General features: G+C 33.9%; 3 protein-coding genes across 3 annotated transcripts; 2 read left to right on the plus strand and 1 right to left on the minus strand.

Moving 5' to 3' along the window:
* Window positions 1-18,010: 18,010 nt before the first annotated feature.
* Window positions 18,011-24,811, minus strand: LOC132720734 (uncharacterized). The gene is made up of 4 exons (XM_060704931.1): window positions 24,698-24,811; window positions 23,953-24,048; window positions 22,917-23,001; window positions 18,011-20,799 (listed from the first exon to the last, which is right to left on the minus strand). Exons 1-4 carry the CDS (start codon window positions 24,759-24,761, stop codon window positions 20,259-20,261), a joined length of 786 nt encoding a protein of 261 aa, XP_060560914.1. The 5' UTR covers window positions 24,762-24,811; the 3' UTR covers window positions 18,011-20,258.
* A 3,773-nt stretch (window positions 24,812-28,584) lies between these two features.
* Window positions 28,585-48,524, plus strand: LOC132720820 (GATA zinc finger domain-containing protein 1-like). Its single transcript, XM_060705047.1, has 4 exons — window positions 28,585-28,936; window positions 41,363-41,425; window positions 42,243-42,423; window positions 45,577-48,524. The coding sequence occupies exons 1-4, from the start codon at window positions 28,640-28,642 to the stop codon at window positions 45,873-45,875; spliced, it is 840 nt and encodes a 279-aa protein (XP_060561030.1). The 5' UTR covers window positions 28,585-28,639; the 3' UTR covers window positions 45,876-48,524.
* Window positions 48,525-53,784: 5,260 nt separating this feature from the next.
* On the plus strand, window positions 53,785-71,385 carry LOC132720830 (uncharacterized). The gene is made up of 5 exons (XM_060705058.1): window positions 53,785-53,910; window positions 66,252-67,939; window positions 68,468-68,885; window positions 69,069-69,250; window positions 69,454-71,385. Exons 2-5 carry the CDS (start codon window positions 67,406-67,408, stop codon window positions 70,831-70,833), a joined length of 2,514 nt encoding a protein of 837 aa, XP_060561041.1. The 5' UTR covers window positions 53,785-53,910; window positions 66,252-67,405; the 3' UTR covers window positions 70,834-71,385.
* The last annotated feature ends 704 nt before the right edge of the window (window positions 71,386-72,089 follow it).

A 72,089-nucleotide genomic window follows, 5' to 3' on the forward strand; every position in this document is an offset into this window, starting at 1 on the left:
CACCGTCGCTGTTCTGTGTTGATGCTTTGTGCCGGCCGCGTATTTCACCGTCGCTGTTCTGTGTTAAAACTTTTCGTCGGCCCGGGATTTCCCTGTCATTGTATCGGTCAGACTCATTCAAATCTCCATTAAATGTAATAACATTATCTCGGCTATGAAGGTCAACAGTGTTGTTTTGGACCTGGATTTCAACTTCTTTCTTTTGATCCGCTATTTCAACATCCTTATTTCGGGCCGTAGTTGTTATATCGTTTTTTGGTGCTGAACAGTTAATTTGACTAGGAATTTCGACCTGTTTAAAAGGTGTGTTTATGTTCTGTCGGCTTTGGTTTTCAGCATAGCTAATTTGTGTTGTATAATTTTGTCGCCCTGACATTTCAACATGGTTGATCCCTGTTGGATAGTTTTGTCGCCCTGACATTTCAAAGTGATTTATGGCAGTTGGGTAGTTTTGGTGTCCGTGCATTTGTAAGTGGTTTATGGCCGTTGGATAGTTTTGATGTCCGTGCATTTGTAATTGGTTTATGGCTGTTGGATAGTTTAGGTGTCCGTGCATTTCTAAGTGGTTTATGGCCGTTGGATAGTTATGTTGTCCTTGCATTTCAAAATGAGTATTGTGTTCTCTAACGCTGTTCCCTGGCACTGGAGGATATCTCTCAGTAGTATTAACCGGTGTAAAGTCCATTTCAGTCTTAAATTGATCTATCATTCTTCGTATTTCTGGATTTCTCATCCTGTAGACAACAAAGGAGATAAAAAGTATATAAAGAACAATTGAAGACTATGTACGGAAATGAAGTTCGATTTAAGAGGGTCAACATAACATTTGTTCAGTCCTCATACATATGACCCTGGTGTGGTGTGATAACCCTGGCATTCTTTTCATGTTTCCATTATTTTTCGTTTTGAAACGTCTACTTAGAACTAGACTAGATATTAATTCGATCACATTTGACCTGCTTTCTGCTCATTTAATTCATTTATATGACTATTTGACCTAGTTTATTATATATCCCCTGGTACATATCAAGACCAGGCACATTGTATAAAGAATGTGCTCAATTTAATGCAAGTCATCAATTGTTCATATTTCAATATATTTATTGCATCTCTAGCGTTTATTGAAGATAAATATCCTAATCCTTAAAATAATGTTTTTAAGTTAAAGTTACAAGCCAGTAGACAGGTTTGTCCCAGATTTAAAGTGGTTTGATGTTTATGTCATATACAGTAGGTTCCTGAATCCAGAATTTAGCCCGTTTAAGGTCGTTGATTTCAAACCACTTTCCCCTCACTGCTGTGGGTTCAAATCCCACCAGGGACTTTGGATTATTTCATATGAGGAAGCTATCCAACCAGCTTGGTGGTTCTACTAAGGTGACCGCTCGTGCCTGAAACAGTACACAGAGGGACACCTTAGGTCTTTTTGCAACAGTAAAGATGAAAATCACCATATCACCTGTACAATGTTGTTGCGACCCCCCTCCCCGAACCAAAAAAAACAAAAAAACAAACAAATCCTTATGGAATCTCCAATTTTATAGTTTCCATATACATGTATGCAAATAAAGGCATGAGGGCTTATTAAAAGTCGATAATGAAATTACCTTTTCCGACCATTGAATGGTAATTTCAATACAAAAAATGCTGTTTAAAAAATTCATTTTCAATTAAAAATTTATAACTCCAGCCTTTTAGGTTTCCCCAATTCCAAAACCCTAAAACAAAAATTTTAAAACACATCACCCCTACAAAAGGGCTCCACCCCAGCGCGTTTGCCTCTTTTAAAATATTTAAAACAACAGCAGTAATTTATTTTATTCCAAAAAAAATTTGGGATACATCTAACAAAAAAATATTACATTTCTTTCCTATTAATATAGGTACGATTTATACTATTTTTTTTGAAAGACTTTTTATATTTGCTTTCATTTAAAAGGGGTAAAAGGTTAAAAAAAAACAAAAAAATGTCATAAGATTTTTATATCTTTAAAAATTTTCATGGAATGTAATTAATGTATCATCATATTAAAGTTGCATGCCTTCAGATGAGAAAAATTATTTCAAGGAAATCAAAATATGAAAAGAAAATTTACGGTCAATTGACTGCTTTGAAGCATAATCAAAGACTAAAATTACAGGAAATTAAAAACCTTTTTAATACACTAAAGGTAGAATTTCATTGTAAGTCATAGTCACAGATTTGAGATATGATTATTTATTCATATCAACATCATTATTGGTTATATATTGATAAAAAAAACCCGAAATATACAGTTTGTAATTATTTATTACATGTACAATAAATATGAAAAAGGTATTTTCCATCCTATGCGACGCGCCGAGGTTAGCTATATTTATAATTCCCGCGCTTAGTCGCGGTGGTGCTTGGGATAATAACTTGATACTGTAAATGGCAGCCATTTTACGATACGAAAATGCCTGGCCCTCCTCGGACAGTTTATCCTGCCGAAAAGATATGAAAATATACTTGCAATTCAAAGTTTGTTTGCTACATAAAGATTATTATTTACTCTTTGCAAACTTTTTCTCTGCCTGATTGTAATAATATTGATGTGTTTTCATTGGCTTCAACCATCACGTTATCAATACACATAAAGGTGTGATCTGATTTCGTGTTCATTAAAATTATTCCGTTAATAGACATATAACAATCTTATTTACAAATTAATTGATAAAACAACAATCACAGAAGCATTTAAGATAATAACAATCATTGGAAAAAAATAAATGCATATAAATTGTAAATTTGTGTATGACAACTCACCCCTAAACAAAACATAATAGACTCAACCAAAACAAGCGTCTGCTTCTTTAACTAACTATGTAGTTGCATGACCATGATCAGCAATAGCAATCCAAATGTAAGAGCTAAAGCTATTGTAAAAATAACACTATGACCACAGCAGATTTTGTACAGAAAAACTACAAAAATGTTGTCTCAGCTAACCAATTCACTCACTTTATGTATATACCGGTATACTCGTATATTAATGTACATTCTTTCAGCTCTATAGAAATTCGTCTGGAACGTTAATTGGTTTAAGAAATGCGATAGGTGTTAAAACTTGATAGGGTCGGGCCCATCGTCGCTTTAAGCATTGCAGCATAAGGATTAACTAATATTTTATAAACTGAGTCATTCTTATTCTTATTCCTTCTTATATAACATAACATATATTTTATTCAACATGAAATTGTATATATACAATTTATAGTCATACAATTTAGATACTGTGTGTTGTAAAGTGTTACAAGTGTAATAAGTTACAATAAGTTAGCCGAGAAGTATTCTAAACAAGTATAAACAAAGATAATGACATATTTAACAGAGTTTTCATAAAAATACTTATACACGTAAGAATCAAAAAATGTACTTGAACAAAGTAGACAATATTTGTTAAAGTTGCCGTGAAGTATTGTTGCCAAGTATAAACAAAGGTTACGACATATCTACGAGAGTTTGCATAAAAATACTTATACATATAAGAAACAAAGTAGAAAGATATTTGTTAACGTTGTATTATATCACTAACTACAAATTAAACGGTAATGATTAATATTTCTAGGATGAAATAACCGTTATATGTACTAAGCATTTGTTGTCGTAGTTTTCTCCCTTTTACCAGTCATCATAAGGAAAAAGAGTGGATATTAAAAGGTTAAAATCTAAAGTTATATCCTTTCTTTAAAGCATAGTACAGATAACTTGCCAGAGTATTTATTGTTTTGCTTGTCATTAGTATTTCGAATTTCTGCATTGTAGGCAATCTACAAAAATATGGTTTAAAAAAACTTTCTACGTAAATTGTAATATTTTGGGCATATCAATGAGAAATGATATTCTGTTTCTACCAAATTTAATAGACAAATTCGACATTTTCTGTTTTCTCTTGGAATAGTATCGTGCCTTCTTTTTTCTATATCCAGATTATGATACTTTTCGAACTGAAATTCTTGTTTTAAATGACTGTAAGGCGAAAGTATGTTAGATTGTTAATGTTTGAATACCAGATATCTAAAATTCTTTGTCATTAATTATTAAATTATCTTGTCCAGCCATACGTTAGACATTCATTTTTGGTTCAGTATATATTTTTTTATTTGATAAGCACAGTTTCTTTCCCTGTATGATAAATCTTTATCTGCGTCTTATTGAAGCATGTTATACATTTCTTGAAGAATTGAGATATCAGGTGACTTAAGTATTTAAATTCAGTATCTAAACATTATGATTTAAAGGTGTATTGTCATTGGATATCTCCCTATTTCCCCATATAATACATCTAGATTTGTTGATTTGCGAACAAAGGAGATAGTGATAGTGGATATTTCTCTTGAATTTGAAGGAGGCATATAAATACAGCTTAAATACACATTATCATTGAAATCAATTAAATTTTGTAAAAGTTCTATCCATACTATTCCATTTTTGGTGAGTTTCTACAATGTTAATATACTTATTTAAGGATTGTCTATAGTAGATTGATACTGTATACCACCACTGAACCTGTCTTCCCGAACATTCCAGGCTTTATTTCCATATAAATGTAGATGAATACATTGATATCCAATTATATCCAAATTTCGGAAAGAAAAATCAAGACATAATCGTTGATAATGCTAATAAAGTCGATATCACTTATCTTCCTTGCTTATCCATGAATATTCCATGAAAGTATTCTAATATCATTGTGTCATTATTATCATTTAATAATCATGTGTTATGATTCACTATTTTCCCGTCTACATACTTCTTACTGATTTTATTGGTGATACACAATTTAGTTCCAGATATTCTTGCTGTTCCTTCGTCTATATTTTCACTAGCTATAAAGTTTGTTAATGCTCTTCTAGCATCCCTGTAAGGTTGCGGGTCTGGATGCCAATGCCTTGCTGATGCGCTTTAAGGTTAATTCTAATGTCATGCTCATACGATTTTTGCCTGACCTTTTCACGATCTACGTAGTCCTTGAATTTCACAACGATTGGTCGTGGTCGTTTGGATCGTATCTCTCATAGTCTGTGTGCTCTATCAAAGACCATATGATTTACTTCCAGATCGAGAATTTCCTTGATAAGGTCCTTCACAAGTTAATCGCAATCTTTCGGTTCTGGTTCGTTAAGCCCATAAAACATAGGTTTGATCTCATTGATCTTGCTTCTAAATCTTGCAGTTTATCTTGTATATTTTCCGCTTGTGCCTTGAGTATGTGATCATATTCTGCAAAATTAATGCATTTTGTTTTGTAGAGCATTAACTTGTTCCCTTGACTCCTATAATTCACTTTTCTGATTATCGAAGGCTGAATTAATAAATGCTAATAATTCTCCGGCCTCTGTGCGTTAGGTTTCTAGGTTTGTTTTAACTGTTATTTCTAAAGTACTCATTAGTAATTGTATCGTTTCACTGATTTTTCAATTTCGTCTAATTTGGGTAATGCGTTTTTTTAAAAAAATCATTTTAACATCTTCATTATCATTTTCAAGCTTTCAATATGACAGTGAGCCCAAATAGGTGATGACGCACTCTGGGTCGGAGTCCCAATTTTTGTAAATCTAAGTCCAGGACCCAAGTTTAAAATCGGAGAAGCACCGTTTTGATTCATAATAGATTGCACGTAGTCAATACTACTATTTAATCCGATCGTGTGATGAGTTGGTGTACTATACCTTATGCTTTGTGAGCATGGGTTTAAATTAGGCTCTGGTGAAGCACTAGCTTTCCTTTTTCTGCTTGTTTTAGCTTTTTCCTTTGGGTTTTTGTCAGATTAATATTTTCAGATATTAGGCCTGCTATTTATATCCACTTTGTTACAATATTTCCAAAATAATCCAATTGTTTGGTAGGAAAAAAATAGTAAAATTGAGAGAGAGAAAAACCACATGTTACACTTTACACCCGATATCCAAATCTACATATATGTATAACATGTACTAAATTTTATTCTAATTTTATGAATTTGGAAACTTTCCTCTAGCTTATGAAAATATAACCATTTATGAGACTTTTCCGAGATTTATAAATTATAAAGTTTCAAATCGATTCCAAAGCATTTCTTTAAACCCACATACCCGTACGGACACAATTTGATCAAGAATGGTCACCTGTAAGTGTGGTCACCTAAGTAGAACCCCTTAAAACCTCTTTAATCTTGCTGGATTGCCATCCTACATAATGAAATCAAAAATCCCTTGCAGAATTCGAATCCATGGCTTTGAGGAGAAATGGTCCGGAGTATGCATCCTAAATCATTCGACGACAATCAAGTACTATAAATTTTATCCATGCGTTGTTACTTATAGGGCCTCTCACCGCTGTGGGTCGAATCCCAACAGAGCACTTGAGGTCTTTCTCCACCAATAAAGCTGTAAAGTTGCCATATGACTATACTGTGTTTTTGCGACGTAAAACTCAACCAAATCTGGTCCGTTAAGATCATTTAATCTCAAAATACTTTTTTATTCCTGAAACGGCTACCCAGTCCCAGACTATTAAGTTGCATTAAAAGATGTAGAACGGGAGCGTTATTCTAGTGGTTAAGGTGTTGGCCTCTCTACTCGGGGATCGTGGGTTCAAACCCTACTGGGGTCACGACCATGCTGTCATATGACACCGATACTGGTTTGTTTCGGGAAGACGATTCGAATTTGGTTACGATAATCTACACATTTCTACATCACAATTTACATGAAATATGTAAAGCTTTACTAAAAGGTGCATTATCTCTCATGAACATTGACAAATTGGTTTGCTATAGGCGCTTGTTATTCGTATTTTAGAATTTACGTTATATGGCTAATAAGAGAATTAACGTTATATGGCTAATCAGAGAATTAACAAGGGAATTAACGTTATATGGATAACTAGAGAATGAACGCTATATGGTTAATGAGAGAATTAATCTTATACGGACAATAAGACGCAAAATGAATTTTACAATGGTTCTTGCTTTTCTTGATTTCTTACCATTTGGATTGTTCTCAGTCGTGGACTGCCATTGCTCTGTTGTCATGGATTCAAGAGGGTACCGATTGTATGATCTAGCCTCTGTTTGACTGTTGTCTGCAACCAAAATGATGAATTTCAATTTTACACTTCATAAAAATGTACCGTATATTTTGAGGTTTTAGCCATTGTTGGCTATTTTCTGCAACAAAAAGATAAAAATTAATACTGCACTATGTATTATTATATGTATTAACAAGGTCAGCCTCCGCATCAAAAAAGAAATAGCCAAACGATATATGCCAAGTGTTACCTTATATGTTATCATGTTATATGCCAATTAATATGTAACGAGGAATACTGTGTCATGATACCAGTGGTCATCTCTATTTATAGTGCATCCTTGGACATTGTCCCCGGAGCATCAAGTAATTATTTTAGTGTCTCTTGTGATATACCACAACTCTTATATCAAGTCGCTAATCGCGCACTTGTTCATTACCATTCTATAACTTTCTTTTATATTTGAAAAATTAGAATCACATCGTTAATTAATTTTGTTATTAGCCTACATGATTATTTTCTGTCATATATCTTATACAGAAATTATCTAAAATATTTCAAATTTAATTTGCACAAATATTTTCTTTCGTTTAAACAACTTTTAGTTCTTCTTCCATATTTTCAAACAAAATTCCAATCAGGATTGAGTAGAAAGATTAAAGCTTATATATGAAACTCTCTCCTGTAAAAACATTTCAACAAGTTATTTTAGTAACAACAAAATATAGCTTTTATAATTACAGTTAAATATACCTTAATTCAAAATAATAAATAACTACTACGTAATATATATAGATCAAGTCGCTAATCGCACACGTTTCATTACTGTTCTTTTTTTTATACAAAATTAGAATCACATCGTTAAACTACATGATTACTACATGATTATTTTCTGTCGGATATTCTATATATATAGAAATTATCTAAAATATTTCAAATTTAATTTGCACAACTATTTTCTTTCGTTTAAACAATATTGATTTCTTCTTCCATATTTTCGAACAAATGTTCAATACACATATTGCAAACCAGGATTGAGTAGAAAGTTAAAGCTTATATGAAACTCTCTCCTGTAAAAACATTTCAACAAGTTATTTTAGTAACAACAAAATATAGCTTTTATAATTACAGTTAAATATACCTTAATTCAAAATAATAAATAACTACTACGTAAGATGTAACTTGTAAAGGATCATAAGGAGGAGATGAGCAAGCCAATGTGTAAGATGCAATACCTATATAAAATTTAAATAATTTCTCGTCATGGGAAAAAAGGAATAAATAGACAAAAAAAACTAATAAAAGAAATAAATGAATAAAAAGAGAAGATCAGAATGGAGGCACAGAAAGTGAAGTAAGGAGGGATCACTTTGATATAATGGAAAGTGTAGACCCTGGTCAAGAGAGTTATAAGAATGAAATCTTTTATTTACCAAGTATTAGCCAATTTAAAATGATTTCTATATAAGTAATACAGATATGTGTTTCCTTGTTTCAATATGCTGTAGTTATTATAGCATATAATAAGGATATAATTATGAAACAGAGGCTAAGGAAGCAAGGAAAGTGTAACTCTTGCGAAACGGAGTGGAGAACGCCCTTACTTGCACAATACTTTACAAATTTATAAAAAGTGGCATGGATTTTCTATTTCTAACTCATAGATATACTACATATACCAAATTCCAAAGTAGTATGATCTATCCAATTAAAAGAATGCATTATGAATGCGTCTGCATGCATAACCAGTAACCTAATACAGAATTGTTACTATAATGTAAGAAAATTATTTTGCAAAACTGGAATTTAGATCGCTCTCTCGTGAACCTGAACGCAACTACAGCACGAACTGAGACTTAGAAGCTCCAGCAAGGTCTTTCGTTGACGATATGTGTCCCAGTTCGTGCCAGGTGCACTCCTGAAACCGCTGCATGGTGGTCGGGGTCCAGGAGTACCCCCTCCTTACTTCACGATAAGCCCTATGCGCAGGTGTCAGAGGCAATAGTTATCACCACAAAATAGTTTCTTTAATCTCCTTTTGCTCCAACATTGAACAAGTATATCTTAGATTCCATTATGAAAAAAATATTGATTTAAAAGATGATAGTGCTTATATTGATATAATACATATAACAAGTTCTATGTAAGAAACCAATTTATATAAATGACAAACGTACCTTGGCATAATTCTATAAAAACCATGAAAAATAAAAATATCTTATCCTGTGTTGAGAACGACATAGTTGCGGCCTGTATCTAGATGATGATTGAATAACAGGACTTTAAGTTCGTTAAGAGAAACTATAGCTGTAAATATATTTTTGATATTGAAGTGTCCAGAGATATTTTCTTGTGGTCATCTTTTGTTCTGTTTAAGTATCTCTTGATTAACAATAGGAATAAGGAGGAACGTAAATGCTTAATGGGGTTTTCAACCATGCTTAAAGCAAGCTCACTCAACAAACTGGCAGATAAAGCCTCGCCTATCAAGCACAAAAAGTATGCGGTTATTCTTATTAATCCCATTCCGCGTAGCGGGAAGCTTAATGGGATTATAGGAATGACCTTCGTCTGTTAGACCGTCCATCCGTCCGTCTTTCGTGTCCGCTCCAAGTTTTAAACCGCTGATTTTTTTAATAACTTGGCACAAGTGATAACCATATCGAGACGATGTGCAGAGCGCAATAATTGGGTTGCTAGCCCAAAGGTCATTTCAGACTTAAAGGCCAAGTGTTAAAATGTCTACATTTCGTGTCCGCTCCCGCTGAATTTTTTTTTGAAATAACTTGGCACAAGTGATTACCATAATGAAACAATGTGCAGAGCGCAATACTTGGGTTGCTACCCCCATGTTCAAGGTCGCTTTCAAAGGTTAAATATTAAAAATTCTACATTTCATGATAAAAAGTTTACATTTCGTGTCCGCTTTACAACTTTTGAACCGCTGATTTTTTTTAAATAACTTGGCACGACTGATCACCATTATGAGACGATGTGCAATTATTGGGTTGCTACCCCCAAGTTCATGATCACATTTAAAGGTCAAATGTAAAAATGTCTACATTTCATACCCGCTCCCTAACATTTAAATCACTGCAATGTTTTAGGATAACTTGGCAAGAATTGTCACCACTATGGCACTATTTACAAAGCACAATAATCAAGTCACAACCCTCAAGGTCAGAATCACGCTCAAAGGTGCAATGTAAAAACATCTATTTTTCATGTCCGCTCTATAACTTATTGACAATTCAATGGTTGTAAAATTTCTCGGCAAAAATGATCCCCACCATGACACAATCTGCAGAACTCATCCCATAAGGTTAAGGTTATATGTTATCCATATATTTTTGATTTTATGGAAGATTAAAACTAATTTGGCACAAAAAATCACCAGCGTGAGACAATGTGCTTATGATATGCATGGAACAACATCAAGGTCATGGTTAGTAAAAGGTCAAGAAGTACACGTTCACTGCGTTAGGGGATTTAGCTGTGCTTGAGACTGCCTTGTTATTACTTGTATTTTAAGAAGATTTGTGCTTCAAAGGGTTAAAGCAGCATCATACTAGATTCATGCTAATTTTTAAAATGTATTAAAAGTATAATTTTGTGAAGTGAACAAAGAAAGACAGTAACACATTGCAAACCGCACTAATAATCCACGTAAATTACAAATAGAGGCCACACTAAGCAAAAATAGTCCTAGCTGCGTTAATCAGCAAAAATATGGTAATAAATACCACAAAATCACTTATTAATTGAAAATAGCATGTAAAATATTATTTCAATCTTTTTACATCTCTTAACATCGAAGTACATTTTCCTCAAATTGCTTTTCTTGAAATATTTAGGCATGCAGCTTTAATATTTAAAGAAAAGAAAAAGAAATAACAATAATAATGATTAAATAAATAAGTGAATAAATAACCCAACATCATCAACAATAACAAAAAAAAACATAACAAAGCAAAACAAAGCTTTTCAAAAGTTCAAATGATTGTAAGCTACCTATGGTTAACAAAAATATTTTACAAAAATAATTTATGCTTATTAGTCAAATGCTAGTTTTTATTCGTAAAATAAAAACAGCACCACTCACAGAAGGCCTTAACTGTCACTCAAAGTGTGGAAGAATGCATGATGTCTAACTACAATTTCAGTCAAAATGACCACTAACTATATGAAATAAATAGAAATTCTATCAGTTTGTTTTGTACGTAAGATTAATAGATATTTCACTTGGATACAGCAGATTTTGTATTTTTTCCTGTGACCACGATAAGTTCACGTTACTCAAGGTAGTTCTAAATTTTGTAAACATATATGTTTGATTCGTTTATCCAATGAAAACATAATGCCATCTTTTTTGTACCACCGTAGTTCTATAGTTTGATTTCATTTTAGGTATTCTCCACTTCTTGAGTTTGCTCGTGATAAACGCAAATATCTGAAAACGTGAATTGTGGTAAAGAACACAATTTTAACAGTCTGTTGAATCACATTATGTTGAATTGTTCCTTTATTTCATTGTATTTGATGCAATGAGATCCAACTTTTAAATGATATATTCTGGCGTGAGCAATCGGAATAATCCGAATTTAGACGGACAGGAATCCAATTAGAACAAACTAGTTTGCTACATTTGTACAGTATCATTATTCAGCCTCACTAATTTATCGGTTGCTTATTTAGATCCAATTTCAGAAGCCTTTGCAATTTTACAATTTTAATAACATCCTGGTGTGTACTGCAACCAGAACATCTCATTTGTACTCTTGAATAATTTTGGGAAATTAAGAAAGACTTTTCTTTAGTGTTTTAAGGTAATAAAAGCAGGAAAGTTGTTAATAACGTGGAGGATAAAAATAACAATACACCTACCAAATCGATTTCAATTCACTAGTAATTAGAGCGAATATTACAATATTAAATATAACAAAATAACATGACTAATTTTACAAATTCTCAACGATAAAGAGGTTCACTTTTTCATCTTAAATCTTACAATGTTAAAGAAGTTATGTATCTATCACAAATGTGTAATTGAATTGTATTGCCAATAATAGGCAAAAGTAAAAATAATATTTTCTGATAGTAAAATGAACGTATTTGATTATACAGTGACAGCTATATTTTTAGCAATAAAATAATCAGAAAAGTAAATTTTGATTAGATTTGATTTCAGCTTGTATTGAGTCATCAAGGACTGACATACTGTTCTGTTTGCTTACTATAACTTTCGTTTTCCTGTTTTCGTGAAATTTAATTTTAAGATTATTTCATATTCGTTATATACGATTATTGGCATCGCCAAAGTAATTTTTGTTACTTTAATAATCTGTGTTGGTTAAATAAAGCAATAGTTTGTGCCATCTTACATTTTGGCTTGTATAATGAGACCAACACAACCAATTAAAGTGACATTATGCTCATTCAAGGGTATACAGTGAGTGATCAGGAGAAAGTCAAAATAAGTTTTTATATAGCCTATATTTTATATATCAAGTTGTTGTTTTATACATTCATGTACACGAGAGATGTATTGCATGACATGGTTTAAGAAACAATACGTATTTTATAGCCTTTCAACAACAACAATTACAAGACCCCTTCCTTGATTTTTCCTTGTACCAGTCTCTGTGTTTGCCGGGTGCCTTGCTGGGTTTAGGGTCGATGGTTAGGTGTTGCTGGAATTTATTGGGATCTGCGTTCATTGAATGTAATATTGTTGTTCTTATATTTTCTATTACAACGAACACCATTGCAAAGAATGGTTAAGTTAATATTTCTCATTTCAACATATATTTGTTTGAACTTTGTCACGTACTTTTGGACACTATCCTCATTTGTTTAAAAGGACAGGATAAAAACAATTACATGTATATACAAGTCATGTAAAAAGCTTAACTGTTGCAAGAAAACCTCATGTCTGCCTCCTTGCATAATTTCAGGCACGAACAGGCAGCTGAGTAACAACGTTCTATGACAGAGCTGGATAGCTTCCTCACACGAAAGACTCCATAGTTCCTAAAATGATCGAACCCTTATCGGTAAGGGTCAAGTGGTTTGAAGTCATCGACATTAACCACTCCACCATGGACCCCTCCTTTAAACTATATAAACTAAGTCTTTTAGCATATATAGAAATTAAGAAAAATATAACACGTTGAGAACCCTCATACAAATATGTCTTCCGAAAGCATACTGTTCATAAATACACAAAAATGAACATACAGGAATTTGCAAAAAAATATGTAATGACGATACTGTCTCCTACGAAGCATTTCATCACCACCAATGTTCTGTAATTGTTTGATTTAGATGTTTGCTCAAAGTTTGTCAGAGAACCACTTTTGTTTAACATGCCATGCAGTAAAAGTTTGTTTGATCAATGTCGTGCATTTTACTTAAGAGAGGCATGGTGCGATTCACGACAAACGTACAGTATATTTTTCAGGAAAAAAACAAAGATTTGGTGCATATTCTTCTCATTTCAAGTGGACGTTTTTTTTGCCGAGAACATGTACGTTTAAATGTTTGTTTAATGTATATATATATATATATATATATATATATATATATAATATATATATATATATATATATTATATATATATATATATATATATATATATTATATATATATATATATAATATATATATATATATATATTAACTTCTACGTATGTAAATGAGAAACCTTACCAAATATAAACGTTTCTTGCTTGGAATTTATTATCGATCAATTAAATTCGGTAAAATAACATTTTCTCTTGCAATTTTATGGTGACTTCTATTCTATGCCTTAATTTGTGTTATCAGTACATGTAAATTATATTTACGGAATATTTGAAGATATAAGCGGATCAGTAATTATCGTTTGCTAACTGAAAAATTTACCAAGCGTGTTTATCTCAATTTATTTGTTTGTTTTGCTGTATTATTGTCTTCGTCATTTTATATTGATTTACAACGGTGAAAAAAGGAAAATAATTTTGAGCTGTTGTATTTATTAATTTCTGTTTTTAACTGTTCTTTAATGATATTTTTTAATGTTAAATGATACATCTAGTATACCGATGTTAAAGTACAATTATAAGAAAGCTTAATTTGCGTGATAGATTTGCTCTGTTTTGAAACATCCATTTCAAAGCTTAAAGGATTTCAATATGAAAATACAAACATTTGGTTTGACCAACAGTACAGAACCTGATCAGACTGCGCCGTTGTAAAATCTGATCGGTGACAAAGGTTCAACACTTTCAGTTCCAGCAGGTACAACATTACTACAGAAATGACGTAACCCTCCAGAATTTTAAGTTGAACTGACTGTTTTCTGTCGACAAAGGTTTATCACTCTTAGCATTACTACGGTAATGTCATGACAATTTCCAGAATGCCATTCTCCGGGAAAAACAAATAAACAAAACAAACTTTTTCATTTTTGGCGTCCGCGCCGAAGCGCGACGCCCTTTATAGAACGAGAAAGGGCAATAGCAACTTCTTGGGCCTTTTCGTCTGTCATAATAGCCGATCATTCCGATTGGTATGAAGAAAAATGAAATGTCGCGATACGTACAATAAATAGCGAACTGGAGAATTTCGCAATGCAAACATTCAAATGAAATTATCTTATTCGCCAATTATTCTCGCTCTTCGTTTTTTATTAATCATGTGGGTTACTATGTATGTTACTGCTGTACCTATAAATAGAATGATGACCTTAACATTGTGAAAGTGCGAAAAACTATTTATAGCAGTAGTTTTAGTTTTACGATCATTCGTGTCGCGCTATGGTAATAAATAACGAAGTGGAGAATTTTGCAGAAACAATTAATTGCCCTCTCTATAAATCTATAGAAAACATTTAAGTAGGCCATTTTTTACGAATTGTTATATCATAATATTATCATTTTGAAATTGTATTTTCCGTGGATCTCTCCAGTTTTCTTTTTTACGGCCCTGATTGCACTTATGACATTTTTACCGTGAATATTTAAATAGACCTAGTTCATAACTTTAAATGTCGCTTTTATTTTGACGTTGTGCAACAAGAAATTACAACTATGATTTATGCTACCCTGACGTAAATCAGTTCTCTTCTGTTCTAGTATGTATACTGACGGGTTTTTACACCGCCAAACAGTTTGGCCGAATTTGTTACTAAAAATAGTCATTTTTCCGCTTGAACAGAAACCCCGCCGTTAGCTTCAATAATATTCATATCCAAAGAACGGGATTTGTAAATGTTTTCATTGGTCAATGCAAATGCAACTCCCCTCTTCCGGAAGTGCATTACAACAACAGGTTAAAGTAGTTTCGTCGAACTACCGGTTCGGCGAGCTTATTATATATAATAAAATAGGTTGTGATTTCGGCGAACTTAATTTATATGTTAAAAATATCTATTGTATTCTGGGCACATCAGCAGTAGTATACTATAAAACATATTCGCTGTTCAAGTCTGTTTAGGTAACTGTTCTATATTTTGTTTGAAGGGAATCGATTTTATGGTGGTTTGAGTGGAATGTTCATTTCCCGAATGTTGTGACATTTTAACAGAAACTTTCGTCTGCAATTTTAATATGAGTTGTTTATTGATAGGAATGTAAACACACTGATGGGTCAGATTGACCTCCCAATAAATCAATTAACAGACTTTGTTCTTTTTGACTACTATTTTGTATGTTCCAAAGAAAATACCACATGAACTTGAAATTCTATCAAATAACCAATATTAATGATAGTATCCAAAAAAACCCCTCTATATAAGTAAACTTAGTTATACCATATAGGGGGTATATTTTGGATATTATAGACCTGTATATTTTGAATATTATCGTTAATATGGATAGAATTTCAAGTTCCTGTGAAAAAAACATTTAATATTCTAATCTCTGGCATGCATACCAAAGTTCATGGTGAACAATGTCTTTTGTCTGCCCATTCATAAATGATACATAATTCTGGTAAAAACCAATTACCCATTGAAGTTTATAAGAATAACTGGTCATCAGATGTCTACTAGTTCATCTTTACTTGCTGCATTTCTTGCTTTGACGCCATTTGATGCTTTGCATCAATTCTTTTCTTGTAAACTATATTTCAGGGAATTTGAATATATGAGATCTATATATTTTTATTTCCTCTAATAATTGAAGAGCATAATATACATTTAAAAATACAGTAAAACACAAATATTTACATGAATTGAAAACAACAAGGTTTTTAACATAGCGCTTTTGCAAATAATGAAATAAAAATCTTGAAGTTTTTTTTTATTACATATATATGGTCTAAAAACAAACGATGGTTCAACTACAAGACTTATGAAAACAAGTGACGTTTAAACTACATACAGACACTAAAACTGTTTTATCACATACCCGTGCCGATTTTGCGACTCTGTTAAAATAGTATTGCACGGCCGTGCATATTTTTTTGACGTGATGTCATTAGCGCTATACAAACATAGTGTAAAGACGCGCTAAATATTAGCGCTATACTAAAGGCGCGTCAATGAAAAAAGACTGTTTTTTTCACTTTAAACTGTTTTTATTTTGGGTATGTGATAATAGAATATTAAATTCGTGTAAGTTCATAACTGAATTTATTGAACTCGTTGAACAAAATAATATTATGCTCGCGAGAGGCTCACATAATATAATTTTATTAAACTCGTGCAATAAATTCAGAATTGAACTTACACTCATTCAATATCCTCTATTGACAAAATTTAAAGACCTTTTGCATGAGAATACAACGCGCCATTTATTCTTCTTAAAGTGACTCCTTTTTGATTGACCCCTTTTTATAGTTTACGAGGGATATACATATATATCTTTTTTAAAGTCAGAAAAGATTAATTGTCTCAAAAATTAGAGCATTTTGATTTTTGCCAGCTGTTGGGAATATGTATTTGAAAATGGGGAAAAAGAGAATATTTTGGATGGAGAATGACTTCTCACACAAAAACCTTGTTCACTTAAATATAATAACTTGAGAACCATTCGGCTTATAATCGTTATATTCTGTGGCAAGGTTGATCCAGGCTCTATCAAACCGAGCTTGCAACATTTTAAATTTTGTCGTGTTGGGCTTTCTTTAGGGATTCTTATTTTCTCTATTTTGTAAATGAGCCCTTTTAATAGTAGGTATTTGTCAAACTCACAATGACCTTCAATAAAATTTCGTTAAAACGAATTAATATTTCGTAATTACGAATTAATATCTCGTAAAACGAATTATTATTTCGTAAAAACGAATTATTATTTCGTTAATACAATTTCATATTTCGTAAAAACGAATTAATATTTCGTAAAAACGAACAGTATTTCGTAATTACAAATTAGTTTTACGTAAAAGTATTATTTCGTAAAAAAGAATTAATATTTCGGAATTACGAATTAATATTTCGTAAAAATGAAATATTATTTCGTTAAAACGTACTAATATTTCGTAAAAACGAATTAATATTTCGTAATTACGAATTAATATTCCGACATAACTAATTAATATTTCCTAAAAACGAATGAAGTGCGGGAAAAAAGTGTCTAAAATGTCACCTCTGGGGCTTCATACTTATCACCTAGAGAAAGTAGCTCTGAATTTAAAGTATTTACCATAAAAATAGCAAAACGTAAATAAAGTAGTATTTTGACTTCTAAACAAATTACTAAATGACTATAATTGTAATAATAACCAAAAGGCAAAATAGCCAAAGATTGATTTAGATAATTGGCTAATGATTAACTTTTCGGAAACTATATCAGGATATCGAAAATAAAAAAGACCTTTTCGAAATTAAAAGATCAAAGTTTTTCTGGAGCATAATGGGCCTTAAATGTTTTAAATAACAATTACTATTTCTGAATATGCTTCAGAATGTTTTAATCGTGGCTATTATCCAGGTATATAATCCAGACTCCGATTCTTTTTCCATTGCGGAAATGGTGCCTGAAGATGAGTTTTTTTGTTTTTTTTAAAGTACTTGTACATATTATTCAGTATGATTTGCAATTAAAAGTGCATAAAACTAACAAAAATGAAAACTGACCATTGAATAAAGAATTCAATGACAGTTCTTAACATTCCCCTCCATATTTTCTTCACTGAATTTCGTGTCAAGAATCGCTCAACTCATTAATGAATATCCGCTAGTCTTTTCTCTATTCAAACCTGAACATTTAAAATAGTTCTGCAAATCTGCAAGCTTTACTTTACGAGAGTGCATCAATAAATTCGTAAACTAATTCAATAGCTTAAAAACTACTGGTCCGTTTAAAATGAAACTATAAATGCTGTGTAAACAGATTATTTCAAATTGAATCGTTGTATGTCATCGCTTATGACGTCATAAACCGTAAATGACGTCACGTTACGGGCGTCCGTTCGAAATGGCGTCACACAGCGTCAACGAACAGCACATCGTTATAAAGTTTTACACAAAACTCGGAAAGTCTTATCCGATATTCTGAAGATTTCATTTCCGGTATTTTACTATATTGCGTTGGATTGATTCATTTTTATCTAATAGAACACAACAAGTAGTACTGGACAACGCATCATCTGATATAGCCTCGGTAACATCTGGTTTACCGCAAGGAACAGTCCTCGGCCCAACACTCGTTTTAATCTATATAAATGACATCGCAGATAATATTACATCAAATATACGTTTATTCGCTGATGATTGTGTGTTATATCGGCCAATAAGTAATCATAGTGACCACATAGCTCTTCAGGAAGATCTTAGTAAACTTGAAAAATGGTCGGGAAAAAGCTTACATTAGTTTGGTCAGACCTAAACTTGAACACGCTTCTCCGATATGGAATCCTTTACAAAACAAAGTTAAACAGATAGAACAAATCCAAGGAGACGCAGCGAGAGGGGTATTTAATAGACCGTATAACCTACACAATCCTTCTAGTGCAACTGAACTGATAAATAAAATACAATGGCCCAGTCTTCAACTACTTAGAGTATGGGCAGTTGTGACTCTCATGTATAAAGTAGTAAACTTTTTAATAGCTGTTTAGAGTGTATTGTGGAACACCGGTTTGTCATGGGACAGCTGCGATACAATTGTGTAACATAGATTTAAAAATTGATGTCGGAACACGCCACTCTACACCGATGTACAGTCTTCGCCCCCTTCGACGTCGATGTCTACCTGGTGGATATTGTCGAGTAACCCCGTTGAAGTTGTAGTTTAAAGACGGTAGAGAGGCAACTGAAGTTGACAGTCGGCCAGTGACTGTAACAGATGAAGAAACAGTGGCTGCCATTCAGGAGTACATACTCCGAGATAGACGAGTAAGTAACATAAGCAGATAAGTTCGCTATTTCATATGGTCCAGCTCAGGAAATTATGACCGATAGATTAGGAATGCGCCGCGTTTCAGCACCAGGGTGCTTTGTTTGTTGACGTCGGAGCAAATGGCGGTAAAGACGAAAATGTGTCAGCAGTACGACAAGAGGTATGGTGAAGTTTCTAAATCGAGTGATAACAAGTGATGAAACTTGGATTCACTTTTTTGAACCGGAAAGCAAACGTCAGAGTTCTGTCTGGAAGCATCCTTCCTCGCTTTCTTCTACAAAAGCGATAATTTCCAAGTCAGCCGGGAAGGTTATGGCCATTATATTCTGTGATACATACGGTGTAGTGCTAAACCACTTTGTTCCTCCGAAAACGACAGTCACTGGGAACTATTATGCAACATTACTAAGAAAGGTACTCATGGCGCAATAAGGAGAAAGCGCCAACATCTACTTAGGTCTGGATTTATATTACATCACGACAACGCGCCGAGCCATTCAAGCCATGTTGACATGGATACACTAGAAAAACTCGGCGTCGAACTGTTACCGCACCCACCCGACAGCCCGGACCTAGCAATATGAGACTTCTGGCTGTTTTCAACTTAAAAAAAACAGCTTTCGTGGTACGAAATTTGAATCAAGAGAGGAACTGAGGTGTGCCGTGGACAAACAGCTGCGGGAGATGTCACGTGACGGGCTACAACACGTGTTCGAGTCATGGGTCGAGAGATGGGACAAGTGCAAATCGTGCATGGGACGTTACTTTGAGAAGGAGTAATCATTTTAATACTTGAATTTAATAATTTCCCGCTATTGATTTAGTTTACGAATTTATCGATGCACACTCGTAAAATATTTTCACGAATCGTAATATCTTTGAAACACTATATGCACCTCAGTTTTAGAGTTCTGACATTTCAATTTCCACCTGCTTTGATCTTTTGTGTCGACCGGGTATTTCGCCGTCGCTGTACTGTGTTGATACTTTGTGCCGGCCTTGTATTTCACCGTCAATGTTCTGTGCTAAAACTTTTCGTCGGCCCGGGATTTCCTTGTCATTGCGTCGGTCAAACTCATTATCTCGGCTATGAAGGTCAACAGTGTTGTTTTGGACCTGGATTTCAACTTCTTTCTTTTGATAAGGTATTTGAACATCCTTATTTCGGACCTGAGTTTTAATATCGTTATTTGACACTGGACAGTTAATTTGACTAGGAATGTCAACCTTTATAAAAGGTGTGTTAAAGTTCTGTCGGCCTTGGTTTTCAGCATAGCTCATTTGTGTTGTATAGTTTTGTCGCCCTGGCATTTCAATATGGTTTATGGCCGTCGGAAAGTTTTGTTGTCCTTGCATTCCATAAATAACGCTGTTACCTGGTACTGGTGGATATCTCCCGACAGTATTAACCGGTGTAAAGACGATTCCAGGTTGTTTTCTACTCCTGTGGAAGACAAGGGACATAAAAGTTATATTAAGACAAATTGAAGACTATGTACGCCTTTCAAGTTTATATTGTCTGTGAGCAATTAGGTATACTCTTGATATATGTATACAGGTATTGTATGTTAACATTGTTTTTTTATCTCTTGACTTGCAAGGATAATTTTAAAATGTAAAAGTGATTAAATTTATATGTAAAATTGTCCAGTCGTACATATTCATATAGGATATTACAACAAAATATTACTATTTCAGTCCAAGTCAAGATAGCATCTGTTAATTGCGCATGTCTATGGCCCTGGTAATGTGGTAAACCTGACATTAAAAAAAAAACCCTCAGGTTTCATTATTTTCCATGTTGCCATGGTTTTTCTTTTAGATCTAATCTAGACTAGATATTATTTGAACTACTTTATTATATTGTTCCCTGGTACAACTGACTCATTGTAGAAAATAGTTTTATAAAAATATGATCCATTTAATTCAAGTCATCAATTGTTCCTATTATAGTGTTTTTATTGCATCTGTAGAGTTTAAGATTAACATCTGGCCCTTTAAATGTTGTTTCGTGCGGAAGAATTAAGGAAGTAAGTTACAAACCAGCGGACATGACTGTTTCATCTCAATCTAATCAGCTCCGAAATAACGCTACATGTGTCAGAAATAAGAAGATCTGTGCTTTAGTCAGATTGGTAACATCCATTTAACACTAATTAAACATATTGAATGATAATTTAAAAAAGGCTATTGTATTATTTTCAGCAGGGGCACAATGATGTTCCAGATTTCATGTAGTGTTGACATTTTGTGTCATATACAAAAGGTTCCTCAACGGGTTTTGTAAAATCCAGAATTAAGCCCGAATTGTGTGACTGATTTTTCATGGATTATACAGGATGAAAATAGAGTTAACCGACACCCGAGTCCGTGGTATTGTGGTTAAGGGGCAGCTTAGGTGTTCCTCAACTGATTTAAAGTCGCCATTTGACCTGTACTTTGTTGTTGTGACGTAAAACCAGACAAAAATCCTAAAAATCTATTTTATGGTGTTCGTATATGCAAATAAGGGATTTTAATTAGTTAATCACCTTTCTGAACCTTGAATGGTACAGTAAAAACTCGCTAATGAGACCAATGAAGGGACTTTACAAATCTGGTCTTAATAGCGGGTTGGTCTCATTAATGAGTTTGGTCAAACAGAAAACCAGGCAATATATTAAGGGATACCATGTACTGTACACATGTTTATTTCTGGGCTAACCTATTTCAAATGAGAAGATATAAAGCATACACTATTATTTTTTTTATTTTCATTTATTTTATTTCACTTTTTAACATTATAAAATTTTTAAACTTCTTTAGAGGTACAAAATGTATTATGAATGTCTTTAAACACAAACATATTTTTACATTCTTGTTAAAAAAATGACACATCTTACTCAATTAAATCACCATTTTACTACAAAGCACACCGAACAATTAACCTTTAACTATTTTCACAGTTCATCGCCGATAACAACTTCAAAAACCTAATCGTATCATGTTTATATTTGTTGAAAATTATGGAACGAAAGAGATAATGATAGCAGCAACACCTCTAAAAAACTTATTGAAAGTTCTCTGTTCAATATTTTGTTGTTTTAATCCTCCAGTTATGACATTAAAGGTGTGAAATTAAGAAATTATCGACAATATTATTGATCATTTCCGGATTTGATACAAAGTAACCTTGACCTCTGCCGTAAATTGGATGTCGTTAAATGTCGTAAAACTAGGACAACCTTTGTTTACATCACGTGTCAAAAAGATTTCAGCAATATACATGCATGTCAATATCAAGGTGAGAAAGTGCCCGCGGTCGTATTAATGGGTTTCCAAATGTACAGAATTTACGAAATGGGACTGAATTTACTGGTCGTATTACGGAATAACGGGGTGGTCTCAAAATCGGGGTTAGCGACCATTAAAATAAAGAATAAAAAAATCGGGTCTTTAAAAAATCGTTCGTATTAGCGGGTTGGTCTCGAAAACGGGGTGGTCGTAAAGCGGGTTTTTACTGTAATTTCAATTCTAAACAAACATTTAAAAAATATATATCCAATCAAATTTTATACTCACTGACTTTTACAGCAGCACCACCAAATACCTACACCCAGCGCTATAAGAACCAACAGCCCTAAGAACCCTTCCCAATTTGTAGATCCTGAAAGACAACAACAACAATATATACTTAGGTGACCACTCGCAAAGGTGATCATTCTTACTCGAATTTTGTCCGTAGGAGTACCTGGGGTTTAACGATATTACATTCTTAGGGTTATATGGAATCAAAATCCCTTGCAGGACTCGAAGCTATGGTTATGAGAAGAAATGATCCGGCGTCTGCACCTTAAATCATTCGACATATGAACCTGGATTTGCAAATCTACAATCTCACGCTTTTGTTGATTACAGTTGTACTATCAATGTTATCCATGCGTCGTTACTTATCTGGCCCCTCACCGCTGTGGGTCGAATCCCGACAGAGCACTTGAGGTCTTTCTCCACCAATAAAGCTGGAAAGTTGCCATATGACTATACTGTGTTTGCGCGACGTAAAACTCAACCGACAAATCTGGTCCGTTAAGATCATTCAATCACAAAATACTTTTTTTATTCCTGAAACGGCTACCCAGTCCCAGACTATTAAGTTAAAAGATGTAGAACGGGAGCGTTATTCTAGTGGTTAAGGTGTTGGCCTCTCTACTCAGAGATCGTGGGTTCAAACCCTACTGGGGTCAAGACAATGCTGTCATATGACACTGATACTGGTTTGTTTCGGGAAGACGATTCGAATTTGGTTACGATAATCTACACATTTCTTCACAATTTACATTAAATAAGTAAAGCTTAACTAAAAGGTGCATTGTCTCTCATGAACACTGACAAATTGGTTTGCTATAGACGCTTGTTATTCGTATTTCAGAATTTACGTTATATGGCTAAAAGAGAATTAACGTTATATGGCTAATCAGAAAATTAACAATAAAATTAACGTTATATGGATAACTAGATAATGAACGTTATATGGTTAATGAGAGAATTAACCTTATACAGACAATAGGACGCATTTAAATGAATTTTACAATAGTTCTTGCTTTTCTTGATTTCTTACCATTTGGACTGACCTCAGTCGTGGACTGCCATTGCTCAGTTGTCATGGATTCAAAAGGATACCCATAGTTTGATCTAGCCTCTGTTTGACTGTTGTCTGCAACCAAAATGATGAATTACAATTTTACACTTCATAAAAATGTACCGTATATTTTGAGGCTATTTTCTGCAACAAAAAGATAAAAATTAATACTTCACTTAAACAACTATGTATTATTATATGTATTAACAAGGTCAGCCTCCGCATCAAAAAAGAAATAGCCAAACGATATATGCCAAAGGTTACCTTATATGTTATCATGTTATATGCCAAGTAATATGTAATGAGGAATACTGTGTCATGATACCAGTGGTCATCTCTATTTATAGTGCATCCTTGGACATTGTCTCCGGAGCATCAGGTAATTATTTTAGTGTCTCTTGTGATATACCACAACTCTTATATCAAGTCGCTAATCGCGCACTTGTTCATTACTATTCTATAACTTTCTTTTATATTTGAAAAAAAAAAGAATCACATCGTTAATAAGTTTTGTTATTAGTCTACATGACCTCAGGTGTCAGAGGCAATAGTTATCACCAAAAATATTTTCTTTAATCTCCTTTTGCTCCAATATTGTACATATATATCTTAGATTCCATTATGAAAAAAAATTGATTAATAAAGATATTAGTCCTTATATTTTGATAATACATATAATAAGTTCTATGTAAGAAAACAATTTTTATATAAATGACAAACATACCTTGGCATAATTCTATCAAAATCATGAAAAACAAAAATATCTGATCCTGTGTTGAGAACGACATTGTTGCGGCCTATATCTAGATGATGATTCCATAGCAGGACTTTATATTCCGGAAGAGAAACCCTAGTTCTACATGTATTTTTGATATGAAGTGTCGTAGAGAGATACTTTTCTTGGGTCATCTATTGTTTTTTTAAGTATCTCTTGATCAACAATAGGTAAATAATTACCAATAAGAAGAAACGTTAATGTTTAGTGGTGGTTTCATTCTTCCTTAAAGCAATCACAATAATCGCTTACGTAATAGAATGGCAAATATTTTCAGATAAAGCATTGTTCATCAAGCACAAAATGTATGCGGTTATTCTTATTATCACTTGTGTTTTAATAAGACTTAATTGTGGTTAAGACGGTTATTTTAGCAGCATCTCTCTTAGATTCAAGCTAGTAACTTTCATAACAATTTTTAAAACTTATTTAAGAAGTGAACAAAGAAAGTAAAACCGCACTTAGGATCCACTTAAATCATAAATAAGAGGTCAAAATTTTCAACAAAAAAAAAACAAACAAAAAAAACCAAAAACAAAACACGGATGTTAATGTAATATAAATCTGTTGCAAAAATAGTCTTTATATACCGCGTAAATCACGCGGAAGAAATATGGCAAAAAATACCACAAAATCACTCATTAATTGCAAATAACATGTAAATTTTTACTTGAATCTTGAATCTTTTTACTTTTCTTAAGATCTTAGAATATTTTTCTCAAGTGTGATTTTCTTGAAATATTTTGGCTTATCTTGAGGCATGCAGCTTAAAACAACTAACTAAATAACTAAACAAAACTTTTCAAGGGGTAAAGTAATTGCAGGCTATTCCCATGTTTAAATATTAAAATATTCATTTGTGCTTATCAGCGAAATGCTGGTTTTTATTCGTGAAATAAAATCAGCACTCATATGTCACTCACAGTATATATTGTACTGTAACGTTAAATGACAAAAGTCAGTCAAAATGACCCTAAACAGTATCAAATAAATAGAAATTCTATCTGTATGATTTGCACGTAATATTAATTTATATTTCACTTGGATGTACAGAATTTTGTGTTTTCACTCACATATAGAACACAAGTAGCTAGTACTTACTGTTTACTATTTCAATCACGAACATATAGACGCTTGCCTAAATATGTGTTTGTGTCCGGCTACACACTAATAAAAACATTTGCGGTAAAATTATAAATTTATATGAAATACATTGTTTTACCGTTAATGGCAAACTTTGTTGAAAAAGGAATAAAAAACAACTTAATATGTACGAAATGTGCTTACTCAATATCAACCATAATGTTGTTGTTTTCCTAACAATAATATTCAGTCCGTGATTTTACATTCTTTGATAAAATTTGGAAAAAAAAATATATGTTTTAATTGATTATATATACGGAATGAATACTATTTTACTCGAAAAAGAAAAGTCCCCGGGGACTATTCTTTCAATGGGAATTGCCGTTCAAAAATGATCCCCGGGGACTATACCGGGATTATATATTTCATTTTCAAGTTTATGTGACATGCTACAAAAGGGAAGTATTCCCGGGAAAAGGGTTTTCTTTGGGGCTTCAATATTTTATAAAATGGGGCTTGGAGATGTTTTGGGGTGACTGTTATTTGTTCATAAAACGGAATGAATACTATTTTACTCGAAAAAGAAAAGTCTCGGGGGACTATTCTTTCACTGGGAATTGCCGTTCAAAAACAATCCGGGGACTATACCGGGATTATATATAGAGAGAAACATTTTTCATTTTCAAGTTTATATGACATGCTACAGAAGGGAAGTATTCCCGGGAAAAGGGTTTTCTTTGGGGGCTTCTATATTTTATAAAATGGGGCTTGGAGATGTTTTGCGGTGACTGTTTTAATTGTTCATAATACGGAATGAATACTATATTTACTCGAGGACTATTCTTTCAATGAGAATTATCGTTCAATAATAATCCCGTGATTATATTAAGAGATATATTTATATAGAGATACAAGTGTTTCTTTATTTATGTAATTTAAAACTAAAATTATTAATTTACGGAATGAATACTATAACTGTTACAGTTGTAGTAGGGCAGGTTGTTTCCCTTTGTAAATAAATGTTCTGATTTTTGACACTGTCTTTTTTGGTAATTATTCTTAATTTATGTTCATGAAGCTAAATGTTTAAAATAATATGTTGATATATTGGTTGATTAGAAATAATAATTACTTTGGTATATAAGGTCAGATTTTATTGGCATCATTGATAGCTCGGAGCGTGCACGTCGCTGAGAAGGCACAGGGCATCGGCAGAAGATTTACAACTTGGCTGGTAGACAACTTTAACGTAGCCTTCATCCGTGGGCGTTAACTACGGAATCCTATTCGTCACTTCTGCGGACCAGCTGCCGATGTCCTGACTAATGCCGAGGGGAGTGGCCCTACAATGTAGGCTGAGACGACGAGGATGGTGTACTAGGGTGCGTGAGCCCCTAGGACAGATAGACGGCTTGTAAGGCAGGCCTATAGCTGGCACCAACAGCCCTTTTCAGGGCTAAACACCTTTCCTATTGTCACATCTAGGTTACTGTACATTTAGGTTCTCATTGACCGCCGTACAGTGACCTACTTTTGGCTCAAAATTCATATCTTTGGCTAATACTCCGTGGAGATTGCATGGAGGTATAAATTATCACCATTTTATGCTTCAAAATTAACTCTTTAAGGGCATGACTGGTGACATGTCCGGGGTCCGTACTCGACAGCGAAAGCTGCATTTTGTGCCCGAGAGGGCGGATGGACCCTCATTAAGCTTTAACTACATACATGCATCATTGATAGCAAAGTTTACAAAGCCAAGCTACCGCCTCTTCCCATATCTAAATTTATTAGGTATATTCTTTTTATTAAAAGTAAAAGTAAATTATTAAGTATTTCTTTATTAAAGTAAAAGTGCATTATATCTCTCTTCCATTATTCGGACTTGTAAGTTCTTAAAATTAAATTTGGTTAATATTATAGAAATTATAATTAATGTCTATGTTTATATGTTTGAACAAAGAACATTGTCGTATAAGTATTTAGTTTTGTATTAAAAATCAGAACTGGAAACTTGGTGTTTTTGTCATTTCTTGCAGCAAATATTCAGAATTTATAAAGGGACGAAGTGAGTCCAAGCTTCAGGCATTATAATCAGTAGCAAGTAAAAGGGAGAGGAACTTGCGAAGCCGGGTTGTGATAATTTTGCAACCTGTCGCCTCGGAAGTAGCCCTCTCCTGCTACATAGTTATAGTATTCATTCCGTAAATTTGTCTCTGTAGCAGCACGGACTTTAATTGTAATTTAAATCCGTGGTAGCAGACATGGAATTCGTAATGTTTATGAGGTTTGCTGAATTTACGTTTCCATTTTGTTTAATTGTATAAATATAAGACAAAGTAAGTCTTAAGAAAGTCTTAAGAAACGCATTAATTGAAGCAAAGACATGAATTCATGACGCCGAATATCTGAATTGTGCGTAAGTGAAATTTACATATTTATGTGTGGAAGAAAGCGTCTGTGTAATAGAGATCAACACTAAAAGTGAAGTTGGCCATTGTTTACAGTAGAAGAAATAGGACTCATCCGGGATATTGCCTATTATTGTTCTTCAGTTTTATGGAATAATTAGAATCGTCATTTAAAATGACGAATAGTCTGATCATGGTCGAATCATAATGTGAACGAATGGTTTGAGTTGCCTCCCTTTAGACTTCTCTTAATAAGAAACTAACTTCCGTCTATTGTTCGGATCGAATTGGACATTTTCCCCAATTTACAAATAAACAAAGTTGTATTAGAGTAGCTATTTGTTTTATTAAAAGATTGCGACGGGAATTTCTGAATAGTGAGGACTCACAACTAATCATGCCTCTGGGAGTTAAGCCAGTGTGTAGTGCTTGTAAAAGCAATGAATCGAAAATGTGGAGCAAAGGAGACAAAGGCGACATTTTGTGCAACGAATGCGTAACAAAGCAGACACATGGTGGTAAGGAACAAAATGGGAACGGTGGAAATCAAGCAAAAAAGGGTGGACAAAACTCCGAGAGTGCGCAGGAAAGAGTGTTAAGAAAAAGCTCAAGAAACAAACCATCGAAATATCGTGTCAGTGCCAAACCAGTGGCAACAAAAGGAAAAGGCAGAAGGATCATATTCAAGAAAAGTGTACATATTACATTTCTTATTTGGAAGTAGTTATTTTTTCTGTTTATACTTTGGTCATTTGAGAGCACATTTGTCACAAGGTTAGAAAAATGTGTAGTCACTGACAGGATTTGAACCCAGAATAAATATAGTCCAATATATTAGACATTACAGGCTTGTTATAGTTTATGTCGGTCAAGCCTGACGTCTAAAACGCGGAAAGTACGAGCGGGGCCGAGGCCCCGCTAGGGCTGTAGCGCTCTTAGATAACATGTATGACGCGTATCAATTCAAATGAAATCAAATTAAAAGTAAATGAAAATTTCAAAAAAATATATATCCTATACCTTATGAGCTGTGAAGAAATCCTTAGTTAACTGGGCGCCGCCATTTTGAAATCCTTTTGAGCTAAATATAGATATCACAGCGCTTTTAATGAGCGTCTACATAATAGCAGATGCATGCTTATAACACTTCCGGTGAAAGAATGATGTACAAAATCAGAAAATAAACATTCATTTCATTCATAAGAACTATAGCCCAGCAAACAAAAGACGGTGTACCAACGTTGTACTGACGTTAGACCCTGATGTTAAGTAAATGTTGGCAGAAGGTTGGATTTGAAAGTTTTTTAGACGTCAGAAACCGACGTCTATACAACGTTATAAAATGACCTTTATCCAACCTTATCTGACCATAAATCCAACCTTTTCTGACCATTATTTGGACATAATCCAACCTTTTCTGACCACAATCCAACCTTTTCTGACCATTATCTGACCATAATTCAACCTTTTCTGACCATTATCTGACCATAATCCAACCTTATCTGACCATGCCAAACTTTTTGGAATATGTTTTTTCATTATTAAGCTCATTAGAAGGGTGAACAAATAAGCATTCTTATAATTTCAACAATTTATTTTCAATAATCACATGTACAAAATAAATGTGGTACTATAAGAAATAACGTATTTTGAAACTTTTAAACTTGACAGTATGTACTAAAATTACGCTTCATGTATTAATTAATCATGTTTTAGAGAGACAAAATTCTTCATTTATAAACATTAACACTGACATTTTGTATGGTTAACATTCATGCATGTTTTTCTTATATCACCAAGGCTTATTCCCGACTGAACCGATCACCCTGAGGTTGGGATTTTCGATTTTATCTATCCCAATCACTGATTGTATATTTATGCCCCCATTTCGAAGAAAAGAGGGTATATTGCTTTGCACTTGTCGGTCTGTCGGTCCGTCGGTCCGTAGACCAAATGGTTTCCGAGTGATAACTAAAGAACCCTTAGGCCTAGGAACTTCAAACTTGGTATGGTGATTGGTCATGACAAGTACATGACCCCTATTGATTTTGGGGTCAAGGGGTCAAAGGTCAAGGTCACATTGACCTTGTAAGCAAAAACGGTTTCCGATCAATAAGTAAAGAACCTTAAGGCCTAGGAACTTCAAACTTGTATGGTGATTGGTCATGATCAGTAGATGACCCCTATTGATTTTGGGGTCAAGGGGTCTAAGGTCAAGGTCACATTGACCTCTTGGGTAAAAAACGGTTTCCGATCAATAACATAAGAACCCTTAGGCCTAGGAACTTCAAACTTGGTATGGTGAATTGGTTATGACCAGCAGATGACCCTATTGATTTTGGGGTTAAGGGGTCAAAGGTCAAGGTCACATTGACCTTGTAGGTAAAAACGGTTTCGATCAATAACGAAAGAACCCTTAGGCCTAGGGACTTCAAACTTGATATGGTGATTGGTCATGATCAGTAGATGACCCCTATTGATTTTGGGGTCAAGGGGTCAAAGGTCAAGGTCACATTGACCTCTTAGGTAAAAACAGTTTCCGATCAATAACTTAAGAACCCTTAGGCCTAGGAACTTCAAACTTGGTATGGTGATTGGTCATGAAAAACAGTTTCCGATCAATAACTAAAGAACCCTTAGGCCTAGGAACTGCAAACTTGGTATGGTGATTGGTCATGACCAGCAGATGACCCCTATTGATTTTGGGGTTAAGGGGTCAAAGGGCAAGGTCACATTGACCTTGTAGGTAAAAATGCTTTTCGATCAATAACTTAAGAACCTTTAGGCCTAGGAACTTCAAACTTTGTATGATGATAGGTCTTGACCAGCAGATGACCCCTATTGAGTTTTGGGTCAAGGGGTCAAAGGTCAAGGTCATGACCAGTAGGTACTTGATAACCCTTATTAATTGTTTGATCACTGGGTCAGAAGTCATGCATAATTACCTTATCACATGAATAATTGGCTGCTGATAGGGGGCATACATGTTTTACAAACATATCTTGTTTTCTTTGTACTTTTTATCTGAATGTTAAATAGAACAGCATTGTGAATATTTTGATATTACTATGAAAAGCAATGTTCATGTATCTTAATTAGCATTCTTCTTTCGTCGACCTCCACTATGGCGATCTGGGGCATCCTTTAAGCATATCATAATCTGAACCTTTACCTTCTCCAACCTGAGATCTCATCACACTATCTGAAATTTAAAAATAAATCAAATAATCAGTTTCAATTGCAAAAATAAATCACTTTACATATTACAATTAAATTAAATTCTGACAAAACTCTCCAACTACTTTAACAAAAAGAGGCTTATTATTTTTTACTTGAGTTTAAACCATGCAGTTTCATGTACCTTTGACAAAAATGGCTTTGTGATCAATGTAATATTTTAAAATATACCTGTCACAAAATCATGGGTGTTTTTTCTTCTTCTTTTCCTCTTAATAATTTCATCTTCCTCCTTTGAACTTTCGTAATTTTCACAATCTCTGATATTTACTGAAAGACGAAACAATATTATAATTATCAAAGCACGTTTACGAAAACAACCTGATGAATGTTCAATTAATTATTTTCATTAAGTATGAGATTAAGTTTGTTTCAGAAATTTTTGCAATTGAACATTGACCTTGCTAACTATAGCATTTTCAGAAAGTTTATAGTACTCTATCGATTCGTTGAAATGACTTTGTTTTAATTATATGATAATTTTGTGTTCTGTTTATAACGATATCACAAAAAAATAGACTTCATATTTTGCGTTACTATAAAATTGGTCAAAATCGTTTTTTTTAATTTAGCCATGTGATGTTTGTCTAATATAATAGGCAAAATCCAATTATATTTACTTCAATTTTAAGAGAAATAAGAGAAAGAAAAATACAAAACATTTTTTATTTCAAAATTGGCAATTTCTTTGAATGATAGAATCAAAGATCGTGATAAATATTCACCAGACCTTTTTGAGAGAAGCTTTGTGAAATTTGTTGTTCAATCATACAGAGGTGTTTAAAGAAATAAAAGTTAAACTTAGATCATTTATCTTCGTTAACTCATAAGCATAACAAATACCAAATCAATTCTACCTGCGCAAAATTTAATATGAAAATGTTATTTTTTTATATTCATTATAATTTATACAAATGCTCATACAACATCAAAGAAATTCACATGTTACTGTCAATTTATAGATATCATCTCTGCCCAGCATGATCCGATCAGCTAAGAGTATAAAGGGCAGATTGGTTGAGGGTACAAACGTTTTATGATAAGAGCATATAACTTGTTTCACTATATTTGATAAGCAGGCTAATTAACAAAATATTATTTTTATTGATTTATAACCTTGATAATGTGTTTACCACTGTTTACTGACTACTAATGTGTAGTCTCAATACATTAATGTAAAGATAAGTATTAAAAAATGTGGTTTCAGATATATCTTACCAAAAGTATCATTTACATGTATCAAATGCCATGAATCATTATAATAATTATAAGAAACACATGGTATGATCATGGTTAAAGTACTTCAATTTAACAACCTGTAGTTAAACAACAATATAACACAGACATCAAAATCAAACTGTGCTTGAGTTAAGTGATACATATGTAAATGACTGGCCCCTCATATAAGGGAAATTCATGTTGATAAGAAATAAGAGGAAATTTTATATGCCAACATTTGAATAATATAGTCTAACGTACTGCATTAACGTTTTATTGATTTAAATTGCTAGTATATTTCATACCATTGATTATGCAAAAATAATTTGACAATGCCAGTGTGAGAAAAATGATCCGATAGTACAAAAAAGCAAATAATGAAGTGCTCTAACGAGGAAACGAATATATTTATGTCGCGAAATCATGTGACATTAAGTTTTACTAGTCAAACTTTACAATGATCAATTAACCGTCGAATCCATGCAAACATGAGGTAAATAAGCATTAAAAAAACAATATGTAACGTTTGCCTACCTTTTTCTATTTGTTTGAAATATAAACTTTGTCTGTCAAACCGTCGTTTTTGTCCGCCAATACAATTGAATTTCAAATCCGATAAAACTCCAATTCGAATTTACTAAATTATTTACCACTTTAAAATGAAGCCCATAAAAATGATAACAACTTGATTGTTAATTATTTAAACACTTCTTTAACTAATTCGAGGATATAAGTTATTATTAAAAAGAAAATAGAGCAAATATATATTATACTGATCTGCGGCTATCCGTTTACCGAGCGCCACCTATGGAATATCGTACAGTAACCACCCACGTGACACTGTTGTTGTTTCGATTGGGCAAATAAATGTATAATTTTCCCTTTCTAAAGAAACTTAAAATTCCCACTGTTTATGCTTATATTTATATATATTGGTTTTATAAATTAAATTTAACAATTGTCAGATAACCGACCAAAATCCGACGTCGAGCCGACGTCAAAATGAAACGTTTATTAGACGTTGGGGTTTCAACGTTGGTTTGACGTTGTGTGAAGGTCGCCGACGTCGCGACCAATTTTCAACGTTGATCCAACGTTGTGTCAACGTGATCCAACGTTGTGTCAACGTCGGGTGTTTGCTGGGAGTCACGATGATAAATTTAAAAAGTTACTTTTAAATCCTTTTTGATAAATTAGCACATTAAAAATAACGTAAAAACAACATATGTGATTAGAGATTAACAGAAAATGGCGGACGGGATTTTCCAGACGCATGCGCAGTGGTCCCTCTTCCGATGATAGGTTGAACACCACCAATTTATTCGTTTCTGTTTACGGTACAAAATACCTGCATTTACTTTTTAACGAATTGCTTGTTCTGCCTTCCATAACTTTATCTGTCGCTTTTATTTTGAAGTGCGACAGTAAACAAGTCTAGAAGTACTATAAAACCTGTTCGCTGAAGTCTCTTTAGCTAACAAATTGCATGCATGTACACTAAACATGTTATGCTTAAATCATAAATCATAAGAGCTTTCCGCGCCATAGGTAGCATCTAATTTCATATTAGTTATTGCTCAAAAGCGCATAGCGTCATAAAAATTTTAAAAATGTCTATTGTCTTGCCTTTCAAGCTTTATTCAAAAGTTTATCTCCTTTTCTTTCAATTTCATGCTCAATCATACACAAAAACTCTCAAACAGTGTACTTTTAACAATTAAAAGTAAAATAATATGAAAATTATAAGGCAAAGCCTATGAACGGGGAAGTCGTTAAAAATTCCTTTCATTTTTTTCTGTTTTAAAGGTGTCATTCGGTATTTCATGCACCACTTCCGTTTTCACTCGGAACACTCAACGTTTATTATTTATCCGAAAAGTTGAGATTTGTTCCGTTATGGAAATACACTTTCTTTTATGATTGAGTTACACTGTAAATGGCAGCCCCTAACTAGAACTGACACTGAAAATTTAATTGATAGGTATAGAATTCTATATATTTTTTAATTGTTTTTATTTTATTTGATTTTTAGCTCGACTATTCGCAGAATAATCGAGCTAATGCAGTCACCCAATTGTCGGCGTCCTTGTGGTTAAGTTTTTGTATGTAAGCTGGTATCTCCATAACTACTAAAGGGAATGGATTGAAACTTCACACACTTGTTCTTTGTGATTATCTAAGATGATTGGCACAAGTCCCATAACTCTGATAAAAAAAAAATTTGCTTTTTTACATAATTATGCCCCTTTTTCGACTTAGAAATTCTTGGTTAAGTTTTTGTATGTAAGCTGGTATCTCCATAACTACTGAAGGGAATGGATTGAAACTTCACACACTTGTTCTCTGTGATTATCTAAGATGATTGGCACAAGTCCCATAACTCTGATTTGCTTTTTTTACATAATTATGCCCCTTTTTCGACTTACAAATTCTTGGTTAAGTTTTTGCGTGTAAGCTGGTATCTCCATAACTACTGAAGGGAACGGATTTAAACTTCACACACTTGGTCTCTGTGATTATCTAAGATGATTGGCACAAGTCCCATAACTCTGATTTGCTTTTTTTACATAATTATGCCCCTTTTTCGACTTACAAATTCTTGGTTAAGTTTTTGCGTGTAAGCTGGTATCTCCATAACTACTGAAGGGAATGGATTTAAACTTCACACACTTGGTCTCTGTGATTATCTAAGATGATTGGCACAAGTCCCATATCTCTGATTTGCTTTTTTGCATAATTATGCCCCTTTTTTGACTTAGAAATTCTTGGTTAAGTTTTTGCGTGTAAGCTGGTATCTCCATAACTACTGAAGGGAATGGATTGAAACTTCACATTCTTGTTGTCTGTGATTATCTAAGATGATTGGCACAAGTCCCATAACTTTGATTTACTTTTTCGCATAATTATGCCCCTTTTTTCGATTCATAAATTCTTGGTTAAGTTTTGTGTGTAAGCTTGTATCTCCATAACTACTGAAGGGAAAGTATTGAAACTTGAAGGGTTTGTACCTTTTCGGACAATTTTATGTATTCATATAGGTAAGCATTATTATACTCAATTAAACACCCTTGTGACAAATTTTCGAATAGTCGAGCGTTACTGTCCTCCGACAGTTCTTGTTTTTTTAAATGTACACATGTATAATGTACTCATGTATAGTCTATAACCGGGCAAGCCAAAGCCCGGGCCCGCTTTGCGGGCCCTGACTTTGACTTCCCCTTATAAACATCAATCGATTTTTGTCTATCAGCCAAACTGGTTAAGCAAGGTGCTTTACAGATTGATTCCAAATTTTTAAACGGAAAAATATATTCGAACACACTGATGGTGCATGGGCAATTATTTCGTTAAAAAAATATTCCGTTAGAATAGTTCTGACTCAGTTAAACGCTTGCATAAATTTGAATTAGCAATCAGATTTCGCGCACCGTGAGTGTATGGTCACCATTTGTTTATCGGCTGTTAAAGGAATTTAAATACATGAGAGGATTTAATCATGATTTTTCGGATGTGACAGTTTAATTTTTTTGACAAAAGGTTTTTATTTTTTAGTTTTGTTCATAAATAGGTCAAAATTAATGTTAATAATTACACACTGTCTTTACTGTTTTTCGTTCCGCCCGATTTTCTGGCAGAACATGCTATGGGTTTTTGAGCAATTTCGATATGACGTTGCTTTGCCCAGAAGCAAAAATATCTCAAAGCTCTACGTCATATTTATAGGACTAAATAATATACAGTAGCTCAACCAACTGAGCTATCTGGCAACTTACGCATTATCTCCCCTAAAGAGTGAACAGTTCTGAACTATGACTATGAGATACTCTCCAAGTTGCATGGGAATCGTCCTCGAAAAGGATCGCTTGTCCATCTTCTGTCTGTCCTTCCATCACAAAACTTATGACGTTTTCTGGACTACTCCTCATATACTAGTACTGGTGCAATTTCATCCAAACTTTCATAGATGTGAACTTTTTCTTTTTTCTTCAAAAAGAGGGAGATTTTAGAATTTGCAATAAACAAAGAAGGAAGTTCTGACATCAAAAATAGGGAGATTTCTTTAATTTGTTAAAATACCCCTTATTTTAGGAAAAATCTTTGAAAATGTGGATGCAGAAAGTGGGAGTCTCCCGTTAAAAGTTGGAGAGTTCACATGTATGAAATTTACAGGCATGATCAGTACCAAGTCTAGTTGTGCAATCCGTCAGCATTTTCCGGTTCAACGATTTTTGTCTGAGTTATGGCCCTTAAATAAATTTTATTTTTAAAGTTTGTCTGGACTTTTTCTCTTATACCACTAATGCAATTTCAATGAAACTTTACAGTATTGATTTGTAGCTCAAGTCCTTGCGCATATTGCATTGGATTTCCAGTTGAATGAATTTTGGCCAAGTTATGGCCCTTTTTTTTTAGGATCATTGAATGTCTGTGGTTTGTCGTCCGTCCACATTTGTTCTTAAACACTTTACTGGTCACATTTTTGACTCAATTGTCATCAAACATGGTCAGGATGCTCGTCTGGGTAATTGCTCAGATGAGTTCGAACATGGGTCATCTCGAATGAAAATCTAGGTCACAGGAGCTAAAATAGAAAAATCTTGTTGACACTCTAGTGACTTTGATCCAAATATCCTTGAAATTGGTCTGAAATTTTGTTTTGATAATTTCTAGGTTGAATTAGGATATGGGTCACCTGGGGTCAAAACTAGGTCACACTGCTCAAATATGGAAAAACCTTGTTAGTCCCCTACCGGTTTACCGGAGGGGACTTTAGGTTTACCCTCCGTCCGTCCGTCCATCTGTCTGTCTGTCAGTCCGTCCGTCTGTCTGTCAGTCCGTCAGTCCGTCCGTCCACAAAACTGGATCCCGCGATAACTTGAAAAGTACTGAAAATATTTTTATGAAACTTGATATATGGATAGATGGCAGTATGGAGATTATGCACGTCTTTTTCTTTTCTTCCTATGTTGAAAATTCTGGTTGCTATGGCAACAAATAGGCTGAAAATATGGCAAATTTTACACATAAACTGGATCCAGTGATAACGCAAAAAGTACTGGAAATATTTTTATGAAACTTGAAATATGGGTAGATGGTAGTCTGGAGATTATGCATGTCTTTTTCTTTTCTTCCTATGTTGAAAATTCTGGTTGCTATGGCAACAAATAGACTGAAAATATGGCAATTTTTACACATAAACTGGATCCAGTGTTAACGCAAAAAGTAATAGAAGTATTTTTATGAAACTTGTAATATGTGTAGATGGCAGTCTGGAGATTATGCACATCTTTTTCCTTTCTTCCTATGTTGAAAATTCTGGTTGCTATGGCAACACATAGACTGAAAATATGGCAAATTTTACACATAAACTGAATCCAGTGATAACTCAAAAAGTACTGGAAATATTTTTATGAAACTTGACATATGGGTAGGTGGCAGTCTTGAAATTATGCATGTCTTATCTGTTCTTCTTATTTTGAAAAAAATATTGGTTGCCTTGGCAACAAATAGGCTTTAAACATGGCAAATATAACAATATTTGTGATTAGTCAAAAAGGAAAATTTTTATGAAATTGCATCTTTAATTCCAGAGTTATCTCCTCTTTAAGAATTTTGCTTTTTAAATTGTTATATTTTGGTAACAGGGATGTTTCAAATATTAAATTTAGAGTGTCCTTCAGTCCGTCTGTCTTTTCAACAAAACTGCTTCCTGTGATCACTTTTAAAGAACTTTTCCAACAATTTTACTTAAAATAGAGAAAAATAAAAACATTAGTGAATGGCCAATGGCCCTTCAGAATGTTGATGGGGTTCCATCCGGTAGGGGACTTATGGATTGCTTGCAATACTATGATAATTGCTTGTTAACACTCTTGTGGTCACATTTTTTACTCAACTGTCATGAAACTTTGTCAGGTTGCTTGTCTAGGTAATTGCTAGGATGAGTTTGATGGGTCAGGTGAGCGATTTAGGGCCATTTTGGCCCTCTTGTTTAAATAACTTGGCACAAATGATGAGTGACTGAATCACCATTGTGAGATGATGTGCAGAGCACAATAATTGGGTTGCTACCCCCAAGGTCAAGGTCACACTTACAGGTCAAGTGTTAAAATGTCTAGATGTTGTGTTGGCTCCATAACTTTTAAACCTCTGAATTTTTTTTTTAAATAACTTGGCTCAAGTGATAACCGTTATATGACGATGTGCAGAGCGCAATAATGTGGTTGCTACCTCTAGGGTCAAGGTCAAACTTTAAGGTCAAGTGTTAAAAGTGTACATTTTGTGTCAGTTCCATAACTATGAAACTGCTGAAAAAATTATATACTTGGCACAAGTGATCACCATTATGAAATGATGTGCAGAGCGCAATAATTTGGTTGCTACTTCCAAGGTCAAGGTCACACTTAAAGGTCAGGTGTTAAAAAGTTTACATTTCCTGTCGGCTCCATAACATTAATCAAAGTGCTGCAGCATTGAATGCGACGGACATGCAAACGGAGAGTCATTAAGGCTTTTTTAGAAAAAAAAACAAAATCGAAACACAAAATATATAACAGAAAAAATTTGTTCCATACAAGTTCGAGATTTGTAGAGCAATATATTTTGTGTCCCAAACTGATATAATTCAGATTTTTTACTTTCAAGCACTTAAATACAGAATGAAATTTATGCCTAAAAACTCTGGTCAAACTTGTAAATCAGTGTCCTTATCGATTTATTCCAAGATATGATATGTAAATAGAAAAAAAATACTGTCAACGAAATATTTCTAAAATAAAACCATGCAAATATACTTCAAGCATAATACATTATACATTTGAGAATGCTATTTAGAATTGCTTCGTGTTATATCATAGTGGACATATAGACAATAAAATATAAGTCATTTGTATTTTTATTTCTCTTGGATAGGTCTCATTAAAAAAATTTTTTTGGTTAAAATCATCAGCAATTAATAGTGTATTTTTTTAGATTTTTTTTTATTTACAAGGTAAAGATGTAGAGGCCAGAGCACATCGTTTTTATTTTAATTTAAATGTCACTTAAGCACTACAGTGTTTAGTTGTCCTTTTCAATTTCACACTAAATTCCATCTTCTTACAATCGTATAGAATTTCTAAAAGTATTGCATGTAATCCGTTGGTTTATTACATGTATAATGTGTACTCCATAATCGCCTGTCCAAAAATCAGCACAAGTGAAGCAGAATCTATTTTTAGAATAGCGAAGGTTAACTCATATCGTGACCTAGAAAAATATGTAAACAAACCGCAAGAATCGGAAGTAGAACTGATATTATAACTTCCTTACCATGAAAGACTACATGGTGGTAAAGTGTTGAAAATTAACTCTCTTCTTACATGCATTTTCAAAAATAGATATTTATACTAACCATTGTACTGTATCTAATTTATTAATAACTGCTGAATATTCAGCTAAACCCACGGTATGAGTCACGAAAATAGTTCTTCTTTTATTAATGCGCGAGTTATCCTAGAGTCACGAAAAACTTTTGATTTGTTAATAATAATGTTTTGTATAATGTAGAAATATTTATTTTCTACTAATAATGTCTTGGAACTCAGAGCTTACACCTTTATTGTAGTATAATTTGCTGTCCTACTTTTTCGACAGCGGTAAATCGTTTCGGCAGTAATTTGCATATTGCGCAATAATACTACGGGACTACAACGTTTTTATCAATAATATACGTTCATATTTTAACTTGGATAACTTAATTTGAAATTGAACAGGCTAATTATGGAAGACTTTAAGATATCCCGACAAAGTATGGGAGTTTTGAAGGATCAAATTCATGTACTATTTCTTGGGCTGTTAATCGGTTTAGGACACTTTGCGCGATTGTAGCCGACGAAATCCCATGTGTAGATGACTTAGCTCTGAACGCGCCTGTGGGCGCGTCCGTCGCAAAAATGCTGAAGTGTTTTTAAGATGACATGACAGAAAGCATCACCATTATGACATGATGTGTAGAACCCAACATTCAGGAGGTACCCCCATGGTCAACATTAAAATGTTTTCCAAAACACTTTGACTTTATGGAAGATTTTAAATTTATTGGCACAAATAAGTGCTATCAAGGTCATAGTTTGTTAAAAGTCAAGAAGTACACATTCATGTCCGCTGCAGAAGGGGATTTAGCTGTCCTTCAGACTGCCTTGTTCCAAAAAGTATCTTACTAGACTAAGCTGTGGAATCATCTGCCAGTTTCGTTACACGTATCATAAGCACTGTATCACTCCTACTCATTTTTCCAAAAGTTTCCCACTGTTGAATCGTCTACCAGTTTCGTTGCAAGATAGTACTAAGATAGTAAGACTTCATATAATTGGCAACTGCATCTCTTCTTCCAGTTCTGTTCTTAGTTGATACTGATATTACTTTAGTCTTGAAGTACTACTTCTCGTTTGTATTATGTTTGTTTGTTCGATGTTCACATCACCAAGTGAGTACATGTTGACCGTTTACTAGTACTAATGTGTAATAAGAGAAATTTATATCTAACTTTTGTTTTTATCTGACAGAATTTTATTTTCTTCCAATATCTTTATTGACATGATCTCAGAAAAGTTGATGTTCTTGATTTATACTTATATCTAGGCAACAAATTTTAATCATGATATTATAAATTTTGTTTTCACAGCAACCAGTAAAGGCGCCAACTGCAGTATCAACAATTGTTACTGGAGAAAGTATTTTTTATGAGGTAATTTTTATTTGTAATACATTTTAATACTTCATTAAACATGTATTAAGATTCTGAATTTTATATGGAATGTTTATCAGTTGTCTTGCAAAACTGTAATGGTCTTATAAAATGACAATTTTCTGGGCTTTCCGACAATCATTTGTAAGCTAGCTGAATAGATTCATCATTTGAATGAATCCAAAGACCCTGATGGGATTTGAAGACACAGTAACTGTTGTGAGTGGTAACAACTCTGCTGAACATTAGACTATGATTCTTTTAAAAGATACATCCTTATTTGATGAAAGGCAAAGTTTGATTAGGATGTCAGTTTCTCTACATGTAATAGGGTTGGTAAGCGAACAGCATGGATCCTGATCAGTCTGCGCGGATGCGCAGGCTGGTCTGGATCCATGCTGGTGGCAAACGCATTATGTTGGTTTTGTTAGCTTACAAATACTTTTAGAAAGACCCTGATATGTGCCGCAAAGTTAGCACATTTAGTTCCAGTAGGGCTAATTATAGCATTTTACAGTGCAATACAGAACAGGGTACAATGAGGAGCTGATTTATATGCTGCATCTGTTACATGGTTACATGGTGAAGGCAGACCAATCTTGATTGACAATCATATTGCTCGTTCTGTTAGACAACTTATTGAATAGATACCATTGAGATTGCTAAAAATTATCGTTTGTGACTTTTTTTGGCTATTCTGCAACTACCAATAATGGGGGATATTTCAATCAAATTTATGACCATACAGTTTATTTATGTACATGTAGTTGCTATTTATAAACATGTTGTAACATAACATATATTTCATATAATTCAGGGAACATATTACCAGGTTGGGGACATTGTATCACTTGTTGACGATGATGAGAATATTTACTATGCTCAGATCCGGGGATTTCTTCAGGACCAGTACTATGAGAAGAGTGCAGTAATTACATGGCTTCTACCAACCAGGGATTCTTTCTCTGGGAAATTTGATCCTGCGACTTATGTGCTAGGTATCACAGCATTTTTCTCCTTTATTTCAGTCTTAAAGGGCCGTGCCTCCAGATGAGTGAAAAATCTTCACCGAAAACCCCCCAAAAAAACAAACAACAAAAACAAAAAAGCTTAAGAAATGAGAAATGTAAGACATACTGGTATTCACAAGCCATTGAATGTACATTTATAACTAAAAATATGACCAGTGATCTTTTTTCCAATTTTCAAAACAACCTGTGGCTCTCTGAAATGGAAAATAAAGCGTGTTAAATCAGAAAAGGGGGAAAACATGAAATCAAATTCCAACAACTGAAAATGGAATTTACCCATAATTGTTTTTATAAAAAAAAAGTTATTTCAATTCATTTTAATATGCATGGTATATAGCAGGGGCTGTGTATAGGAACAGATTTCTGTCTTTTGGCTGATATATGTCAGATGCTGTTAAGTAATGGTTCTGGTAGGAAAGAGCACGAGGCATTTTATGGGAAAATATTAGCATTTTTAGGGGAAAATATACCTATTTTAGGCTAGGGTAAACAGCCTTTATTCTGCTGTAAAATACAGTGAAAAAAATCACTGATGACCTATTTTATTATTTTTATCACCAAAATTCTACCCTGTTATTTAATGAAATAAGAGAAAGTAGTTATTGGTATTTAACTTCTTTGTATAGACATAGTTTAAACACTTGTTTAGTTCAATTGATAACAATTTTACTCATTAAGATAATTTTTATGAAAAAAAAAAAATCAAATTTGGAGACATGCTGCTTTAATGTTGTATTATTTTTTTTATTTACATTTTAACATTATTTTTGTCATGTTATTTAGGGAGTATACATTGGATAGGGCGTTTTTACATTGCAATTAAGTTTTTTGAATCTCTTATTGAGAGAGAAAGAAAGAAAAGCATTCCCCCCCCCCACCCTATATATTCACTATGTAATAAGATATCTGTAGTGAAGGTAAACCGTTGCAGTGTAACTTGATTCTTCAAGTGCTTGTGTGGACTTAGTTTTCGATAAATACTGTATTGTTTCCAGTTAATGCCTCTCCTCTAATAAGCGCCCCCCCTTCCAACCACCACATTTTGTAGAAGAAAAAAATCTTTCCTTATAGATTTTCTCCATTATCCTTCATCCGTGGTCGAGGGGTTAGAGTCGATGACTTCTAATTCAGTTACCTCTCTGGCTTGAGTTCGATCCCCGGGAGATGCTTTGGTAGTTTAACGCGCAGGAAGGTAGTCTAGTACTGGTGTAACTCTCCAGGAACGATGGTTAGCAAACTACCCGCCTATATGACTGAAATACTGTTGGGAAAAGGCGTAAAATGAAACAAACAAACAATCATCCATATGAGCAAAATTTTTTATTTTAAAAATAATTAATGTCACTCCAGTTATGTAATGTAAAATCATTGTAAAAGTAATCCTGTATAATATACATGTATTAGATCATAATAATGAATAATTAAAAATATAATTTAAAATATTAAATGTTATCTTAAATAAACATATTTTAAAGCACATTTTTATCATTTTATAATTAGCAGCCCCCCCCCCACCCCCAATGGAGACAGTATAGTAGCAGTGTTTATATTCCACCATTTTTTTTTTTGTCTTTTTACTGCTATGTAACCATTGTTTTTTTTTAATAACTTAAAAGGCACTTTAGGCTGCAGTGTTTTTTTTGGTTGAAATATTCAGCGATATTCGGCCCCTTTCCCCACCTCTCGGAATATATATTTTTCCCCATGAAATTGCGAAAATTCCCCACCGTCAAAAAAATAAACCCAAACAAGAATCAAACTGAACTGAAGTCACTCAGTTAATAAAGTTGTTAACTAATTTCAATTAGTTGTTTTATTTATCTTATAGGATTGTTAAAAAATCATGTATTTTTAGTCCTTTTATTGAATATTAATAACACTGAAAATTCCCCTTTTTTGGCATTTACGCGCTATTTTCCCCCACCCAATGGGCACTGACCCCCTTCCCCCAAAACTGAAAAAAAACACTGGGCTGCTTAAAATGAAAAAGTTTTCTTAAGGTTAGCTGTTACATTTACTTGGTTGTTAAAGTAAGTATACAAGGTATGTCAATATTAATTGCTCCAGAGCTATAGGACATACATGTAGCTAACACCTTCTTTGTGATGTTTTAGAGAAAACCCTGCAAAATACTGAATTTGTCATATTTTGGCATGTACTTACACAATCTTATCAATACCTTTAAATGGAATAAAAATTTTTTGCATATACAGTCAACTATCGTTATCTCGACATCGCTTTTCTCAATATTTCGTTATCTCGATGAAATTTTGAAAGTCCCTATTTTCTTCCTTCTCTATCTATATTGGAAATATTTGTTTATCTTGATATTTTATTTCGATATTTTCAGTATCTCGATGTAAAATATCAGCCCCAACAGTTATTTCCACACTATTATCCTTTGTTTATCTCGACTAATAGTTATCTTTCATCTGTTCCCTTTAGACGTGTGAAAAACACAAACTAGACGATAATTTTTCAAAAGCGCGTGTCATAATGATGATTATGTTTGATACAAGTTTAGCTGGTTTTTTTTTTAAAAGTTAATCTATTTAGCGTGTTGATTGACTTATGTCCAAAATGAGTGAATTTTACGTTCTTTATAAATATTCGGACACTGTAGCAATTCATTATGACTTAAAATGTAAATGAAATAGTGAAAGTATAGAAACGCTATCGTTGCAATATTGTTTCACAACATCACCACCAAATCAATCAGTGGTCGAACAATCTCGAGAAAGACCCGATAAATTACCCGGAAGGATTTCCGGATAAACCACCCTGAAAACAATGTTTTCACTATATTGGTGTATTACTGAGTAAACCTCACTATGTGTTATTATCACAGACACCTGGTAAACATCCGCTAATTGTTACTTTGTTAAATATTGACTAGGCCTATGAAAACAAGACATGGGGATATCATAGTTTATTTGACATAAGGTATGCACATGTCTTTTGTAAAAAACAGTTTCTGCCTTGTTTAAACCCTAATATGTTTATCTCGACATTTCGTTATCTCGATATTTTTTGGACGGTCCCGATGACTTCGAGATAACGAGAGTCGACTGTAGTTTCATGTTAAAGAAAACAATACTTTGTTTTATCATTTATCTACAGGACCAGAAGAAGATCTGCCAAGAAAGATGGAGTATATGGAGTTTGTCTGTCATGCACCATCAGACTATTACAGAAGCAGTAAAAGCCCATACCCTACTTTAAACAATTCCCCCGAACTCTGCTATATTTGGTCCTCACTGGGCCCTGAAATCAGACTGGCACCAACAAAACTCGATGATGTGTTCGGACCGGAAGATAATCTGAAATCAGACTCTAGTGTACCTCAAACTCCACCAAAGAAAACTAAAGTAGAAAAAGTGAAGGTAAAGGAGGAAAAGAAGTTCATAGTTGTCGAGTGATAGTTCTTTTTTATGGATAATTTGAAAGATATATAAATTGATGTGTTCAATCAAGTTAGTGATCTCCACATGTAGAATAAATGAGAATGTAAAAGTGGATTGTATTTAAGCCACTAACTCAGACATGAAATAAATTGTTCTAACTGTTTATAAGAAAGCAAGATAAAAGCTCTAAATATTTTATAAATTTGGCATTTCTGTTCGAAATAAATACATGAATCATCTAAGTTGAAGTGAATGTATAAACTTTTGGTATTTTTAGCTCACCTGTCACAAAGTGACAGGCTGAGTTTTTGTGATCGCTTTTCGTCCGTTATCCATCCGTCGTCCGTCCGTCCGTAAACTTTTATTTTAAATGACATCTCCTCATAAACCACTTAGCCAATTTCATCCAAACTTCACAGGAATGTTCCTTTGGTGGTCACCTTTAAAAATTGTTCAAAGAATTTAATTCCATGCAGAACTCTGGTTGCCATGGCAACCGAAAGAAAAAACTTTAAATATCTTCTTTTAAAAAACCCTAAGAGCTAGAGCTTAGATATTTTGCATGAAACATCTTCTAATGAGTATCTACCAAGTTTGTTCAAATAAAATCCCTGGGGTCAAAATTGGTCCGCCCCAGGGGGTCATTGATTTTCCCTATATGCATATAGTAAAAACTTAAAAAATCTTCTTTTAAAGAACTCAAAGAGCTAGAGTTTAGATATTAAGCATGAAACATATTTTAGTGAGTGTCTACAAAGTTTGTTCAAATAAAAGCCCTGGTTTAAAAAATTGGCCCCGCCCCTGGGGGTCATTGATTTTCCTTATATGTGTATAGCAAAAACTTAAAAATCTTCTTTGAAAAAAACCAAATAGCTAGAGTTTAGATATTCAGCATGAAACATCTTCTAGTAAGTGTCTACAAAGTTTGTTCAAATAAAAGCCCTGGGGTCAAAACTGGCCCCGCCCCAGGGGTATTATTGTTTTTAACTATATGTATATAGTAAAAACTTAAAATAACTTCTTTTAAAAAACCCAATGAGCTAGAGCTTAGATGTTTAGCATGAAACATCTTCTTATGGGTGTCTACTAAGTTTGTTCAAATAAAAGCCCTGGGGTGAAAATTGGCCCTGCTGGAGGGGGGGGGGGAGATAATTGTTTTTCATTGTGTGTAGTAAAAACTTAACAAACTTAACATTGTGAAACATCTTCTAATGAGTGTCTTTCAAGTTTGTTCAAATAAAAGCCCTGGGGTTTAAACTGGCCCCGCCCCGGGGGCCTTTATACAGGTGAGCGACCTCAGGGCCATCATGGCCCTCTTGTTTTTCTTTTCGATAACTTTTGTTTTATTTCTAGAAAGACAAACCAGTCAGTGTTGCTTAGTTGGTTATAAAACTGTAGTTGGACTATCTGATATCATTAGTGCATTATTTGTGAGTTACCAAGCATCTTAAAACTTAATCTTGTAGTGGCAACTGAAGCTACATGTACACATGTTACCAGTGCAGACCAAGATTTAGCTGTCACCTTCGTGCTGCCTGATCATGGTCTGCACTATTAGCTATTCGGTCAATACTTATTTTAAGATCTTCTCTAAAAATGATGAATGGTTTTGTCCAGATTGAAAGATGGACAAGTCCATTTAAGATATAATGGTTAAGTATCTTAACATAATAAGATTGAAAGTATGTATCATATCATAGATTGGTATTAAGAATAAAGTAAGTAAAGTTTGTATAATGTGAAAGAGGCATGTAAAAATTCCTGCTTAACCTGTACAATAGCAGTTGCAATGTTGTTATAGATGTCTTCTCAAGTAATAATACTTTTAAAATCATATGAACTTTTTTGCTGTAAAGAAGTCAGTAATATTTTAAAGTTTTTGAATAATTTGTTTGAGCAAGTTGCAGCTAAATTGTTTGTAAGACCTTAATGCATGTAAGTGACTTAATAACCATTATAATATAAAATTAACACAGGTGTCTCCGGGAAATATTGCATATTAGGAACCGGAGAACTGAAATAACACCCAAGCTGGTAACATCATTGTAATGTAATTGTTCACAGCTATGAATTATTGCTCTGAGAGCCGAGCCATTCATCATTGAATTTTATCAGGGGAGAAAACTTGAACAGTACATCTCCTTAAGTCTATATAAATTACTCTCCCCTGGGGAATATTGCAAACCAGGTGGGGAATATTGCAAACCAGGTGATATTCATTTCCAGGATGATAGATCCAAATAACACCATGTGATGTCACATTTGACTATATAATAATTATAACGTTTACTTGAGGTATAATAAAACAAAATAACAGTTTCATTAATAAATTAGTATGATAGACCTTCTAAATTCTCCTAATAAATTTAAATTGTTATTATCATACAACTGAAATTAAGTTGCATTAAATATAGGGCCTTATTAGACTGTGTAGGCTTGAAAAAAGATAAATCAAGGCCAGTAGATATAGTGGCTTACATTGAATCATTGCACTTGCTGTTATGGATTGGAATCAACCAGAAACTTCTGATTCTTATTTTTAATGTAGATATTGCTAATGGAAGACTTGTCTGTTGTATGATTATTTTATGGCACTGTCCATATGTATGTTTGTTTTTATCCATCTGTCTTTAGACATTTGGTTACAAATAAATTTTGAAGTAATTCAATGATTGTTTTTTCTTGCATGTAATAATTATCAAAACGCATATCAAAATTTGATTTTGTCTACAATCAACTTATTACTTACTGTATATAAAGATATGCCCCTTTTAATGCAAATTTTCAGTGAAATTCTTTGTTTACACTGCTTTTTTCTTTCTTTGGAAAATCATCATTTGTGTCATTTACAGCAATAAATTTGCGCTTGTTTTTGTCAATGATGCCAGCTTGTAATTATGTTATTGAAGTACATATCATGACTCAGAAGATCTCTTTTCAGGTTTTGTGAGGCATACATTGTTTGTCAGTTCGCCATCATCAACTTTTTATTTACAAACAATTTCTCAGAAATCACTGGGTCAAACTTGTTGAAATTTTTTCTGGGATGTTCCTAGCATGAAGTTCTACTGTCCCAGGATGATAACTTGAGCCTTTGTTTACATAACAAAGATTAATAACAATGCAAATAAAAGGTAAAATATGATAAACAAGATCAACAAGGAAAGGCGGCGCTCAATGAACGCAAATCTTTGAAAGATAAACTTAAAAAGTCTTCTTTTAAAAACCCATAGAGGTAGAGCTTACATATTTGGCATGAAACATTTTCTTGTGAGTGTCTATCAAGTTTGTTCAAATAAAAGCGCTGGGATCAAAATTGGCCCCGCCCCAGGGAGTCAGCAATAGGCAGACTGAAGCCTTATGTAAAAAGTCATATTTTCATGTGTTTTGATAGCCTAGTAGGCAGAGCATTCCTTTCAGTGTTGTTCCATGCATTAACATGCTCAAATCGTGGTTAGGCACAATAACGTTTGTCTTGGCGCCATCTGCCTTATTCTCCAGACTTTCAATTCACCAGGCTTAAGAAAATGCTTTCTGGTAAAAGATGTCCATCCGGGAGTTCTTTTGGCAGCGCAATTAATCATTGTCAGCGAAGTTCAGCTTTACGAAACTGGACAGCGATTAGAAAAATGCATTCGATAGACCGGAAATACTCTGAATACTTTAAAGATTTGAAATAGGAAACATTCTTATAAATCGTAACAATTAAAACAAGAGGGCCATGATGGCCCTGGGATCGCTCACCTGTATATAGGCCCCCGGGGCGGGGCCAATTTAACCCAAAGGCTTTTATTTGAACAAACTTGGTAGACACCCATTAGAAGATATTTCTTGATAAATATCTAAGCTCTAGATCTTTGGGGTTTTTTTACAAGAAATTTTTTAAGTTTTTACTAAACACATATTTTGAAGAACAATGACCCCTTATCTTCTAGTGAGTGTCTATCAAGTTTGTTCAAATAAAAGCCCTGTGGTCAAATAATCCCCACTCCAGGGGTCTCTTTCAGAGACGTAGATTTCTAAATCTATTTGCCTACGATGTTCAATGAAGCAGAATCATTTGAACAATTTTAGTTAGGCTTCATGCCTGGAACATATAGGACGCACTGACATACTGCCATATAGTGGATGCCGGACAAATTAAGATCACATAAACTCATATTCAGCTTCAGATGAGCTAAAAGCCCTTCAAGAGGCATAAGATTAATTGAGCGGTCACAAAATTGACTGTCATTTGACTTTCAAGCGTGGCCTCGATCCAGCACAGAAATGTCATGGGTTCTGAACGTCCTTCAGGTGTTAGAGAAATTATAGAGCAGCAACAATATCGACTAGAATATGATTTCAAGCATGACCTTGACCTGGCACAGCTGTGACATGGGTTCTGCATGTTGCGTAGTTGTGAGTAAAGTTTGAAGAAAATCAATGAAAGAATGAATGTCGGATACGGAACAAGCAACCGACCCACTGGCACAGTGCGACACAACAGAGATTCCAATGTAGCCCCCTCAACATTATGTGGCGAGGCGTATACCTAATCTGTATCACAATGAAAAAAATCAGGTCATACGAATCAACTTTATTGGTTGAAGAGAACTTTTACTGTAGGTACCTATTCCTACAATATTTCAGGCACAGACAGGCACCAGACTGAAGTAAGAGGGCCATTAGGACCCTTATATCGCTTACCTGATTAATATTGTTAGCAATGAATGAAAGGAAGATATAATTCTATCAACTTTAACTAATATTTTAACATTTATAGATGAGTTTTTTCCATATATTCCTTTTTATGCGCTGTGACCTATATTTTTACCTCAAATGGCCTATATTCAAATTTGAGCTAGAAATCATACAAAAAACATTTCTGACCAATATCCAGGATATTTGGGCTAAAATGTCACCTCTAGAGCATTTAAGTTTATGGTCTATGTGAACTAGATTTTGACCATGGATGACCCATGTTAAAAGTTAGATCTGCTACAAAATCTTTCGACAAATTCAAACGTGGCTCCCCAGCTTTGCCGTGTATTCAAATACGCCCCGCTTTGAATTATGGGAACCAACATATCACCGAATGGCTCCGCCCATATCCGACTGGTTCCCATCTTCAAAGCGCAGCACATTTTGCACACTGCAAAGCTTGGGAGCCACGTTTGAATTTGTCGAAAGATTTTGTAAATGGAGTAAAACGGCGATAATCTTGATGTTTATTTCGGCTGTTGCGTAGGAGTTAAAACATCCTACATAAGATTTTTAAAAACCTAATTAGGCTTTTGTTTCTCTACGTAGGAGTTATAAACTCATTCGGCTTTAAATATTTATAAAACATAATGAAATGGCACCAAGACGCTTCCGTAAAAATGCACACAACAGGTTTAAAAAATGTTTTAACATTGAAATACGATATTTACACTAAACTCAAACAGTGTATTGCTGTAGAAAAGAATGTCTCGTTGTAAAAAAATATCAACTGATAAAACAGCATGATTATTCTGACAATAAGTATAGTGCAAATGGATAGGGCTACAAGTTATTACAATATTAATAACATCCCTTCCCACAAAGTCTAACTTTTATGGTATATATTTTGCGAATAGTTTCCTAGTTTGATAAATACGGCGATCCAAAAAGACCAGTGTGATTTCCCTGAGACCTCAAATGTGACAATACGATGGTGACAGAACGACAATATGATGACAAAGCTTGACATCATGATGGTGACAATACGACAGTATGATGGCAAAGCACGACAGTACAATTGTAGGAACACTTTGACAATTTCGCCAAAGAACTGTCGCGATGTGCAATCTTACAGTCAGCAGCGTACTGTCGCGCTTCACTATCGTACTTTCACTTTCTTGTCAAGTAAGCGCAAACATTTTACTCAGCATGGCGTCAGACGAATATACTGCCTTTAAATCTATTCAGTTTCTATGAAATTGTCAACGCTTTTCCTTCATGTTAACATTTTATTATGCGCATGCTTAACAGGAAGGCGACTGTTCGATGTTGACATTACTATGGTACGATTGTGGCAATACGACAGTACGATGGTGATACCACAATGTACAGTACGATGGTGACAGAACGATGAATTGTTGGACTTTGCCATCGTACTGTCGTACTCTTACCACCGTAGTGTCGTCATTCGCGGTATGCGTTCCCAGAAATAACGCACTGACCCAATCGAACAGTGTTCCTTTAATGCCAACGCGTTTATCTGAGAACAGAAAGCTCGAAGTACGATAGTGCAATGATGACAGTATGACAGTACGATTGCACAGCGCGACAGTTCAATGTTAAAATTGTTAACGTGTTCCTCATTGTTATAATATTCTATTTTGCGTATGCTTAACAGGGAAGAGACAGTACGATGGTGATATTACTGCGTTCGCTTGTGACAATACGAAAGTACGATGGTGACAGTGCAATTTTGATAATACGACAGTACGATAGTGACATTGCAACAATGCGATGGTAAAAGTACGATGAATTTTTGTACTTTGCCATCGTTCTGTCGCACTGTCACCATCGTGTAAAGTTCGACAGTTCTATGGTGACAATACGACAGTAAGTTTGCGAAGCACAACATAACTATGACAACAGCTCATCGTGCTGCTGTATTGTCACTTTCACACTGTCGTACTGTCACTATCATACTGTCACTATCGTACTGCCATACTAACACCATCGTTCTGTTAGACTTCACCATCGCCCTGTCATGTTGTCACTTTCGTACTGTAATCATTGTACTGTCGCGCTCCATCATCGTACTGTCACCTTTTGTCAATATTTTTCTCCTTGTCAATATTTTACCTTACAATACTTCGACAGGAAGGCGACACTACGATGGTGACTGTACAACAATACTATGGTGATAATACAATAATACGATGGACTATCATCATTGAAGTGTCCACTTCGCCATCGTAATGGCAAACTATCGTCATCGTACCGTCATCATCGTCCCGTGGCATTCCGCGATCCTACTTTTGTACTGTCGTGCTTCGAGCTTTTCGTGTTCAGAGAAAACAAACTGGCCCTTACAGAACACCGTTTTAACGGAACACCGTTGAGAAGTGCATTCATAAGTGTATATAGAAAGATATACGGGAATGACGGAAAGAGTCGAACAATTCCGATGAAAATATAAAACAAAATACTTTTCATTAAAAGGACAATATAAAAACTGTAAATTTGAATTCGTCCTTACTGAACAAAAATTAAATGAAAATTATCATTTAGAGATGATATTTTTTATTTTCATTTTCTATTCGTTGAATATTTTTCTAAGATTTCCTTATATGGGCAAAAGTGTCCTTTACTTTTAGAGGAGGGGTGTTCACGTTTTTTGTGTATATTAAGTCTAATTTCAAAATTTTATCTAATCTTCAATCGTTCAGCTCCATGCTTTAATACTTGAATTTTAAATACATTTGTTGAACATGTCGACAATTTTATTGTTTATATTTATGTGTTTGTAGTTTCAAATAACTCTTTCTTTACCCGTGATTTTAATGTAATTTACCTGGATTGGTTGACCTGCGCAAGTTTCAGAAAATATAAAAGTATAGTTCGGCTTATACGCAATAGACAGGCTTAGCTGAAGACGAAGGTAGCCATTTTGTTTTCACAAATATTAAAGCAGTTAAATTCTTAACTAGGTTGAAGATGTCTATTTATTGATTTGAAAATTATCTTGAATTTAACAGATTGATTTCATCTACTTATTAATTAATATTTAAAGTTTTGTAGATTGATTTACCTGAACCTTATGAAACATACAAATATGCGTTAAACAGTGATAGAGTTGAATATCGCGAGAATTATCATATTTACCCGAATGTATTGTTTGCAACATAAATGCAATGTTTAAAGATAAGATTTTTTCGACGCCTATTTATACTTGAATGTCCTCTAGAGATCGAGTGGAAAAGGTCGTTGGCTACAAAAATTCATTTTTTCTTCAGAAATTCAGCCGACTTAACAATATATTCAAAGTGGTGTCCTTCTCTCGCCAACGTTTGGGGAGACGATTTAGATTAAGGTTTGTACCATTTTATGAATTTTAATGACCTTTTTTCAGATAGTGTAAAGTAAAATGCACCACTTGATTGATAACCCGACCCCATTTCTATGAAAATCAGACACAAGATGTGATCCCTACTACTTAATTATTGCTCCTAGCGATGGATTCAGAAATTCCCTAAGCTATTTAATGTGCCAAAATAAAAGCTCTGCATTTTTAACGGATAAGTGTCGATGTTGCAGTTGTCTGTAGCATTTGCTTTCATCTCTCACATTACATATGAAAACCTTTTTTCGAAGTCTTTGTATTTTGCACAAGCGTTTCAATTTAACTTCACACTTCCGGTCTTTCGGTAAGTATTTCTTCTACTTCCATTAGCCTATCCACCCGTTATTAATTTACTGACATCCCCTTTGTAATATATATATTTTATGCACTTCATATTTTTTACTACGTAATGGTCCAATAGAAATCAGTATGTGCCTTGTTTTTATTTTTAGAGTACAAGAAGTTCCTATCAATTCCATATCACACTCCATACATGTATAGATTTGACCAATTCAAATGTTTGACAACTCTGTATTTCATTACTGTGCCCAACAATGTATAAAATAACTTTATACCATATGACATATATACACACCTATCAAAACTATATAGGACATACTGCTATCCGAGTCTGACATTGGTTTTACGACTGGTGCGAATTCAAAAGAATCAGAATTTTCCTAACAATTTTAATGATCTCTGAAAATGGATATGAAGCTAGATGAAGTAAGATATGCATTTGATATACATGTTTTGGAATCTAAAATTAGAAAGGAGGCTTTATGTGATATTATGGAATGTTTTGTACTCTGAAAATGAAAATAAGTTAATATGGGGTGTGATATGCATTTGGTATGGGTGATTTGTTTACAGGAAATGAGTAAAAAAGGCTAAATTGATTAGATTTAATGCGAAACTGATTTCTATTGGAAACTGCAAATGGTGCAATCACTTAACGTCCGTCTGTTATATTTTAATTTATAAGGTGTTGAACATAAAAAGGAAATTTTACATGCGATAAAGAATGTGTACGACCAAACTTTTAGAAGATTGAGATATAGACTGAATCGAATTATGATATAAAGGAAGAATGCCAGCAATGGAAAATGTTTGTAATTATTTTTACAATTGATTTAATGTACCAAATGAACCTAAAAATGCTTGATGAAAGGGAATCATGATTGAAACAAATTGAAGAAAAAAAAAAACACTTTCTTGAACAGGTAACTCAAGCTTCCTGGTACAATATATATTAAATATGGTTGCATTATTTTGCCTTGAAAAGATAGAAAACTTCTCTTTCAGCAGGGGATAATTCAAAAAGGATAATGACGGCCCACTTTTTTCTTCAATTTGTTTTAAGTCGGCTTTATATATAAAAAATCCCTAAACTTGTTTCAATTTGCATTCTTTGATGTTACAAAAAATACTAAAATTTCCATTCCAAGCCAATTATTTCACTTTAAGTTTTCTCAAGCATTAAAATTATTTTACCAGAATGTTTTTTTTATATAATTGTGTAGGCTTATTAAGGAATGTTTTAAATAGCATTTTATTAATTAGATTGTTAATTTATTGTTTTTACTTTTTGTACTTTGTAAAATTGATAATTTCTATCAATATAATGTCATAATTAATTTATGTTGAAAATGTTAAAAATAAAAAATATTTTATTAATGTTATTATAATAACCAGTTAATTTAACATTATCAGGTAATTTAATTGAACTACAAAATGACCAGTTAGTAGTAAATAATTTAACTGATTTTACAAATAAGTCGAACTACTGTTTTCATCAATAACGTATAAATAGTCGACTGGTTTCCTAGCAGTTTGCGGCCCCTAGCAGTTTTTCCGTCCATTAATCATTTTCAGGAACAACTGGGGTATTTTAGTTGAATGACCATGCGCAGGTAAATCAATAGTTTTGAACAATATATTTGCAGACGAGACGGAACATGTTGGGCAGTTCTATTTCTTTGGTGAAATCATCTTGATATTACTTACTGTACTGAACTATATTTAAAATAAAAAAGGTCCGAAAAACTGCTATGAATAAAAGTGAGAAAATGTGTTACATTCAGGCATATACGTATTCTAATTAAAAAGTAAAGTAAAAGAGGAACATTGAAAACATGGTTATGCCGACAGGCACCTAACATTGCTCTGTCGAAGTTTTGTACTCGTCCGTAGACATATTTTTATTTTATTTTTTAAAAGGGGCTGGAAACTGCTAGGAAACCAGTATGATAATTTTAGAGACAAATAGTATTTGTTTATTATCTTATTTACAGTCGCATCAATGTACACTGTTAAAACACCTATAAAATACAATATAAATGCACATTTACAAGAGACTAAAAGGTTGACTTACTATTTACATAAAAAATTGTAAAAACTCTAAAATACCTTTACTTATTATGGTGAAATGAATCTACTGAGGTAAATTAAAGTACTGGGGTAACAAGGTACTTTATATATTCCATATACAAATTAATATTGTATTTATATTTAATCAAATCCGGTTTAGAAGATTATTAGCAAAGTAATTATTTGGATAGTACATGTCTATCTAAAAGTACGCAAAGTTAAAAAAAAATATCAGTTGTAAAAAAATAGTTTTCTTCTACATGACTGTATTCAGTATGTTAAAACAGGTTTTGGCAGTCAAAATACAATATCTGCATTAGAGAGAATATATCCTACTTTGTAATTATCTGAGAGGGTGTCAAAACCATTGTTTAGCATTTGCGCTTCTCGAATCAAGTCGTTACGAATGGAATCATATAGAGGGCAATAAAACAATACATGTTTTTGTTCTCGACAATAGCTTTGACAGTGGGAGCACAATCATTGTTCCGCTGGCAAACCATTGTAGCGTCTAGCTCTATACTTTTTGGAGCTGTGCCACTGACCTTTTCAAAACTAACTTACAATAATTTTCAGGTTCAAAATTACTCTTGAATGTTTTAATTTGTTTCTACCAATACCATTTTGGGCTGATTTTTGGAATGTAATCTTCCAATAATTTTGGCAAAATAATATTAAACAATTTTTGTTTTTGTATCTGATTTTCAACATTGCAAAATCGTTCAATATTATACTACTAAAACAACGTACAGACTTTGAAATTCCAATTCTTACATATGTTATCTGACCTATTACTTGCCCATATTTTTTTGTTTATTTAACCTCTACATTCATATTACTTAACACATTACCAGATATACACGCTTTTATGCGCTCTCTTCACACTCCCCCTTTTTTGTTGTCTCAAATGGTGAAAAAATGCTTTATTTAGGCCCCAACACTTGTTTTTGTTTGGAAAATGTTGTTTAAAAAGTGACCACTTTTGCGGTGCCGCCCCCTTTCCAAAAGATGCATCAAGGGGTTGTAAAAAGGGGTTGTGCCCCCTTCTGTTTGAGGGTTGAAAGGGTGGCAGCAAGAAAATTTTGGACTTATGAGAGGCTAAAAATGACCCCATGTCGATCATAAGGTAACGTGTAACCAACGCTGACAACTTTTGACTCTATCTCAGTCCATTGAGAAGTTGCAGCACTTTAAAATCAATTTTAATAAAATAAAAATCAATGCAAAATAGTCATTTTTGGCAATTTCGAGATGTCCCCTTGTTGCCCTGGTAACAGGAAATTTAAGACTAAGCATGTTGTTACAAAGGCAATGGTTCAGTCAACATTTGTGCCAAGTTTGATTAGTATTGACACAGTTTTTTTTATAGTTTTACAGCAATTTGAACTTGTAAGAACTTGAGATTTTTCAGTGATAACAGCCATTTTTCACAAAATGCTCATTCGGTAATGGGTTAATCTACTCCAGTTTGCTTAAACAGTTTTCCAACAAAAATATATAATAGGTTTCCAACCGAAATCTCCACAATCTGCTGCATGTGGAGTATATCTTCCAACTTTCAATATACAACGTGCAGCATTTAAACAAGAGAATGTATCACAGCCCCAAACAGATGATGTATATGTGCTTTCTTAGTACAACGGTAGTTTCGTACATTTTAGTATATGCTTTATAATGAGTAACTCCAAAAACTCTACTTTTAGCAATTAACATTTCCTAATGCTAGATATGAGCAACCTGAACAAAAGTTTTAGCTGTAAAGAATAATCAAGATGTTCGGTCAATTCAAGACCGAGATATTTGTAATGTTTTTTATTATATGATAATTATGTGCTTGGAAATTGCTTGGAATATAATGATGTACTATGTACAAATAAAAATAAGTTCTGTTTTGTTCTGATAATTAATAGTTCTTTCTTTTATTTTTTAAATTACAATATTTAATAACCTTTAATTCTGAAAGTGTGATTGACCAGGACATATTATATATGTGTTAATGGCAGGATAAAAACGATTTTGTTTCTTTCTTGAATCATAAAATGATTTGATGAGCCGTATGTATCGTAAACAATCTAGTATTTTTATGCAATTTATGAAGAAGCCCTCCGGTTAGCTCAATAGGTAGAGCGTTGGACTGTGAATCAGGCGACTCGGGTTCGATTCCCGGACGGCGCAGGTCACTTTCGTTGTGATTGACTATGAAATCCTTTCTACGGTCAATCGCACTGTATCTCTTCTCTGACATGTACAATTGTAAAAGGAGAGTTTTATATCATGAACTTCAGGGTACTCCTAATAAGCAAGAAAAATAAAAAAAAATACCTTTTCTTGTGAATAATGCAAATTTTAAAGTGGTTTGCCTCCAGTAAGTAAATTATTAAAAAAGAAAAGAAACGAAAAACCACTTCAAAAACATACTTATCTTAATACTTTCAACGTGAAGTATAAGCTTTGGACCTTGAATTATTAATCAATACAGTAGAATGTATTAGTTGAGAGATATGTCTGCGTATTTTCAAAAGTTATAGGTATGTTTTAGAAGATAGTCTATGTAGTGGAAGAAATGTAGAAAAGTTCGTGGGTAAAAGTAGATTGAAATATTCAATTTGACTTCTTAGATTTTAAACCTGTTTTTAAAAATGATACATGAACAAATGTGAAGTTATTGATTTAACTGTAAGAGAATTCTAGCATAGATTATCTTCTTAATACCTTTTTATAATTTCAATAAGACTGTTCCCTCTCGTACAAAATAGAATTTCATAGTAACATGAGCAGCTTGTTTACCTGTATATCAGACAAATTTTGTGACGTATTTGATTATAAAAGACTTACCTGTGTAATCAGCTGATAGCAGACATACATATTTTCAACATATCCAAACTTTTGGTGAATACAAACATTATATCTTACGTAAGTAAAAAAGTTCTATAAATTTACTATGAAAACACATTGAAAAAAAATAATCTAGCATATCAATTTACTTTTCAATTTTGAAATGAATTTGCATTTTTTTTCAATCAATTGTAACTTTCCTTGCACTTACTCGCTTTAAATTAAAAGGAACATTCTAACAATCTGTATTCTCTCCCTTGTGTTTGTATTTTTTTCATTTCCATCAGAAAGTATATATCGATTTTGCATTTGTTTTTATCGCAAATCATAATAAATTTTGAGTGTCGGTGGTAATAATATCATAAATGTGTGTGTATAATTACATGTATGTGTATTTTTATGTGTGTATACGTTGAATATACTGTTGTGTTTTTTTTTGTTTGTTTTTTTTTGCTAATGTTTTTGTTATTTCTGAAATGTCATCACACATTTATTTAATTATTTCTCAACAGCAGTACCGTAGAATGTTTAATTTTGTGCAATCAATTGAGTATTTTTTAATCATGCAGTCCTCACAAATGATGAAATAGTATATTTTGAACTCTGTCAGTCCCCTTTGGGTATATACAATTTCGCTTTTTAATAAAGCCAAGCCATTTGCTCACTCTTTTTAATTTTTGACATAAAACTTTTACCGAATAGGTAATGATATACATGTAATGTTATGGAGAGTAGCAATATGGCTATATTATAACTGTAAACAGCTGTCATGCTTCACATCCTATCTTAACTATGCGAATCTATTATACATGGTTAAAAAGTGAACTATTCAAACAATTTCATAATCTTAATTTCCGATTTTTTCCCCAATTTATTAAGTGTATGGTAATTTTTACAAATGTGATATGTAGCTACTCTATCTTCTATGAGTAGTTCGTAAACAGTCATTCACCAACATGACCAATGATTTTTGCAATGCATTTTTCCCTTTATCATTATTGTTATGTGGTGATATAGAGTAAAGCTACAGTCTCACTTACATCCCGGCAGACCCCTGTAGACGTCCGTGGTGATCCGAGAACGACCGGGTACGACCGGGAACAACCGGAGTAATCTGTAACTCTGCCGGCAACGTCTGGGATGATCCGGGAACATCCGGCATTCGACCCCGGATGGAATAAAATATTAAATAGCATCGGGGTGGTCCAGGGTGATCCGGGAAGTAAAGCTTTCCCGGCTTCATCCTTAGCTCTGCCGGGAACGACCGGGAAAGCACCGTACCTCTGCCCGCACTCTAGCACCGGCTTTAGCGGTACTCAATTCTTAGCACTAAAAGTGCTGGACTCAGTGATCCCGAAGGACCAGAAAGATATAACAACACTGATTTGAAGTACGGGGGAATTTTTACGGCTGCCATACAGCCCTTGACACCTGCTGTTGTAATGTATAAACATTTGGAAAAATTACTTACGGTGACCGCAAGATGTTTGAGATGTTGTACAGGAGTTAAAAGTATGCTTAAGTAATGTTAGCATGAACATATATATAATATAACTTCTTCAGCTTCAAAAGTCTAAGGATCTATGAAAATGTTAACATTTAAATTACAACGTTCAACACATATCATATCTTAGACCAATTTCAGAATGTGCATTTGTTTTATGGGATACCTGTACAAATGTAAAAAAGAAACCCTTAAACATGCAAAATAAAGCTACAAGAACAGTAAATGGCCTTACACATTGTGTTTCCATAAACAAATTATTACACAAAATTGTTTTGGTTTCTATGTCGTACAGACGCAAAATTCAACAAGAAATGTCGATTGGCACATATGCCACCTTTCTAGCCCTTGACTCACATTATTGGTAATGAGGTCAGAGATACTTGCCATAAATTGGTACATGGAAGTGTTCAATTATGGAGAAAAGAAAAATAATGAAGACTTTGTTATAAATAGCTTTCAAGATAATGAGCAGAAACCATACTAACATTCAAGAACCTTGTGACCTTGACCTTTGACATATTGACCCAAAAATCAATAGGGGTCACTTACTAGTTATAAGCAATCAGTATGTGAAATATGAAGACTTTGTGATAAAAAGTTTTCAAGATAATCAGCGGGAAACATTCTGACATTTAATGTATATATATGATACATTTTACTTTATGAGAAATTGAGAAAGGGAGTAAAATTAAAACTGAAATAGCAAAGGATTTTCAATTTCCAAAAAGTACGCTTTCGGATATTGTGTCAAAAATAGAAATAAACGACTAATTTTTCTAAATCAAATGCTCTTCAAAATGGCGGACGTTGGTAAACAAACAGTTCGTTATATGTAAATCTGTTCGCTATAAAAACTCCTGTTACAAGGAACTAATTCGCTATATGCTTACATGGAACTCTGGATATAAGGAACCGATTTTGAATGTCCAGATGAGTTCGTTATAAGCGGAGTTTACTGTACACATAATCGTTGGTTTATGTGTTGACCGCATTTTACCCGCAGTGATTCATGCGTTCCCGTACAATAAGTCATTTAAGTTGTTTTGCTCGCGGTCTTCGTGCGGCAAATATCCATATCCGGTGTCAGTATCGGACTCCACAGAATTGTTCACAAACTGTCACAACTCAATATAATTGTCTTGAAACAAGTATGAGAAAATGCCAAGGCTAATTATGAAGGAACAAAACCAAGCTATTGGGATGCTAAATGCTAGCATGCCAGCAAAGGCTGTATCCCGTCACATTTTTGTACTTGAAAGACTATCAAGCTGTTACGGAGACGATTTCTGCATGAAACGGTGCCGACCGTCCTCGAAGAGGTAGGTCACGTATGACAACTGCTGCCGATGATCGCTAAATTGTCTTGCACACCTATGTAACATGCGTCTTATTGCAGCAAAGGGCGACAATATGGTATTCATCCGCAGACAATCCGAAATCAGTTGAGACAGAACAGTCAGCCTATTTGTGAGTACCGACCGTATTTTTGTCAAATTCTCACCCGAGGTCATCGAACTGCAAGCCTGAGTTAGTGCTGTCTTCACCTGCGCTTCGAGCGTGCTGATTGGGATTTGATTTTGTTTTCAGGCGAAAGTCGGTTTAACCTTAGCCATTCTAATGAGGAGAGCGTTTTGCTGAATATGAGTGCGTCATTGAGCGGGACCGTTTCGTAGGTGGTTCAGTCTTAGTGTGGGGTGGGATATTGGGAGGTAACAAGACTCGCTTAATCGTTATTAATGGAAACATTAATGCTCAGACTTACATGAATAATTTCTTGCTTTAGTATGCTCTTCATTGCATTTTAAGTTGTATGTTCTAAATGTCACCTTGTGTACCTTGGCGTCCGTGCTGTGCCTTGTGCCCTGTCCTATTTTTGTTTGGGATCCACCTGGGCTCCTTGCCACTGGTTCTTATTGATGGATCATGTGGGGGTTGCGTTCATTGAACGCCGCCTTTCCTTTTTTATGTACGATAATGCCCGTCCACATACAGATGGAATAACTAGGCAATAATGCCAATGTCTTTGATTGGCCTGCAAAAAGTCCCGACCTTAATCCCATTAAATGCAATTGGGACAAGTTAAGGCGTCGTGTTCTAATAAATCATGCATTACACACTGTTAATGAGTTTTTAACGTCCTCACAAGCTGAGTGGGCCAATATACCTGCGCTGTTTATACAGCGTTACGTCAACAGCATGCGCCGCCGTATGACAACATGTATTGCAAGAAATGGTATGCGGATGCAATACTGGCACATTTCATTGAATCTTTTTTTTTAATAAAAGAATTAACAGCAGCAACTTCATAGCTCGTCAAAATGATTCTTTATCACAGATAACAGCGCAATTTTAAATAGTCGGTTTGTGATCTATTGCAAAGATTCGGGGTCATCTGATATCAGTTTTTACATAATCACCCCGATTCTCCTTTAACCTAGGTAATAGAAAAAATATTCTAGTATTAAATATATGTCTGCCGCATTATCTGCATATGCATTGTTTGTTTTGAAGATTTCGCCCTGTCGTTCCCTCTTTCTTATCTTCTCGCATCAAACAATTTTCATTTTTATTGCACAAATTTTTGTTGAAACTGTCATAAATGCTTTTTTAAATTGGTCTTCAAATTTTTAAAAATATTTTCTTTTGTTTCATTAATTGATGTCGGAATCTTCTTTCATCCGCTCATTTACCTCGGAGGAAAATATTGTCTAGAATGAAGATTCAAAGATCGACCTGCAATTACTGGCATGAAGTGAAAGATGTATTGTCATCATCACTGTGACTGCACTAACTATCGTCTTTAGACTATAGGTGCAAAATATTCTTTCTAACTGATATGTCTGACATAACGTCTTCATTTGTATCTATGTATGTATTTGTTGAACTTTTTGCTGCCATTCCGTCCACCTTCAGTCCGCCTTACTCTTTTTCAAAGATAATCTCGAAAAACAGTAAAGAATTTGATTTTAAAAAGTGATAGAGATTAATGAAATAAAATGCTTGCAGATTACAAGAACTAATACACAACCTTGTTTTATTTTAGCTCACCTGCGCACAACGTGCTAAACGAGAGCTATTGCCATGCCCATCAAGACTACCTTTTTGGAATAGATCATTGTCCGTTGGGACTTTTTTTAAGTTTGTACGACTCAGTTGAGTATATGTTAATTAGACTACTAGTATTTGAAACTTTCTTCCCAGATTATCTTAGATATTATCATATTTTGATATCTTGGTTGGGAAACCGGGAACGACTATCGTTATATCTCTACACTGCTTTACATTTTACTCGGGGTTCTGAGCCTGTTTAATGGTGAGACATTGAGTTACGCTCTTGTCGGTATCCAAAACGTTAAACTGATCATGACTCACGAGGATGGTATCAATGACTGACATGTTACATGTATTCAGATTAAAGATAACAAGGGAAGATCTCGTGTCTTTTTTTTGAATTTGATATGCTTGATGGTTATAGTCACACTGACACTGTATAAGTCACATGGCTTCACTCCATCTGTAATAATGAAAGGATACCTCAGGCACTACTTTATGCAATATTTCAGGCACAACAGGGCACCTTAGAAGAACCACTAACCCTTTGTATTTTAACTTGCTAGCTTTCACATATGACATTATCAAATGTCTCCGATAGAATTCGAAAACTAAACGAGGAATGGCAGATGATTTGAAGTCACTTCACGTAAACCATTCGAGTGACGCTGGGCAGAGTGGTTAACGCGCCTGACTAGAAATCTAAGGATTGCTGACCATGTGGGTTTAAAACTCGCCGAGGACAAACCGATTTTGCCGTGAGCAAGAAATTTACTCGTTCAGAAATGAACGGTTTGTACCAGGAATTGATTCAAGAGTGATTCATTATGTTTAAAGCTTTCAACGTACAGTACAAGTGATTTTTTCTGCGGTGACTCTTTCTGCGTATTCTGCTGGCACATTCAGCACTGCAGAAATAAAACCGCAGAGTATTTCTCTATGTTTTGTTAACCTGTTACGATATATGACCTACATTATGACCTGTTTCGTCTAAAGTAATAACGACTAAAGGGTTATAACGGTTAGCGGATAATCAAGTTGTACACAATTGCCGTCGGATAAGTATGTAATCTTTGTTTGTAAGTTAATAATGCCAATTTATGAATAAGGATATTTAAACATCATTTAGAGTAATTGCCGGTACGCTAAAAGGTTTGTTTACCATTAAATCAATCAAACCATTTTAACCCTTTTACTGCTAAATAGTCGTATACTTTGTCGTCTGATTAACGATAAACTTTTATTATATTAAACAATATAATTGCTTGTATTACTCAACAGTTTTGTGTGAACGACGATTAACAAATGCAAATATGTAGAGTTATGACTTAGATTTTGACAAGGCAAGTCGGTCGCAGAATTTAAATCACGTTTTGTCCAAAGTATGTGCCGCAGAAAAAAAGTCCGCGAAATAAAAACATGCATAAATTTGGGAAAACAGCAGAATTTGGAGCTCTCAGAAAAACACTTGCACTGAAATAAATTCTAATAAACGAAACCAGCGGGAGTCTTCGGCCGAGTGGTTAAAGTCGTTGACTTCAAATCACTTGTCCCTCACCGACGTGGGCTCAAATACCGACAGGGACATTGAATTGTTTCATGTGAGGAAGTTTTTCAGCTAGCTTATGAAACGTCGGTGTATCTATTCAGGTGCCCGTTCATTCCACAAATAATGCATGTAAGGGTATCTTAGGTCTTCCACCACTAGTAAAGCTTGAAATTTACATAAGACTTAAACTGTGTTGGAGTGACTTTCAACCCGACAAAATGCATAAATCAAACAACTCAGATATTAAGGTCAATACTTTGCGAAGTTAGATTTAATACCGGAAGTGCAAAGTGTTCTCGGTAGAGGTAACCATACAGGCGACAGTCAGATATATTTCCCAGCTTATACACACCCTTACTTTTACCTTATTTCTACCAATTTATTAACCGGAGGTGCCATTTTGAAATTTTGGGATTTGACTTCATGTCATTCTTTATTTCACTCTATTTCATCAAAATCTTAGTGAATTTCTAAGGGGCTCAATAATAATTAAAACATCTTGGTCTTATGGAGGAACATCGGTACTTTTAAGATCTCCGGTCGTGCCTAAACTAATGCGATCTTCGGTGCTAGGGGGCGTGAGGGATGTTGCACTTATTCATTATCCCTCATGTACAAACTCAATCAAACCGAGTCTGCAATTCTTATGTTATTTTGTTGTGATTGATGCTTCCGAGGGATCACTTTGTTTCCGGAATTTTTTAATTCTTCCACCAGTAAAAATTGAAATCGTCATGTGACCTCTTCTGTGTGACTTAAAACGCAACCAACCAAACCTCTTTTTGTGTTGATATTCTCACATTCTCCATTGCAATGCTTAGACCATTAAGGTTTATATTTTATATAAGCCAATTTTATTAATTATTTGAGAATTTGATAAAGGGTTTCACTATTTGAGTTGTTGATTAAGTGTGTCGGTGGTAAAAATACATTGTTTTTATTAACAAGCAATATTATTTAACTATTATTAACGAAAAGCCATCTTTTATATATTTTCAGTTGAAAGCGGATAGATTAAATAAAAAAGTGTAATCTCTGTTATACTTTTAACGTATGATTATGGAGCAAACAGATGCTGTGGAAAATAAGATTGAACAAGAACCAACTGATACTGATCTTAAAGATATCTGCGATGCATGTTTCATTGAAGATGAAAAAATACCAGCAGAATATGTGTGCCAGGAATGCGAGGAAAGATTATGCAACTCGTGTTTTGATGATCACAAAAAAAGAAATGCTACCAAGGCACACCGGCCCGTTGATTTAATGCAAGCACAAGCAAAATTTCTAAAGAAATGTGAACCATGTGAGAACGGAGGTAGATCAAACATAGCTCTTAATATTTGTGAAACATGCCAAGAATACCTATGTGTTGATTGCACAACAACGCATAAAGTAAGGAAAGCCACAAAATCACATGAACCAATTCCTGTATCGGCTGAAGTAGAAAGGACATCTCATTCAGACGAGGCAAAGAAACGCTGCGAGCCATGTGAGTCATATGGCAAAGATAATGAAGCTACAAAATATTGCACTGGTTGCGACGAATTGCTTTGCGATTTATGTACCGAAACTCACAAAATGGGTAAACTTACTAAGAATCACGTTCCTATTAATGTTTCAGATAATCCTGAATTAAATAGAGAAGAAGGAAAAGAACTATGTGAACCTTGTCAAATGGTGAATACATATTCACACGCATCGAAATACTGCGACGAATGTAATGAATATTTATGTGAATCATGTGTACTAGTTCATGGCCTCCAAAAAGCTACAAAATTGCATGTTCCAAAATGCATCATAGAAAGCACAACCCAGAACTGTGATATTTGTCTACAGTCAAACAATCTTGAGCAGGCAATACTTTACTGTGAATTATGCAGCGAGGCACTCTGCAAGTCTTGCTCTGACCGTCATAGAAAACAGAAAGCAACCAAGACGCACGATCTAGGCGAGCTGAAAAAAATACCTGAAATATTTCCTTGTGATCCGTGCTCTTGTTTAGGAGTTTCGAAAAAAGCAACAGAATTTTGCAAAGAATGTAACGAGTTTTTATGTCCCTCTTGCTGTAAGAGGCATCGTATCCAGAAAGCTACCAAAGAACACGAATTGATTTTTCCAAATGCAGAGGTGTTTAAAAAAGAGAAACATCCATGCTCGTTGTGCAAAGAAATAGGTATGAGAAAGATGCCGACAACATATGTACCGTTTGCGATGAAACATTATGTTTGGATTGTAGCGTTGTACATGGCAAGCAAAATGCCACAAGACACCACGAGCTTTTACAAATCAAATATAAATATGTTTCTGAACATCAAATCAAATGCTCCCAGTGTGAAATGGATAATAAATCAGCTGCTGCAGAACGATATTGCAACCAATGCGAGGAATACTATTGCTGTAACTGCTGCGAGATGCACAAACGTAATGCTGCTTCGAGACATCACCTTCTTTGTGATATTAATTCCAAAGGTGATGAACAAGACGTAAGTTGTGATTCATGCAGAGTAGCAGACGATAAACAACGACCTGCCGAAATTTACTGTTGTGATTGCGAGGAGTATTTATGTATAACGTGTCACAAACACCATATAGCTGCGACGGTTTCCAAAACACATAATCTGATTACGACAGTTCAAGCACAATTGAAGAAAAGAGATACAATTTTACCTGTAACTAAATTTGAGGTATTTATATTTTGTTAATCCTAATTGTCTGTAAAATTGTATTTGCTGTTGTGTGCCATAGAATGCACATAATGTGTTTGAATAAAATCAATTCATTATATACCTATAAATCCTCTCCCTAAAATACACGCACATCATGAAGCGCTAATACGATATAACGGAAAGAAAAATCCGTATTATGTCAGTGAAAAATACGGTATAACATATGGAAGAGCTGCACTATTATTTTCAGAATGAGAAACCAATACTGCTTAGGACGTGGCCTCTTGCAAAAATGATGTATTCAACCGCCATTCATTAATATTATTTCTTGACAGTCATATTGCTATTTTTGAAATAACCAATAGAAGTTTAGTAAAATTGAATGTGAAGGTCTCTTTGTCGTATTATTTATAGGTATATAATATTCTAAAAACAATTTCTGTAGTAGCTTTCTGTTAATTTCCATTTTGATATTCAATGTAAGTAATGAAACGGTGAATGGTATGATATACTGTAGTTATTGTCATGACATACCTTAAATTGCAGAAACCGCCGGGAAAGCCATTTGCGTCTGATATTCGTGCAGATTCTCTTCAACTTTCATGGGATGCTCCGAGTGCATGTGGAACAAACAATTACTATCAGATAAGTTATAAAGACATCGATAATGGGGGTACATGGAAATTTCATCCAGAACAGAACTTAAAAAGTACCGCAGTTTTAACAGAACTGAAAGCCAATACAAAGTATATATTCCGTGTAAGAGTCGTTCATGAAAATGGCGAGGGCCCTTACAGTCCGGAGAGTGACGAATATATTACGCCAAATTCCCCTGCCTCAAGAATAATTAACTTTGCATCCATGGTAGAACAGGGAAAGCCATCACCATCAAAGTATGCTTTACCACTAAGTGAAACAAGAAACGCCAGGAATATTACTGCCAAAACTAAAAAGTTCGAAATAGGTAATATTTATTTAAATATATTTAAGTCTTAAGGCATTCTGTAGACTGTTGACATTTATATCAGTTTAGTTTTATAAATCTTGGTAGAAAAATATCTAATTTGTAACTTAATTGTAACAGAATTTCAATATTTCTAACTGATACACTTTTGAACATGTAACTTGAAACCTGTGTACATTACAGGTTCTCCACAAACGTTGGTAGGGGTAGAAAAAACAATAATGCTTGTTGGAGCAACTGGAACTGGGAAGAGCACATTGGTTGACGGCATTGTTAATTATGTTCTTGGTGTGAACTGGAGCGATGCGTTTAGGTTTACTGTGCTAGACCTTGAACAAGATGAGAAAGATAAGCTAAAGAATCAAGTTAGTTTGAATTCTAATTAACAAGTGCTGTAAGGAAATTATCAAATTGTTATATGTTGTTATATAGTTTGAGAAATGAAACAATTAGAGTAAAATAATTGGAAATGAAACAATTAGAGCAAAATATTTGGTATATTTCTACTATAATTAATTGTTTAAAATCGTTACTAGATAAAAGTTACATCGTAAATTGAATATTTCAGGCTATGTCTCAAACAGAGTGGATCACATGTTACTCTATAAATCCCGAGAAAGGGAGCCGACTGTCGTATCGACTGAACATAATTGATACCCCCGGCTTTGGCGATACTCGTGGTGTTGATCGAGACCAGGAAATTGTCGAGCAAATACGTCAACTGTTCTCCGAAACAGGATCAAAAGGGATAACATGTATAGAGCTAGTTTGTTTTCTTATCAAAGCACCAGATGCTAGATTAACTGGAATTCAAAAATATATTTTTCAGTCTATAATGTCTTTATTTGGAAAAGATATTGAACAAAATATTTGCACACTCGTTACTTTTGCTGATGGTATAGATCCACCTGCATTAGCTGCGTTAAAAGTATCGAAACTTCCATTTGGAAAGAGTTTCACCTTTAATAACTCTGGTCTTTTTGCAAATAATGTCTTAAGCAGCTCGACACTTTCACCAATGTTCTGGGAGATGGGTTTGAAAAGTTTTCGAGAATTCTCCTTGCATCTCGACAGAGTGACGACGCGTAGTCTTCAACTAACAAAAAATGTTTTAGACGAGGGAAGTCGCATGGAAGCAACAATTAAAAATCTTCAGCCTCAACTTGATGCAGGATTATCCAAGGTTGACCAGCTCAAACAAGAAATTAAAATATTTGAAAACAACAAAGCCATTTTAAAGGACAATAAAAACTTTGAATACGAAGTTATGGAAATGCAGCACCGTAAGATTGAGCTTCCTCCTGGTAAACATGTGACAAATTGTACTCATTGCAACTTCACCTGTCACCCAAGCTGTTTATACGCAAATGATAGCGACAAAAAGAATTGTTCATCAATGGATAAGAATGGGTATTGCCGTATTTGCCCAGAAAAATGCTTCTGGGAGAAACATGCTAACACGCCATATACATTTGAGTATGAAGAAGTGCTAGTGAAGAAAACATACAAACAAATGCAACAGAAATACAAAGAAGCGTCAGGGAAACTACCCAATCAAGAGCAAATCATATCAAAGATGGGGCTCGAACTGGACGAATTATGCGATGACGTTGAGGATATGATATTAATCTTGAAAGAATGCAGCGAACGCTTGCAAGACATAGCATTACGGCCTAATCCAATGACAGTTACTGAACATTTGGACCAGATGATAGCAAACGAAAAGCTTGAGAAAAAGTCTGGATTTCAGAAACGGATAAATGTACTGCAACAATTCAAGAAAAGAGCTGAAATAGGCTTAGCAGCAGAGACATTTTATCGAGTAGCAAAATCAACGTTAAGCACAGTTAGTAAGGGAAACGTTAAAAGACCACGTACAAAAAATACTAAAACATTAATGACACGAATGAGAAAATGGTTCCCGAACCCGTTTCGTGTTAAAGATTAACAATAATTACTTCATAAATTGGCGGATTTGAATCATACAGATAGAAAAAAAAACATATTTATTTGTAATAGTTCTGTCTCGTGTTCGTGTAATGCTTTAACTATTTCTAATACAAATAAATGTTAACAATGCTGAATACATCGGTTAAGACGTCTTTAAATTCTTTTTCCACTTTATTGAAACATTAGACTACACTTTCTTCTACGACACATTGATGTTTAACCCAATTCAATTGTGATTGACCATCAATTGAGATTGAAATCTCTAGAATAATACATAAATCTGCCTCGACTGTTCCACACTTTTTATAAATAGAACATATCAGGTAAATTTCGATGGACTTATACATAAATTTATACTTAAATTATTAATCATTCATGCAAAGTAAATTACAAAATAAATTGAAAGGATTTATGGCAAAATGTAATTTTTATTTTGACGTTTACCTGCACACTCACTTTTACCTTTGCATGGGCATAATGTCACTTTAAATTATGTTTAGCAAGTGTCAAACAGTAAGATTATCGCAGACAGTGTGCATTATAAACTTTGTATTATGAATGGAAGAGCGGCGAATGACAGTGATTTGGGTAATTTTACTTGCTATACGCATAACGGCGAAAGTGTCATAGACTACGTGGTAACGGCTTATAGCAATTTTCAGTACATTAAAGATTTTACAGTGCATAAATATAATGAATATTCTATTCATTCACCAATAACGTTCAAAATAGACGTTTGTACGCATTGTAGTATAAGTCAAAATTAGACAAGGTCTTTTTATAAATGGAATGATAATGAGAAACATCTCTTCAAAGAGGAACTGGCAAGTGGAATGAACAATTTAATAGATTCTTTAAAAATAGTGATGCACAAGGGAGAGAAGCACTTGGTAGGACTGTTACAATGTTCACAGACTACATTGATTCAAAGGCAAAACCATTGTTTAAGAAATCTATAAAGGTAAAAAACTCAACATTTCTTGACAGTGAAATGACCGAGCGAAAAAAGTGGTTTAATATTGAATGCGAAAATGAACGGAAGCGAAATAATTTCGAAAATTTCAACGCCTTAAAAAAGACTACAAATATTTCGTACGAAAAACAAAATCGTTATATAATATAGACAAAGGGAGACAAATGAATGAAATGCGGCGTAAAAAGCCAAGAGAACTTTGGAAAATCTTTAAGCAGGGCAATAACCCAGTCGATGAGAGTGTTACTTTAGATGACTTTTACAGTCATTTTAAATCTCTG

Source organism: Ruditapes philippinarum, unplaced genomic scaffold (genome assembly GCF_026571515.1).
Source record: "Ruditapes philippinarum isolate M1 unplaced genomic scaffold, ASM2657151v2 ctg25_1_1_1_1, whole genome shotgun sequence".
Taxonomy (NCBI): domain Eukaryota; kingdom Metazoa; phylum Mollusca; class Bivalvia; order Venerida; family Veneridae; genus Ruditapes; species Ruditapes philippinarum.

Bases quoted from the DNA above. Each gene is read 5' to 3' on its own strand.
- LOC132720734 (XM_060704931.1), bottom strand. From the start codon at position 24,761: ATGTCGTTCTCAACACAGGATCAGATATTTTTGTTTTTCATGATTTTG. The intron at 24,049-24,697 runs GTATGTTTGTCA...TTTTGGTTGCAG, and splicing joins TTTGATAGAATTATGCCAAG to ACAACAGTCAAACAGAGGCT. The intron at 23,002-23,952 runs GTAAGAAATCAA...GTTGTCTTTCAG, and splicing joins GACTGAGGTCAGTCCAAATG to GATCTACAAATTGGGAAGGG.
- LOC132720820 (XM_060705047.1), top strand. From the start codon at position 28,640: ATGCCTCTGGGAGTTAAGCCAGTGTGTAGTGCTTGTAAAAGCAATGAA. The intron at 41,426-42,242 runs GTAATTTTTATT...CATATAATTCAG, and splicing joins GAGAAAGTATTTTTTATGAG to GGAACATATTACCAGGTTGG. The intron at 42,424-45,576 runs GTATCACAGCAT...ATTTATCTACAG, and splicing joins TCCTGCGACTTATGTGCTAG to GACCAGAAGAAGATCTGCCA.
- LOC132720830 (XM_060705058.1), top strand. From the start codon at position 67,406: ATGCTCGTTGTGCAAAGAAATAGGTATGAGAAAGATGCCGACAACATA. The intron at 67,940-68,467 runs GTATTTATATTT...CTTAAATTGCAG, and splicing joins TACCTGTAACTAAATTTGAG to AAACCGCCGGGAAAGCCATT. The intron at 68,886-69,068 runs GTAATATTTATT...TGTACATTACAG, and splicing joins AACTAAAAAGTTCGAAATAG to GTTCTCCACAAACGTTGGTA.